General features: G+C 49.3%; 1 protein-coding gene across 1 annotated transcript; it reads left to right on the top strand.

Annotated features, from left to right (window-relative positions):
- The first annotated feature begins 24,493 nt into the window (after positions 1–24,493).
- On the top strand, positions 24,494–55,595 carry ADGRG5 (adhesion G protein-coupled receptor G5). The gene is made up of 13 exons (XM_065566856.1): positions 24,494–24,660; positions 35,288–35,381; positions 36,245–36,383; positions 39,108–39,249; positions 43,811–43,942; positions 44,859–44,975; positions 46,369–46,411; positions 47,747–47,853; positions 49,361–49,482; positions 51,016–51,284; positions 52,074–52,173; positions 53,421–53,704; positions 54,109–55,595. Exons 2-13 carry the CDS (start codon positions 35,291–35,293, stop codon positions 54,192–54,194), a joined length of 1,632 nt encoding a protein of 543 aa, XP_065422928.1. The 5' UTR covers positions 24,494–24,660; positions 35,288–35,290; the 3' UTR covers positions 54,195–55,595.
- Positions 55,596–71,536: the final 15,941 nt, after the last annotated feature.

Genomic DNA, 71,536 nt, shown 5'->3' with positions numbered 1-71,536 from the left:
CAAGCTCTTGGATTCCATTCGGATTACGTCACAGCTATGGACCCTGCAGCTGGAGCAGTGCTGAATGCCAGGCCCTGGGCATGTTAAGCAGAGCACCTACTGGGAGCAAACCAGCAGTGGGCAGGGATTTCCTTTGCCACTAGGAATGCAGGGCTCTCTCCTCCACTCGCACACGCACTCATCCCTACAGAACACCTGCTCAGCCAAGCATAGCCCTGACAGCTCTGTGTCAATAGCACAGCGCTTGGAGAGGCAAGACACCAGCACCTCTAGCCAGGAGCACCCTCTCATCCTTCTCAGCAAGGCAGTGGGCTTCTCGGAGGGCAAGGGGTTGGAATGGACTTGCGGGAGAGATCTCTCCCTGATCTCTCCCTCCCAAAAACACTCCCACACTAATTCCCACAGCTGATCCCAAGGGGTTTCATGGCACTTTGACTGGGGAAAGTGCTCTTTACAACACTTGTCCCAGGGATGGCCGAGTGTCAGGTGCCCAACAGCAATAGGGTGTTGAAATGGGAGTTATGCAGAGACAGGGGGGGCTCCCCTGCTATTGCAGATCTGTACAGCAGAGGGTGCTGGAGTATTCTACAGATTTGGCCGCAGAGTTAATATTTAGCAATGCAACGGTAGGATGGGTACGGGCAGTCTTGTAAATGGTCATCTGCTCAAGCACACAAATTGAATCACTTTCCTTTTCCTTTGCTGACGACAAAGAAAAAACAGATGTGATTTTACTTACCCACCAGGAAAAGCTGCTGCGAATGGGAATTTTGCAGAGCCAAGCTGAAGAGTAATGAAGGAATAAAGAAGACCCCGTCTGACCGTTCATGGATGCTGTCTCCCTTTGGAGTGATTCAGAAGCTCAGGTTGACCCTTGCAATGGCCCTAAAGAGAAAATGGCATATTGTGGGCACTGCAGGATTAGAATCACAGCCTCATAGATTCTAGGACTGGAAGGGACCTCGAGAGGTCATCGAGTCCAGTCCCCTGCCCTCATGGCAGGACTCCTAGAAACGTAGTAATCGAAGGGACTTCAAGAGGTCACCTAGAGTCCATCCTGCCCCCTCCCTACCATGCTGAGGCAGAATTAAGTAAACCTACATCTTCCCCGATGGAAGTTTGTCTAATCTGTTCTTACAAACAAACCTCCAATGACGGGGATTCCATGATATCCATATATAACCTCTCCCAGTGCCGAACTATATGTAGAGTGAGAAAGATTTTCCTGTTAACTTTAAAATCATTAGCTGCAAATAGTTTGCCTGGCTCTAAACTTGCCTGTGAACTAACACTGACAAAAATACTCCATTCAGAAATCTGAAGAGGATGGTTTCCCCCTAGTCCCTGATGATCTCAACAAGGGGCAACCACACATTGGTCGAGGACTGGGTTCCAATCCTGACCCTCTGGCTATACGTGAAAATGATTTTTGGGGTCTCCTCGCCTGCACATTCCCACCTGCCCAAACAGTCAGCCTCTGCTGTTCCTCGTGGCAAATGCTAGCCTGTTTGTCAGAGTAGATACATTCAGATCCTGAGCATTGAGGGAGACTTAGGCCATGTCTACACTAGCGAGCTTACCACTGTACCGATGCCGACAGCTTTTCAGCCTGATTTACACCCCATTGTGAGATCAGAATCAGCCCCTAAATCTCTCTGCATTACATTTGAGCAATAAGAGCTCATCCGACCAGAATTCCCATTGCTCTCCTTCAAGAATACAATTTGTTTTCAAGTTTATTTAGTTAATATTGCAAGTTTCCAAGTGCTTTGGAGCCACTATAGAGCTGGTCATAACTAGGGCTGTCAAGCGATTCAAAAAAGTTATCGTGATTATCGCACTGTTAAACAATAATAGAATACCATTCATTTAACTATTTTTGGATGTTTTCTACATTTTCAAATATATTGATTTAAATTACAACACAGAATACAAAGTGTACAGTGCTCACTTTTTATTTATTTTTGATTATAAGCATTTGCACTGTAAAAAAAAAAACCACACAAAAGAAATAGTATTTTTCAATTCCCCCATTACATATACTGTAATGCAATCTCTTTATCATGAAAGTTGAACTTACATATGTAGAATTATGTACAAATAAAACTGCATTCAAAAATAAAACAATGTAAAATTTCAGAGCCTGCAAGTCCACTCAGTCCTACTTCTTGTTCAGCAATTGCTCAGACAAACAAGTTTGTTTACATTTGCAGGAGATAATGCTGCCTGCTTCTTGTTTACAATGTCACCTGAAAGTGAGAACAGGCATTCGCATGCCACTGTTGTAGCCAGCATCGCAAGATATCTACATCCCAGATGTGCTAAAGATTCATATGCCCCTTCATGCTTCAACCACCATTCCAGAGGACATGGGTCCATGCTGATGACAGGTTCTGCTCGATAACAATGCAAAGCAGCGTGGACCAACACATGTTCATTTTCATTATAATTAATGGAGATATCCCATCTCCTAGAACTGGAAGGGACCTTGAAAGGTCATCAAGTCCAGCCCCCTGCCTTCACTAGCAGGACTAAGTACTGATTTTGCCCCAGATCCCCAAGTGGCCCCCCTCAAGGATTGAACTCATAACTGCGGGTTTAGCAGGCCAATGCTCAAACCACTGAGCTATCCATCCCCCCTGAGTCAGATGTCACCAGCAGAAGGTTGATTTTCTTTTTTGGTGGTTTGGGTTCTGTAGTTTCCACATCGAAGTATTGCTCTTTTAAGACTTCTGAAAGCATGCTCCACACCTCGTCCCTCTCAGATTTTGGAAGACACTTCGGATTCTTAAACCTTGGGTCGAGTGCTGTAGTTATTTTTAGAAATCTCACATTGGTACCTTCTTTGCGTTTTGTAAAATTGCAATAAAAATGTCCTTAAAATGAACAACATGTGCTGGGTCATCATCCGAGACTGCTGTAACATGTAAGTAGATCAGGAAAGAGTCTAGGATGACACAATTAGGTTTATCTTATTTATTTCTTTATGGCTTGTGGACTCCTCTGTGCTAACCCCAGGTGCTTTTGTTTTGCTTGTAAACTTTAAGCTGGACCTCAAGAAGCTATCTTGATGCTTAATCCTTGTCATTGTTTTTTTTTTTTTTTTAACCTAGCAAAAAGCCTAAGTTCTGGATGTATTTTCTTTCTTTTTTTTAGTTTTTAATAAAATTTGCCTTTAAGAAAGGATTGGGTTTTTTGTGTCCTAAGAGGTTGTTTAATTAGCTGGTGGCAACAGCTGATTTCCTTTGTTTTCTTTCTCAGCTCTTCCCTGGAGGGGGCGTGAAAGGGCTTGAGGGTACGCCACAGGAAGGAACTCCCAAGTGCGCCTTCCTGAGTTCTTGAAGGTGTTTTTGCACTTGGGTGGTGGCAGCATCTACCCATCCAAGGTCAGAGAAAAGCTGTAACCTTGGGAGTTTAATACTGGCCACTCCAGGCTTGTATTACTTTTAGAAGCCTTGCGGGCCCCACCTTCTGCACTGCCAGAGTGGGGAATAAGCCTTGACAGCACTAATTTTTTAACAAGCATCATCAGCATGGAAGCACGTCCTCTGGAATAGTGGCCGGAGCATGTAGGGGCATACAAATGTTTAGCATATCTGGTACATAAATACCTTGCAATGCCAGTTACAAAAATGGCACCCAAATGCCTGTTCTCACTTTCTGATAACATTGTAAATAAGAAGAGGGCAGCATAATCTCCCGTAAATGTAAACAAACTTGTTTGTCTTAGTGATTGGTTGAAAAGAAGTAGGACTGAGTGGACTTGTAGGCTCTGAAGTTGTACATTGTTTTGTTTTTGAGTGCAATTATGTCACCAAAAAAAAAAAATCGACATTTGTAAGTTGCACTTTCACAACAAAGGTTGCACTACAGTACTCGTATGTGGAGAATTGAAAAATACTATTTCTTTTGTTTATCATTTTTACAGTGCAAATATTTGTAATAAAAAATTTCCACTTTGATTTCAGTTACAACACAGAATACAATATATACGAAAATGTAGAAAAAATCCAAAATATTTAATAAATTTCAATTGGTATTCGATTGTCTAACAGTGCGATTAAACCTGCGATGAATTGTGATTAATTTTTTGGAGTTTATCGCGTGAGTTAACGGCGATGAATCGCCAGCCCTAGTAAGAACATTCCCATCGACACTGCTTCTTCAATCATGACAAAAAATTTCCAGTGGCATTTTTTCCCCTTGGTTTGAAATTTCTTAACACAAAAATTGGAAAAGCAAAATTTCCATTTTTTAAACATTTTTGGTTTGGTTTGATTGGGGACAAATCACTTTCTCTTTGCTTTTAATATTCCCTTTCTCCCCACTTCTTCCACTGGAAAAAAAAAAAAAAAAGTGAGAAAAAGCCCATTTTCTCTCATTTGTTCCCCAGTGGAAAAAAAGTGGCTTTTCCCTTCAGGCCAATGAATTGTTCTTCAGAATTTTTCATTGAAAAAACACAAAAAAACTTTTCCAACAAAACAAAAACCTTTACATTTCTTTTGACTTTTACTCCTGAAAAATTTGACAAGTTCTAATTACAGACAATGGCCTGATCCCGAAATCGGTTCTTCAGGGAGAGCTTTGCAAGAGCTGAGTAAAAGCTGGGTAAGGCCATCGGTATCTGGCTGTGTGTACACAGACAGATCATTTACCCACGGCCAGCATAGGACATGGCAACTACATAACGGTGCTATATTCAGAAAAAACTGGTTGGGTCTTTAGTCTACAAATATAAAGGGCCAAATGCCCAGCAGATATAAATGTGTCCAGCTCCACTGAAACCAACAAATGAGTCACAGCCATTTACACTGGCTAGGGACCAGACCCGACTTTCAGTAGGACTCAGGCTCTGACCCATTCCCCAGCAGGGTCCTAAGGACCAGGTCCTGAGTGCTTGCTGACCTGAGTCAGACTGATTTGCGTGTAGACAGAATGGGGGCTTGGGCTCAAACCTGAGTCAGATTCTGGGCTTATTGTGCAGTTTAGACATACCCACAGTCTCTTGCTTGAGACCCAAAATAAAAAAATCTCTGGCCTTTTGTCTCTCCCGTCAGGTTCAGGGGCTACCCAGCCCTCCTCCTTAGGGTCCGTGTTTCTGGGCTCTCAGCAGCTCTCCTAGCCGATTCCTTCAGGAACCCTTGCAGCACCTCTCTCTGTCATTCTTTCCCTTACCTCTCTGGGCTGAGGGAGGTCACAAGTAGCCCTCCTTCCCCTGCTGCTGGCTCCCGTTATCAGGCCCAAGTGCCTTCTGTGATGGGTTCAGTCACAGAGACCCCCTGTCTGACTGTCACCTGATGTGCTGAAATTATCTCTGAGCCCGTTTTACCTGCCCGCTTGGGACTCCAGAACCCTGCCTTGTTGAGCCAGCCACGCCAGCCACCTGCAAACACAGCCCCAGAGTCTGAAACACGCCCCCAAAGCTGCAGACTAAACTGAAAACCACTCAGCAAGTTACCTGTCCCCAGCACCCAGTTCCCAATGGAATCCAAACCCCAAATAAATCCATTTTACTCTGTCTAAAGCTTATACAGGGTAAACTCAGAAATTGTCCACCCGCTATAACACTGATAGAGAGATATGCACAGCTGTTTGCCCCCCCAGGTATTAATTACTTACTCTGGGTTAATTAATAAACAAAAGTGATTTTATGAAGTATAAAAAGTAGGATTTAAGTGATTCCAAGTAATAACAGACAGAACAAAGTAAGTCACCAAGCAAAATAAAGCAAAACATGCAAGTCTAAGCCTAATACATTAAGAAACTGATTACAGGTAATATCACCCTCAGAGATAGTCCAATAAGCTTCTTTTACAGACTAGACTCCTTCCTAGTATGGGCCCAATCCTTTCCCCTGGTACAGTTCTTGTTAGTTCCACCTGACATCTTAGGTGGTAACTAGGGGTTCTCATGACTGGCAGCCCCCTTTGTTCTGTTCCATCCCCTTTTATAGCTTTGTCTCTCTGGGTCCCCACCCCTCCTTCTAAATGGAAAAATACCAGATTTAAGATGGATTCCAGTATCATGAGACATGGTCACATATCCTGTGAGACCTCATTCTTCATTACCCACGGACTGGCCCACACATACAAAGGAGGGCTTGCAGGTAAATAAACCCATTCACAACCAATTTTCCTAGTCAATGAAGCCATCAAGATTTGAAGCCACCATTAATGGCTCACACTTTGCATAGTTACAATAGGACCTCAGAGTTATACTTTATATTTATAGCTTCAGTTACAAGGATGACACATGCATACAAATAGGATGACCACACTCAGTAGATTATAAGCATTGTAATGATACAAGAGAACTTTTGCATAAAGTGTATTCCAGTTACATTATATTCACATTCATAAGCATATTTTCATAAAGCACATGGAGTGCAATGTCACACCTTCCCTTAAGCCCAACTGGGCCAGGTAATCAGTCACAGGTGCACTGGATCCGACTCCCTCGCAAAGGGGCCAGGCACCCTGTGACAGGCAGTCAATGACCGTGAGCATTTAGAGCAGGGGTGGAAACTTTTTGGCCCGAGGGCCACATCTGGGTATGGAAATTGTACGGGGGGCCATGAATGCGCACAAAATTGGCGTTGGGGTGCAGGAGGGGGTAAGGGCTCTGGCTGGGGGTGCAGGCTCTGGAGAAATGAGGAGTTCAGGGTGTGGGAAGGGGCTCTGGGCTGGGGCAGGGGTGCTGGGGGGGTGAGGTCTCTGGCTGCGGGGTGGGCTCTGGGGTGGGGCTGGGGATGAGGGGTCTGGCGTGCAGGAGGGTGCTCCAGGCTGGGACCAAGGGATTTGGAGGGTGGGAGGGGGATCAGGGCTGGGGAAGGGGGTTGGGGTATCAGAGGGGGTCAGGGGTGCAGGCTCTGGGCGGTGCTTACCTCAAGCAGCTCCCAGAAGCAGCGGCATGTCCCCCTCCTGCTCCTATGTGGAGGCGTGGCCAGGCTGCTCCTACGTGGGAGGCCTGTGCGCTGACCATCGGCAGGCATCGCCCCTGCAGCTCCTACTGGCCGCAGTTCCCGGATGCCCCTACACATAGGAGCTGGAGGGGGGACATGCCACTGCTTCTGGGAGCCGTGCAGAGCCACGGCATGCGCAGAGTGGGGCAAGCTCCAGACCCCGCTCCCCAGCAGGAGCTCAAGGGCCAGATTAAAACACCTGATGGGCCAGATGCAGCCTGCAGGCTGTAGTTTTCCCACCCCTGATTTGGAGCCTTGCAGATAAGGAACCGGGCTAGGATCTTCAAAGGTCCCTAAAGGAGTTAGGTACCCAACACCTATTGAAATTAAAAGGGATGTAGGTGCCTAATTCCCTTGGTATCCCTTGAAGCCCCCAGCCCCAGATTTTAAACTCAGCGTGATGTTCTGTGAAGAGCCAGTGGAACGAGTGAGGCACAGTTGTGACATGCTCTCAATAGCCCATCTCCCTGAGGAGAAGAACTGCTGTGTTCTACACCTGGTGTAGCTTTCTCAGGGCAGATGCTTTCAAGTGTAAGAAAAGTGCATCACCAAGGAGATGAAGGCAGGTACATTGAGGCTAGGTCAGCAGTGATAGGATGCTCTCTCTCCAAGCAGGTTGGAGATTCATTGTCACATCTCTAAGGGCTTGTCTAGACATGGAGTTATTCCAGAAGTGGATTAAGCTAAACCAGAAAAAGACCATTCTTATTCTGTAATAAGAGTGTCCATGCATGGAGTTAGTCCAGAGTAGCCATTCAACTTTAAATTCACACCCTATCTTATTCCGGAATCACAGTCATGTCTAGGCAAGTCCCACCATTCGTTGTCTTCCCTTAAACTACACCTATATAACAGACGAGCCTTCCAGTGGGTGTGTGATGCATTACTGCACACTCTGTTGGATTACTGATAGGGCCCTACCAAATTCACGGTCCATTTTGTCATTTCATGGTCATAGGATTTTAAAAATGGTAAATGTCATGATTTCAGCTATTTAAATCTGAAATGTCAGTGTTGTAATTCTAGGGGTCCTGACCCAAAAAGGAATGGCAGGGGGACTGCAAGGTTATTGTAGGAGGTTGTACTGTAGTGGTTGTGCTACTGCTACCCTTACTTCTGCGCTGCTGCTGGAGGCGGTGCTGCCTTCCGAGCTGGGCAGCGGCAGCTGCTGGCTGGGAGCCCAGTTCTGAAGGCAGAGCCACCGCCAGCAGCAGCGCAGAGGTAACGGTGGCATGGGACGGTCTTGCCACCCTTAATTCTGCACTGTTGCTGGTGGGACGCTGCCTTCAGAGCGGTGTGCCAAGCCAACAGCCACTGCTCTCCGGCTGCTGAGCTCTGAAGGCAGCGCAGAAGTAAGGGTGGCAAAACCATGACCCTCCCTAAAATAACATTGTGGCCCACCCTGCAACTCCCTTTTTGGCAGGACCCCCAATTTGAGAAACACCGGCCTCCCCCGTGAAATCTGTATTGTACAGGATAACAGCACACCAAAGACCAGATTTCACGGTCCATGCCGCGTTTTTCATGGCCGTGAATTTGGTAGGGCCCTAATTATTGATCTCAACACCATTATTACAGCATAGGTGTCCGTGGAGCTACCCTTGATTTACTTTAGTGCTGGGGAGACAGGAAGTGGGACTGCTTGTCTCAGGGTGCATACACGCCAGCAGAAATTAGTATGATTTTTAAAGAACGCAAGTCATCTCTGACCTATCTTGCAATTGCAAAGCAATGATAAAAGGCAGAACAGCTGTCAGCGGGGACTGGGTGAGACAGTTAGCTACTGGGCTGTTCATATGATAATTCTTGGTCTTGTGATAGACTAGTGTGTCCCGTAACTGCTGAAGGGGAATGGTGGTTTTTTGACCTTCTTATAAATCTATTAACCCAAACGCCAAAATCTGTCCTAGATTTCCCAGTGAAATGTACGGAGCCATTTCCTAGCTCCATATGAGCCGGCCTACATTTTGGTATTTCAGCCCATTTTGCTCCTGGCTACAGGAGAATAGCTGAGTTTCATCATCAGCAAATCTATAACCAAGACCAGGATCTTTTGAAAACTACATAGGCCAGTTCCTCAGCTGGAGTAAATCAGGAAGTCAATATAGCTATAGATGAGTTGCACCCACGGAGGGTCTGGTCCATTACAGTAAGGAACTAGCTAAGTTGTTCTCACAGATGAAGCATTCGTAAAACTACAATACCCACCTGGGGAAGTGAGGAAACAGATTGACAGAGCAAGACGGGTACCCAGAAATCACCTACTACACGACAGGCCCAACAAGGACAATAACAGAACACCACTGGCCATCACATACAGCCCCCAGCTAAAACCTCTCCAGCGCATTATCCACGATCTACAACCTATCCTGGAAAATGATCCCTCACTCTCACAGACCTTGGGAGGCAGGCCAGTCCTCACTTACAGACAGCCCCCCAACCTGAAGCAAATACTCACCAGCAACTACACACCACACCACAGAAACACCAACCCAGGAACCTATCCCTGTAGCAAACCTCGTTGCCTACTCTGTCCCCATATCTACTCTGGCAACAGCATCAGAGGACCCAACCACATCAGCCACACCATCAAGGGCTCATTCACCTGCACATCCACTAATGTTATATATGCCATCATGTGCCAGCAATGCCCCTCTGCCATGTACATTGGCCAAACTGGACAGTTCCTCCGCAAGAGAATAAATGGACACAAATCGGACATCAGGAATGGTAACATACATAAGCCAGTAAGTGAACACTTCAATCTCCCTGGTCATTCTATTACAGATTTAAAAGTCACTATCATTGAACAAAAAAACTTCAGAAACAGACTTCAAAGAGAAACAGCAGAACTAAAATTCATTTGCAAATTCAACACCATTAATCTGGGCTTGACTAGGGACTGGGAGTGGCTGGCTCATTACAGAAGCAGCTTTTCCTCTCCTGGAATTGATACCTCCTCATCTATTATTGGGAGTGGACTACATCCACCCTGATTGAATTGGCCCCGTCAACACTGGTTCTCCACTTGCGAAGTAACTCCCTGCTCTCCATGTGTCAGTATATAATGCCTGCATCTGTAACTTTCACTCTATGCATCCGAAGAAGTGAGGTTTTTATTCATGAAAGCTTATGCCCAAATAAATCTGTTAGTCTTTAAGGTGCCACCAGACTCCTTGTTGTTTTTACGGATGAAGCAGTGAGCTCCAATGTGCCTGGGTGGCAGGGTGACATCTGGGTGGCTTGTTCCCGGTGTGACAAAGCTCCGACCTTGTCTCAGTGGGTCCCACGCTTTTTGGCAGATTATACTAGCCTCAGAGGCTCACTGTGACCTTCCACGTAGCCCTTCTCTCTCTAGAGGGTCACAGCCTACTGAGCCATTTTCATCATAAGCCAGTAACGGAGGTGGGAAGAAGCAACCCTCTCTCACACAGTCCCTGTTGGCTCTGTGATTAATCCGGGAGAGTGGAGGAGGGAGCCCAGGGCTGCCCTCTACTCCGAGCTCCAGCCCAGGGACCCTAATAGTAGAAGCTATTGGTAGCAGACTTTTTAAAACAGGACAAGTACAATTCCCTGGGCCACTTCCCCATAGCAGCACCCCACTTCCTCAACATCTACTTCACCCTTACCTCAGGGCCTCCTTCCTTGTGCCTGATAGGGTTTGTACTACCCCATTTCTCCAGCAGTGCTGCTTCCTCCAACAGCTCCTGACACACCCCTAACTGACTAACTGGGAGAATTTTAACTAGTTTCAGCCAGCCTTGATTGGCTTCAGGTGTCCCCATCAACCTAGCTGTCTCCACTGCTTTCTAGAAGGATCTTAATTGGCCCCAGGTGTCTTAATTGACCTCGAGCAACTGCCATTTGGTTATCATGGTAACAGGGATTTGTTTAGCCTGGGGCTAATATACCTGTTTCTCACCACTTTCCTATAGCCATCTGGCCTTGCCCCATCACATCGTCCAGAGTTCAGCTCTGGGATGCACAGGCAAACCACAGTGTTTGCAAAGAGCTGGGCAGCAAATGCAGTCTCTTTCTCCTTATGTCAGAGCTGTTACAAAAACAGCTGTTGGAGGATGTGATGAGGAAGCAAAGAGCACTATCTGGAGTAAAGTAAAATGCAGCAGTGTTGTGGCCCTTTTTTAACCTACACCAAGGAAGATAACGCACAAGGAAACTCCCCTGTGCAAATAACACAGGTGGCCCCAGGAGCCAATCGACTGGCCACTCTGGGTCTTACACTTTGAAGGGGACCCTAAATTTTGCAAATTCACCTTCAATAAGCAGAGTTGGTGTCCATGTTTCTGAATAATCATAGAAATGTACTGTAGGGCTGGATGCGACCTCAAGAAGTCATCAAGTCCAGCACCCTACACTGAGTCTGGACCAAGTAAATCTAGATCATCCCTGACAGGTGTTTGTCCAACCTGTTCTTAAACACCTCCAACGATGGAGATTCCACAGCCTCCCTTGGAAGCCTGTTCCAGAGCTTCACCACCCTGAGAGTTAGAGAGGGTTTCCTAATATCTAGCCTAAATCTCCCTTGCTGCACAGTAAGCCCATTATTTCTTGTCCGACCTTCAGAGAACATGGAGAACGTTGATCACCATTGATTTTATACCAACCCTTAACATATTGGAAGGATGTTATCAAGTTCCCCCCTCAGCCTTCTTTTCTCAAGACTAAACATGGCCAGATGTTTTTCACTGTTCCTCATAGGTCAGTGTAACGGGGTTGGGACTCACCACCTGGCGCCTCCTACTGGTTGCCTCCGGGAATTAGCTCAGTCCAGTGGAGCGCCCTCTTCTGGTGGTGTCCTGCCCATTGTCTCGCCTTTGGTTGGCGTGTCTGGACCTGCGTTGCTCCCAAACTTGCGGCGTCCTCTTCGAGCCACTGCCCTCCGGCAGTGCCCCTCAGTCCATCCATACCCCCTTCCAGGGCGGAGGGTGGTTGATCAGCAGTCTCTATGCTCCAGCCACCGTGGTGAACCACACACCCCAAATTCTAATCCCTTCTGTCAGGGATCTGGCGTGATATATAATGGGCGCTCCCTACGGCCAATGGCTGGGTGTACTGCAAGGGGGAAAGGGGGGACCCAGGCCCGCCCACTACTCTGGGTCCCAACCCAGGGACCCTCTAGTGGCAGCCATCCTGCCCTCCTTCTCTCCCTCCGTCTGTCTGTCCACGTCCCTGGGCCGTTTCCCCTTCGGCCCCTCGCACCGGCTAGGCCCTTCCCCTCAGGGCCTGCAGCCTGGCAGACACCGGGCTGGAGTTCCTTTCCGCACCCCAGGCTTGCCCAGCACTGTGCTGTGCCAGGTGCTAGTCTCCCACTTGGAGACAGACCTTCCCCTATCAAAGGCCTGGGACAGACTGACTGCTCCCTTCCTGGGCAGCCTTCTTATAGGACTGAGCCGGGCCCTGATTGGCTGCCTCCAATCTGGGCCCTGATTGGCTCCCAATAAGCCCTTCTCTCTTATTGGCTGCCGGGCTGCACAGGCGCACTGGCCTGCTGCAGTCCCCTCTAGCATGGGGATGGGGCAGACATCCCACCACAGTCAGGTTTTCTAAACCTTTTATCATTTTTGTCGCTCTTCTCTGGACTCTCTCCAGTCTGTCCACATCCTTCCCAAAGTGTGTTCCCCAGGACTGGACATAGTACTCCAGCTGGGGCCTAACCAATGCCGAGTAGAACGGGGACAATTACCTCCTGTGTCTTACATGTGAAGCTCCTGTTAGTACACCCCAGAAGATTAGCCTTTTTCGTGTCACATTGTTGACTCATTCGATTTGTGATCTGCTATAACCCCCAGATCTTTGTTAGCAGAATGACCATCTAGCCAGTGACTCCGCATTGTGTAGTTGTACACTTGATTTTTCCTGCCTATGTGAAGTACTTTGCATTTGTCTTTACTGAATTTCATCTTGTTGATTTCAGACTATTTCTCCAATTTATCCAGGTCATTTTGAATTCTAATCCTGTCCTCCAAAGGGCTTGGACCTCTCCCAGCTTGGTGTCATCTGCAAATTTTATAAGCACAATGTCCACTCCATTATCCAAGTCATTAATGAAAATATTGACTAGTACCACACCCAGGACTGATCCCTGCAGGACCCCACTAGATACACCCTCCCAGTTTGACAGCAGCCCATTGATCACTACTCTTTGGGTACGGTCTTTCAACCAGTTGTGCACTCACCTTATAGTAATTTCAACTAGGCCACATTTCCCTAGTTTGTTTATGAGAACATCATATGGGATTGTGCCAGAAGCCTTACTAAAATCAAGATATATCACATCATCTGCTTTCCCCCCATCCGCTAGGCCAGTGACCCTGTCAAAGAAGGAAATTAGGTTGGTTTGGCATGATTTGTTCTTGACAAATCCATGCTGCCTATTCCTTATAACCCTATTGTCCTTCAGGTGCTTACAATTTGATTGTTTAATGATTTGTTCCAGTATCTTTCCAGATATTGACGTTAGACCAGTCAGCCTATAATTCCCTAGGTCCTCTTTGTTCCCCTATGTTTGCCCTTCTCCAGTCTTTTGGGACCTCACCCATCCTTCAAGATTTCTCAAAGATAATTGCTAACTGTTCTGAGATTGCTTCACCTAGTTCCTTAAGTACCCTAGGAGGAATTTCATCAGGCCAACTTGAATACATCTAACTTATTTAATTATTCTTTAACCCACCCCTCCATCCAGGTCTCAATTTGCCAGGACTTGCTGTGAAAAGTGATATTTAAAAAGATACAAATATCACTTTCCAGAGCACAGTTAGCACCCCAATGCCATCTGCCTTCAGAGCTGGGTGCCCGCCAGCAGCCACCTAGCTTGAGCCCTGACACCTCTTTCATTATAAATTCAGCACTGCCTCCATCACCCCTACTTCCTGCTGCCTCCCGGGCTCCCACCCACCACTCCATCAGCCAGGGCCCTGCTGCCTCCCCTACATTGTCCCAAGCTCCCTTCCGCAGCCTCGCACCCCAGGCCTGCCCCACTCCTTGCCTCTAGTCCCTGGTGCTCCCCACACCACAGCACCATGGGCGGCTGTCCACATCACCCACCCATAAGGCCCTGTTCAGTCCTGGTTAAATCCACACCGCCCTGCTCCCCCAAATATAGAAGTCAAAACACTCCCATGTACCAGACCAGAGCACCCCAACAATCGCGGAGATGTAAAGTTTTAAAGTTGCCTTGTAAACACCATAAATTATAATGCAGACTCATTCCCTTCTAAATATTACTACAGTGCAGGCAGAGCTGTATTGCATAGATGTGGTTTCCTTTCAAACACATATTCACACATGTTCACAACACATATTCACACTCTCTTTTTACATCTCCCACTACTGTAGCTCCGTAAGCAACTATTGGTCAACCTCCTCATCGACAAGATCACTGTGTGGTGTTTGAGTAAGCTGAGATTGTTTGTGGCAGAAGGAAAAGAGGTAAAGACACAAATGGATATCAGAAAGTATTTCAAACAATCAGTGCCAGATAGTGTTTCAGAGGCGCAAGCTGTTACACGATGCAAAAACCGAGTTTGAAAGACAACAGCAGCAGCGCAAAGATTTTTTGAATAAAGCGGATCAGATTCGAGTGGCTACTTTTAAAGTTGCACTACTTTGGGGCCAAGCAAGGAAACCATTGTGACATTCTGTACCTCGAGGGAACACCCTGGACCCCCATGTTCATCCTATAATATGATTGTGTGGTATCCAATGCAAAGTTTGTCATGTCGGGGTCTTCAGAAGGCTCATGATGCACTGAGCATTGTTGTTATAGTGATGTTATAGTAATGTTATAGGTTGTAATTTCATGTATATAGTTGTGAGGCTGAAAATGTGTCTTCATGGCTTAAAACAAGTCCAGGCAAAACTCTCCAAGAGCAGACGGGCAGTTCACACCTCATCAGGGCATGTATGGGACAAGCCCATCTCAGCCTCACAGCAACAAAGGACACTGGACTAGGCAGCAACAAAGGATCTGTTTGACTCTCGAGTGAGTCACCCCCTTCCTTTGGTCAGTTTGGGACTGCGATGAGGTAATGCTCACCTGACCCTGAAGGGGTGGGGGGCAAAGCCAAGAGGAAAGAAAGAACATGATAAAAGGAAGAGACGTTTGCCATGCTCTTTCTCTCTTCCACCTCCAGCTATAGACATCACACCAAGCGACTGAAGCGCTGATCAAAGGGGAGAGCCTGGCTGAAGAGCAGCCAGCCTGTGGTGAGAAACATCTAGGTTTGTGAGGGCACTGAAAGTGCTAAGATCAGCTTAGAATGTGTTTTGCTTTTATTTCATTTGACCAAATCTGACTTGTTGTGCTTTGACTTATAATTACTTAAAATCTATCTTTGTAGTTAATAAATTTGTTTGTTTATTCTACCTGAAGCAGTGCATTTGGTTTGAAGCGTGTCAGAGACTCCCCTTGGGATAACAAGCCTGGTACAGATCAATTTTTTTGTTAAACTGACAAACTCCTAAGGGCTTGCAGCGTTCAGCGGGCATAACTCGACACTGCAAGACAGAGGTTCCTAGGGTTGCGTCTGGGACTGTAGATATCGGCTAGTGTCATTCGGTTGCACAATCCAAGGAGCAGCGTACATGCTAGAGACTGTGTGTGAACCGCCCGGGAGTGGGGGTTCTCACAGCAGAGTAGGGTAAGGCTGGCTCCCAGTGTCGAGGATTGGGGTGACCTAGCAGATCACTGGTCCGGATAACACCAGGGAAACGTCACAATCATTCAGCGATGGAGAACTCCTGAAAAAATTGTTCTGGCTGTAGAACCAGAAAGTAAGCTTTTCAGAGAGATACCACTGAGCAATGACACATTACGGAGGAGCACAAGAGATCTGGCAAATTTTCTACAAAATGAAATAGCTGGAAAAGTCGCAGCAAGCCCTTTCTACAGTCTGTGCTCAGATGAGAGCCTTGATGTCACAAAGAATCCCAAGGTAATCGTATGTGTTCGCTTTTTGGACCGAGATCGCCATCGTTTTTCAGCAGGTGTTTTATGTCAGGTGAGCTCAGAGACAGGTCAACTGGCAAACACATTTTTGAATGTGTTCAGGCGAGAATGCAGGAGTTCCACATTAGCTTTGACAATCTCTGAGGTTTGACAGCAGATGGGGCAGCAGCTATGCAAAATGCACGAGTAGGGGTGCTGAACGGCTTCTGAGAAAGGGGCCCTCAGAAACATTTTTTGGTTCACTGTTTTGCCCACCAAAAAGTACTTGCTAGCAAAGCTTCAATGAAAAGTATAGATGAGGTTGAAAAAAAAATGCATCAGTGCTGTCAACACCAGCAGTGTCAATCAGGGGCAGCTCCAAGCACCAGCGCAGCAAGCGCATGCTTGGGGCAGCAAGCCGCAGGGGGCGGCCACCGTGAGGACAGCAGTCAGGCTGCCTTCGGCGGCATGCCGGTCTTCGGCGGCAATTTGGCAGCGGGTACGCTGTAGGCACGGGACTGGCGGACCTCCCACAGGCATGCCGCCGAATCCGCGTTACCAGCAGACCTCCTGCAGGCGCGCCGCTGAAGGCTGCCTCCCTGCCGTGCCTGGGGTGTCAAAATACATAGAGCTGCCCTTGGTGTCAATAAAGGGAGATTCACAACTCCATGTGAAATGGGCTGTGAGACACACAAGGTCCTGCTGAATTACAACCCAGTCCGCTGGTTTAGTTTTAATGACAGTGTTTGAGCTCTGGGAAGAGCTTGTTGAGGTTCTGAATAAAGTTTCACCGGAACGGTCCCAAAAACTACAAGATCCAGAAGTACCTGGCTGCCTGCTCAGAGAATTTGAAGGGTTAACATCAGTGGGTCTGATACATATAGTTCTGTGAAAGCTCTAGTTGTAACTCTTTATAAAGTCAGTTAACAAGTCGATGGAGGGAAAGGTGTTATGGGCTGTAAAATATTTCCACATTCTAGTTTTTAAAGTTCTGTTAAATCGCTCCCCAACCCCTGCTTGGACTTTGTAATAAGTAACAAAACGGTGAACGCCATTAACGCCGCTTTAACAATCTGCTTAAAGGCTTGTTTAAATTGTTTTTCCCCCCGATTGGTTTGTAATTTTTGAGGCATGCGATCTTCACTGAAAATAGCTTTAAAGGCCTTGGATACCTCACCACCCGTGTCAAGGCTGATTCCCCACTGTGGCACTTCGAGTGCAAAAGGTGGGGCCCGCAAGGATTCTAAAAATTAATACTGGCCACTCCAGGCTGGTATTAAACTCCCACGGTTACAGCTTCTCTCTGACCTTGGATTGGTAGATGCTGCCACCACCCAAGTGCAGAACCCCTTTGAGAGCCCAGGAAGGCTCACTTGGGATACCCTCAAGCCCTTTCACACCCCCTCTGGGGAAGAGCTGAGAAAAGAAAAAACGAGAAATCAGCTGTTGCCACCAGCTAATTACACAACATGTGCACAAACCTCTTAAGATTCAGGAATTCAATCCTGTTCTTAAAAAGGGTAAATTTTATTAATAAAAAAAAAGAAAGAAAATACATCTGGGAACTCAGGCTATTGCTGGATTTTAAAAGAGCAACTACAAGGATTAAGCACAAGAATAGCTTTCTTGAGGTCCATCTTAAAGGTTACAAGCAAAACAAACAAAACAAAAGCACCGGTGTTAGCACAGATGACTCCACAAGCCATAACAAAATAAAAGGGATAAACCTAATTGCGTCTTCCTAGACATTTCCTGATCTACTTACATAACTGGGGTTTTAAATGAGTAGTTTCTAGGTATGATACTGATAATTTTCATACCTGGCCCAAGCTTCTTACAGCATGCTGTTGCCCTGTCCGCCTCTCCCCGGGAGAACAACAGACAGACAGACAAAGGGGAGTCTTTTTTCAATTTTAAAAAGTTCTAGCCTTCTCATTGGCTCTTTTGGCCAGGTGCCCACTCCCTTCCTTTTACCTATGGATTGCCGTGAGACTTTTTAACCCTTTACAGATAGAGCAAGTAGAGAACAGCTACTAAGAGGGATTTTATAGCTACTGGCTGGCTGGGTGTCCAGAAAAGGAAGCTACCCTCCCCCCCTTCATTTATCACAACCCGTCTTGTCTTTTAGGCCTAAGGCCCAGGCATATTTGGATAGAATGTCTATCACTGTTAAGATGTACTTAAAACCGCTGTTGTGTTTGGAGAACCAGTGCCTATCCACCAAGTCTGCCTGCCACTGCGCATCCACATCTGAAACTATGGTCTTGTTTCTTTTAAAACACATTGGAGCCGGTTTGTGTAAAGAGTAAGCGTCCGGGTCTGAAAGCCAAGCTGTTACCTGTCTTCTAGTCAAAGTTTTACTACGCTTTTTGGCCGCTTGAAAAAGAGGGTTCACCCCACCGAAGCTCCCAACTTCCCCAGGGGTGTAATATATTTTTTTTAACAGAGCTGGCTGCGCAGACATGACTGTTACTTGTATCGTCTTTTACTAACACCAGTATGGAGGGGACACATTCATATTGACAAATGCAGGTCATGACCCCTACCATTAGGGAGTCTGAGCTGGTCCATTCTTCCATTTTGTCCTTTTCTGGATTTTCCTCTTGAGATCTGTGTCTCAGACATGAGCAGAACCAGCTGATGCAGGATAGATTTACTCCTACAGGGCTACTGAGGTGCAAGTTCTGAAAGGCCTCTAGAAAGGCTTCATTGAGCTGTCAAGAGATTTTCAGAAAAGAAACCATGTAGGCCCCTTATACTACTGACAGTCCCAGCCCTGCAGAGCTACAACCTGAATTACCCGTTTGACAGACAGAAGCAGAACTGCACAGAGGTTATGTGGCATGCCTGTTGTCACTCAGGTAGTCCGCAGCTGAGATGGGAACTGAATCTAGTGTCTGAGCACTACCCTTGCATTTTAAACACAAGCCTGTTTGAAATGGGACTTAAATGCACCTTGGGCAAACCCTCCCCGCCCCCAAGTGAGCCCGGAGAGCCTCGCAGCTCCCTCAAGTGCCAATGACAGCCCCAGTGGGCCAAATGCAGCTCTCACCCCTGTAAGGCCGAGCAGTGCGGCTGAGTTCAGTGCAGTCACACTGAATTGGAGGGCTGCAGAGCCACTCGCAGGAAGAGCTAGCATGACTGTGGCTAGAGCCCTCTAGACAGCAAGGGAGGAAATCCATTGGTCTTTCACTGACGGCACATGTGGCCTGTTATACCAATAAAAACTAGCAGGATCTTACTAAAGGGGACAAGATAAAGATGCCACATTTATTATTATAACAATTTGATTTATGACCAATAACTAATATCTTAATCCTTATACACACACACACATTATACCTAATACCTATACACACACACACACACACACACACACACACACACACACACATCCATCAGATGTTCTGCAGCTGCTGCATAGTTACCAGTCCTGCTTGAGTCTGTGGCTTGAGTTTGCAGCTTGGGTTCGTAGCTTGTGGCGGCTAACTGGCCAGGAAAGCCGGGCACAAGGATGAGCTGGGTCTCTGTTGGGCATGCACCGATGCCCTTCCATGTTGGCAGCAGAATGTTACCCTCCTCCAAAGTTTTCCATCTGTGTGATTTAAGCAGGAATTGGATTGATAGTGAAACTTACAAAGGCAGCTGACTGAACAGCTATGGCTCTTAACAAGCATCTTAATTGTTAATTAGCCAGTTATTGGGGTAACCGGTTTTATGAATGAATATTGTTTCATTCATAAAACTTTACTTATGAAGTTACATTAATAAAGTGAACAATTTCATTTATCAGTTCTACAGGCCCCCACTGCTAGTGTAATAAACTCCGTTTCCCACACCCCGTTTCTAATGCTGGACGTGACTTTAGTCATAATGGAAGGTGACAGTGTTCGAAACAAACTCTCTGTGTTCACCGCAGCATGGGTACAGCACAGGCAGCTTCTCCCCCTTTCCCGCACCCCCAGCTCTAGGGGCCAGAGTGAATGGTCATTTACTCCTGAGATGGCTAACGTGGGTATCAGTTAACATCCATTGGTGCTGGTTTTGCAAGGTGGGCACACCAAGCTAAATTCAGCCCCGGTGAGCAAGTGCAATCCAGTGAAGTTACCAGGGGCGTGGATTTATGCCAGGGCTGCATTTGACCTGTCTTCATTAGGAAGACCCCCCCACCTCATTCCACAGAGCCATCAGACAGCAGTGATTTTCACTGCCTACCAGCCAGTGACCTCGTGATGAAATGCTCCATTTTCCACTGCCAGTCCCCTGAGCAATTCTGTTCCTCTGTAAATATGACATAACTGGAATATGCTTTGTGCTAGATATGCCATGTAACATGTCTTTGCAAAGATTATGATCTAGTGAATATATTCATCCTAGTTGTCGGCAAGTATCATTTTTATATCTGAAGTTATGAGTGTTGGCTCTATGCTTGTATTTGAAGTGTTGCTGTAGGGACACATAAGGGAGGTTTGGCCAATATATTGTGAGGGGACTATTCAAGCAATGGGGAGTACTTACCTAACAATGGACTTTGGGAGACACCAATCCACATCTGAGCTTTCCTGAGAACGTTCAAACTAACATGTAAACAATGGCGTCGGCCTGCAAAAAGCTGAATCATTCATGGACATGTGACTTGCCCAGGTGGCTACAAACTCCATCTTGTTGCTGTGGTTTTGCAGAAAAGAACAAAGGGTTTCCGCCCACAAGAGTGAGAATATAAAAGGCCCTGGAAGCCTCTCCATTTGGTCTTCAGCTGGCTCAAGAGATGGCCTCTCCACCCCGAAGAGATGCCTGAAAGAAAATGGAACAAAGGACTGTAACTTCGGGGCTGTGAGTGATTGCTGGACCCAGGCCATAAACTACAACATTGGTCTGAAAAGGATTGTACCTGAGATAACATCTAGGAGGCGAAGTTAGTATTTGTAACTAGATCCTTAGTGTATTAAGTTAGCCTTGTATGTTTTGTTTTATTTTGCTTGGTAACTTACTTTGTTCTGCCTGTTATTACTTGAAACCCCTTAATAAAATCACTTTGTTTATTAATTAACCCAGAGTAAGTGATTAATACTTGGGGGAGCAAACAGCTGTGGATATCTCTCTCTCAGTGTTATAGAGGGTGGACAATTTATGAGTTTACCCTGTATAAGCTTTATACAGAGTAAAACAGATGTACTCGGGGTTTAGGCTCCCAGAAAGACTGAATACCGGGTGCTGGGAAAGTCCCTGGGCTAAGTGAATCTTAGTTTCTGTGAACTGCAGGGGGGCGTGGCCCAACCTCTTGGTCTGTGCTGGAGCCGACTGGTGTGTCTAACTCAGCAAGATGGGAGTGGAGAGAAGTCTTTTCTGGCAGGGGGTTTCTTCTCAGTGGTATCCCAGCACATCTAGTGACTGTCTTGAGGGAGTTTCTGTGACCCAACCGGTCACACTCTGACAAACCTGAATGCAAAACAATTCCTGCCAATGCAAATTAGCCAACAGTACTAAAGTCATTTGTATCCAAAACAAGCCAAAGTTGATCCTTTGACACAGCTGTAAATGATGAATATGTAAAAACAGGACAGGAGCCACCTTTTTATTACATAAACACATGTGCTTTAAAGCTTATTCAGAGCATTAACAATAGCTGCCTCGCCTCCCTACAGAAACTCGTGCCCTGAAAATGTGGCAAAAGAAATGGGAAAGGGAACATATTGTAATTGGTTCACTAGGGCCCATGATCTGAATTGGACGGGCGCTCTCCCAGAATCAAGGACTGATGGCTGCTAGCAGACCACTTACTCAAGACTTGTAGGAATAATAGCTAGGCAGTTTAGACTTGTACTCTTATTCTGCTGCTGCTTTTGGGCTCAGCAACGTGTAGCCCTAACCCAAAACTCATGACTGTAGGCCTGTTGTACAAATTGGTCTCTCTAAGACTTGCTGATATCCACTCCATGTAGCAAGTCTTTGGTCTTCCCCTTGGTCATCTTCCAACCACAATCATGGTCAAGGCCATCCTACCACTATAACTCTTTGGTGTCTCTCCGCTGAACGTGTCCCTACCAACGTAGCCTAGCCTCCCTCAACTTGTCTTCAATTGGAGCAACCCGCTCTAGGCCCCAGCTTAGACTTATACACTGGATCCTATTATATCTGGAGATTTCATTCCACGGTCTAGATAGGTAGTTTTGCTGAATCCAGAACACCTGCTACTTCTATAGCAGTTGATAGTATTTATTATTTGTATTATTATAGTGTCTAGGAGCTCCAGTCATGGACCACAACTCCATGGTTGCTAGGCGCTGTACAATCACAGTGCAAAAAGACAGTTCCTGAAGAGTCGCAGGAGACAAGGGAGGACTAGATTTCAAGAAGAGCACGGTCAACGAGTCAAAGGCGGCTGACAGGTCAAGGAGAATGAGGCTAGAGTACTGGCTCTGAGCTTTGGGTCGGAAGAGTTATCAGAGACTTTGGTGAGAGTGATTTCAGGACTGCAAGGAGTGGACTGAGGCGGGTTTAAGATGGAATTGGAGTCAAGGCACTCCAGACAGCGATTGTACATTCGGTGAGCCCAGAGATGAAAGGAAACGGGGCAGCAGTTGGAGAGGCAAGCTGTTGATATTCAACAACCATGTCTGAGTCTGGCCACACACACAGAGGCACCCCCAAATCAATGCATCCACCCACCCTGGTGCACTCATCATAAGAGCCAAGAACCTGATTCATGGTCACTTGTGAAGGTTTGGCCAAAACAGTTTCCCTGGCAGCAAGATGGCTTTCTCCACCAAGAGACCCTAAAATACCCAGTATTAGGAACTGTAAACTCACATTACGATTTATTCCTGGCAAGGGCTGTTGCTTACCACCCCAATTTGCACAGTGAGCGTGCTGAGCATAGTTTTTTTAATAACACATCAGTATTTAAACCAGACTTTGAACACCACACTGCATGTCAGGGGCGTCATTCACACTCCTGCTGCTGCTGGGGAAGTGAGAGCTTTCTGCAAGAGTGGGTTTGGCAGGGCAGCGGATGCAGTGGGCAGGCTCCTGGCCTACTGTGAATGAGCTCAACTGGAAGCTCTTTAGGGCCAGGAGTATTTCTTTACTATGTGTTTGTACAATGTCAGACTGAAGGAGGCCCTGAGCCCTGAATAGAGCCTCTAGGCTTTTCTGTGTGATGATAATAGTAATCTATAAGCATTATTCCTTGTACAATGCATCTGTGCTCTGAAAAGTGACCCTAACAATGGCCTCCTGGAACTCTGTCAATTACCTTTCAGTGATCGCAGGACACATTTGCTCAGTATACAAGTAAAACTATGTGGGTTTTCCCATATTCGCCATCCCCATGCACTCTTGATTCAAACAGGGCTCACAACTTCTTTGGATCATCACCTGTAAGGGTCTGCAGAGCAAAATAGCCCCTGCCTGACGTGTGTGCAGTTCCCCTGGTCTTCAGTGGAGGCTGCCTGGGTGTAATATAAAGAGCCTGGAATTTAGTAGGCATTTCTAATCCGCCTCCAGGTCATTCTCCCCGCAGTGTTGGCTTCTGCTGGGCTAACAGGGGTAAAAAGCAGCAACAACTGGGTTTTGTCAGTCCAGCCAGCAGACGTAAGTGCATGCAGGAAGCAGCAAAAGTGAGGGGGAAAGTGCACTAGTTCCTCTTCAGAGCAGAGCTGCACTTGAAAGTCGTGTTTCTGAGAATGCTGAAGGAACCAAAACCAAAAAACGTATAATCGCAGGAGCCAGGGTTTTATAGAGCCCACCAATTTCCACTGAGTTTAGTAACAGCATTGGCAGCTCCGCAAATGTGTTTCAAGCCTGACCTGCTCACCCAGTCCTAGTCTCTGCACAGCTCTGCTGACTCATCTCAGTCTTGCCTTGCAGCACTACCCTGCTCTTCCTGTCCTGGGTCCCTCAGCTGATCAGAGATTCCCAACTGTGCCATCCTATATGCAGGGTTTGTGATGTGGGAACTACACTCCAGGAGCCATAACGTTCCACGCGCCCCACACGAAGCGAGGGAGGTACAGGCCGGGGAATTCAGTGCCAGGCCGGGGAATTTACCCTGCAGGGTAGATGGCATGTTCAGCCTGTAGGAAGCAAACTCATTGCCAGCTGCAATCTGAGCCGAGAAGCTGATGCCTTAACCTGGCCGCTTCTCTACCAACTGAGAAAACCTGGAGAGGAGAGGGTTAGGAGAACATTGCAGAAGAGGTGTGAGCTCAGCTCCTTCACCTCTTCAATGGCTCTCTGCCTCTGCTCTAGGGTGCCGCACTGAAAACTACACCTGGAGTTACACCGTGCGGAAAGGGGAAGAGATTCCTTTGGTCTGACTTGTTCTCAGCCCACGGCTGTGAGAAGTGGGTGATGTCCCTTACTAGGTAGGCCCCCACGACGAGCTCCTCCACCATAAAACTTCCTCCCCTAGGGCCAGCTCCTCCACTGCCATACAGCAGCCCAGCTCCATTAACTTCAATGGAGTCACTGCCCCTTGTGCACCAGCTGCACCCAACCTCTAGCATTTCCTTTTTTAAAACCCTCTGTTGGTTTAATCTCTACATCTGCATGAGGTGGAGCTGCATGAGAGCACTTCCTTCTCTGCTGCACAACCCTGTCTGTGCAGCTCCGGGACTTTACGCTGCTCTCAGACATGCATGCCTTGTGCAGCGATCTAGGCACAGAGCGGGGGACGGGAGACCATATGCACTAAGGGCAAAGGGAGAAACGAACCTGCTTGAGGAAGTCACCATCCTGCAGGAAGCTGCAAGTAAGTCCTTTGGTTTGAACTGTGTTGGCCCAGTTCTGATCTTGCATGCAGCAGAGTAAATCAGGAGTGGCTCCAGTGCAGTTACATCGTGTAAAAGTGGTGTGAGAGGCGATCAGGCCCACTTATATTGTGCTTGGTGGTCCCCTCAAAGGCTCTCCTGGAGCCAGAGGAGGCAAATGGGGTTGTCAGCCTCTTGGATGCAGCCTGTGAAATGCCCAGTGTATTAAAGGAAACAGAAAAAAGTGTCAGACCCTAGAACTGATCTGAGTTGGGGTGTGCGGTGGGTAACGCAGGAGTGAGCACTACAGAGAGATGATTGGACTTTCACATTAACTGTCTGTCTTAGGGATTCCAGTGGCACCTATTGCTTGGGTATCTAAGGGTATGTCTAGGTAGCTGGTCCATGCCAGCTAACAGCCTCACAGGGCTTGGGCTAAGGGACTATTTAACTGGGGTGTAGACGTTTGGGCTCCGGCTGCACCCCGAGCTCTGGGACCGTCCCACCTTGCAGGGTCCTAGAGCCTGGGCCCCAGCCTGAGCCCGAATGTCTACACCACAATGAAACAGCCCATTGGTCTGAGTCCTGCGAGCCTGAGTCAGCTGGCAGGGGCCAGCCGCGGGTTGTAATTGCAGCGTAGACAGACCCTAAGTGCTCAACGGGTTATTTCTAACTGCAAAGGGCTGCCCATAGTGCATCCAGTTGTTTGCCTCTCCCAGGGCAGCTTCCAGTTCTTTCTTCTTATTGTCCCGCCCCATGTCTGCTGGGGTGCAAAGGGGTTTTCTTCACCCTTTTCCAGTTTTTCCCTCCCTTTAAGCTGTTTCATTGGGGGAAGAAGGAAGGTGCAGCATACGAACCCCAGCGGGAGGAGGGTCACAAACATGCTTCAGGGGGCTCCAACCACCTTCCCTTTCTTTCTGGCTATAGGGCAGTGGATGCTGGAACAGTGTTCTGCTGTAACCCGTAGTTCTAGGAGGAGAAGAAGGTGCGAAGCACCAGGGCCGCCCAGAGTGGGGGGCAAGTGGGGCAAGGGGCCCCCACGAGAATATAGCATTCTATAGTATTGCAACTTTTTTTTATGGAAGGGGCCCCCGAAATTGCTTTGCCCCAGGCCCTCTGAATCCTCTGGGTGGCCCTGCGAAGCACTGATCTGTTTCTTTCTTTAGCACGCTGCATCTTTCTCTCCTTGCTGAAGTGAAAAGAAGAGGGTGGGTGGGTGGGTAGGTATGGCTACCCTGGAGTTGGAGAAGTAATTTCCAGCGCAGTGAGACGTTCCCCCACTAGCTCTAATGGCACTAGCACACTAGCATAGTATACACTACGACAGCAGTGTGGCAGCCACGGCGCACAGGCTGTCTGTCTCAGCACAATCCCACCCAAGCCCCTGGGTGTGTATTCAGGGGACTAGCCACCTATGTAGCAGCAACTACACTCCTATTTCTAGCACAGGAGCTAGGAAGCGTACATCTACCCGAGTCAGAAGTTACACTCCCAGCTGCAGCCTAGATGCCCCCTGTGTGTCTGTCTGTAGGAGAGGCAGAGTTCACGCTTTGCTGGGAAAGCCTCAGCCCCGGTTCCCTGGGAGCACTGGCCAGCTCGTGGGGCAAGCTCTGTGCTGGAGAGCATGCTAGGCCACAGAGCCTTGGCTCTTGAGTTCAAGCTGTAAGAGCTCTTGCTTTGAGCTTTGGAGGTCTCTGGTTCCATCCCCGGTGTGTCAGCCAAGATAGCAACTGTCACGAGAGCACTCTCGGAGCAGCGCTCCATGCCCCCGCTTGTGCTGACACTCAGCTGTAGGCCAGACTGCCACGCCAAGGAGCATCTGCCCCATGCAAAACCCAGCCTCCGCTCCATCGATGGAAAGATCTTTTCCATTGGTTCATGCGCGTACAGTGAAAATGACATTTACCAATAAAAATCTAATCCTTCCAAGCCTACTTGTGAGGTTGGGTAGCTTTAATCTCTGCTTGTGGAATCAGCACATCTCCCTTTCCGGTCCGTGCCAGGTTGTTCCAGGGCCCCAGAATGGAAATGGGATTGACACCAACTTGTGCCATTGCATTCACGCCCTTGGTGCACTTTCTGCTGTTGTACCCAATGGGCCCAATTCTCCTCTCACTCGGATCGATGTAACTCCACCAGCTTCAGTGGGGCTACTTCTGATTTCCTCCAGTGACAGAGTTAGAATCTGAAACTTACTATGAAAATGAAAAACTGTAAGTAGACTCTTACTATTATTGACCAGAATAAAACAACTCCACCGATTTTAAATCCAAAACCACTGCAGTGAAGCTCAAAACTAGCTGACGTCATTTTATCACCTAGAAATAGCGCTCAGACTAGCGTAGCAAAGTAACACTTTTCTCTATTTGATTCTTACCTATTTTCAGACGTGCTTACTAGCCAGTTGTGTTTCTAAATATTGCTGCATACCAATATGCGGCTGTCTATTCCCTTTCCATGGCCTAATAAGGTAAAGGCAAAAGTTAATTAAAGTGCTTGGATCAAAGTTGTGCTCTCCTGCCAAAAGAGGTTATAAGTGGGTGTTTGTGTCCACTTTTCTGTTACATTGGAATCACTATTTATTGCATTACATGTACGTATTGCTGTTTCGTATTGGTTTAATATTTTTGACAGTGCTTTTGGGACTGGGCTACCAGTGCCCTGAAGATGCCACTCTGAGTGGCAAAAATTAATTTATTTCCCCCTTAGATTGTACATTAAAGTAACACAGATGAGCTGTCCAATGACAAATGGATTTGGGGACTGGCTGGGTCAGAGGAAAGGCACGGGGATAATGGAGCCTTTCACCCCTAGGTTGCCCATTCTAATCTGCTCCAGGCTGCAAACTACTATCAGCTGGTGCCTCTGGGAAATGAACCTGTTCTTAGTGGACACATGTCCACATCATTACAGCCGTCCTCCTAATTGCTAGGCCTCCTTCGTGGGACTCTCACTAGTGAAGACTAAAAGGCCGTGGTGAGTGAACTATTATCTCTGGGCTGTCGCGAGAGGATCCCGGCAGCTTTGAGCTGCAGTGGCAGGGCAGTGGGGGGCAAGTGGGGGGACTTGCACTGCTGCAAACACTGATAATAATCCTCAGCCCTTTATGTAGGCGCTTTTCATCTGTGGATGACAAAGTATTTCTCAAAAGGAGGCCAAAGTCCTTATCTGTGGTTTATGGACAGGGAAACTAAGGCCTAGAGACTTGTCAGAGAGAATCAGTAGCAGAGTTAGGAGTAAACACAGGTCTCCTAATTTGCAGGCCAATGCCCTACTCACAAGAGCACATCACCTCTCTAGGCAGCCAACAGCTTCCGACTCCGAGACCATCAATTCAGCCCCTTGCAGCAGAATTGAGATATTGGTTAAAATGCATCAATACTACATTGAAAATTCATACTGAAAAATATATCATTGAATACAGTGAGCATATACGCAAAGCTTAGGGAAGGAAGGGTCCCTGGATGAGGTCGCTACCCTAAAAAAATACCTCCCCTTCTATTTTTGTATATTCACCGTGTTTATTGGTAACAAAGAGCAGGGCAGGAAGGGGAAATTTTTACCATGCTACAACTAATTTCATTCTCATACCATATCTTCCACCCTTATTACAAGTGTACTTCCTCTTCTAGATTTAAGCAGCAACAGAGGGTCCTGTGGCACCTTTGAGACTAACAGAAGTACTGGGAGCATAAGCTTTCGTGGGTAAGAACCTCACTTCTTCAGATGCAAGTAATGGAAATCTCCAGAGGCAGGTATATATCAGTGTGGAGTGTATTTAACCTCGTTAACTCCACACTGATATATACCTGCCTCTGGAGATTTCCATTACTTGCATCTGAAGAAGTGAGGTTCTTACCCACGAAAGCTTATGCTCCCAGTACTTCTGTTAGTCTCAAAGGTGCCACAGGACCCTCTGTTGCTTTTTACAGATTCAGACTAACACGGCTACCCCTCTGATACTAGATTTAAGCAGTAAATCCAGGCTGCAAAGCACTATCAGCTGGCAACCCAAGGAGTTGTGCTGGGCCAGCATCGGCCCTCCTTGGGTTGCCAATTCCAAGATCACACGAGCTACCTTTAAACTTTCAAATCATCTGCCAACAGTTGACACCATGTTAACGGCTGTCTGTGAGACATTTGTCCTTGTGGACTTGTGGCACCTTAGAGACTAACAAATTTATTAGAGCATAAGCTTTCGTGGACTACAGCCCACTTCTTCGGATGCATATAGAATTCTATATGCATCCGAAGAAGTGGGCTGTAGTCCACGAAAGCTTATGCTCTAATAAATTTGTTAGTCTCTAAGGTGCCACAAGTCCTCCTGTTCTTCTTTTTGCGGATACAGACTAACACGGCTGCTACTCTGAAACCTTTAATTTGTCCTTGTGTGTAGTTAGAGTAAGAGTGAAGCTGAGGAATTGGAGAGACACTTCACGGCCCTCTAAGAAATTCCTTCTTTTGGGGCACACAAGTCGCTCAGTTCCCAGCCTGGGAGCAGGATGGATTTATTATTCGTACTACAGCCGAATCGACTGCCCAACTCAGACGGAGCTGCTATTGTGCTAGGCGTTGGCACATACATAGGAAGGGACAGGCTCTGCCCCCAAAAGTGTATAATCTAGCAAGATAAGAGAGACAAAGGAAGCCGCATTTAAGGAGGGCAGAGAGATTAAGTGTCTTGCCCAAAGTCACAGAAGACATCAGTGACAGAGCAGGGAATTGAACCCAGCCCACTGCCTGAAACACAAAACCACCAGCTGCAAGTCAAATAGATGATTTCTAGTCCCATCAGTGGCACTCACATTGCTAAATTCTCCCACCCACTGGTTCCAGCTGTTAGAGCGTTTTCCCTTCACCATCTCCCCTGGTTCTTGTCACGCAGACAGAAAGCAGAAGACCAGAAGCCCGAAGGGCAGACAATGCAATGTTTATTGGGGTTAGTTTTCAAGCAAGCATGTTCCGAAGCCCTCACACCAGTCGGGCTTATCTCTATAAGTCAATAGAGTCTGTTCCCCAGTGTTCCTTTCCCAGCTCCGATGCCGCAGAGCATTTACCCTGCGTCCCCCTTCCCAGCAGAGCCTTGCCTGTGTCCCTGTTCCCTATTCCCTGTTCTCGTCCCGCCCCTTAGCAAACATGATTCCAATTTCCCTTCCCCCCCACTTGCTGTTTGACCCCAGTTTATATAGTAATATTCTCAGCTATATCTTAACCCATCATTTTATTGAAATTTAACTAACCAATCCTAACATATTGTAACAATTCTCTAACCAATTCTATCCCACTACCCTAATTAACTTACACCTAGCAAAATTAACAGAAGCAATTAGAGAACCAGACAGATTAACAATAGAAAAGTGCGAGCCATAAAGACAAAACAATACAGAAATGAGGGTTTCACAACCATTGATAAGTGATTTCTTGCCAGACAGGATGCTATCAAACTAAGTTTTCTTTAACCATCTTAAGATCTGTTTCTTTCTCTGGTGGTGATGGGCACTATCAGGACAGAATTGTCTTCCTAGCAGCCCAATAGCACCTTATTTCAGTGTGACTGGTTTGGGATGTGAGGACGTGATCGCTACCCTTGCTGCTTAGCCAGGCCTTAGCCTAAGAACAAGGCCTCAGACTATCCTAGGGAGAGAAGGCCCATACACAGGCAGACAGTGATTTTGATTCTTTGTTTTTATACCTCTATAACTAGCTAAGTGATAAAAATACAGCTACGCTCTTAAAGTAGAGGCCTTTACAGGCAGGCCTGAAAATCTATATTCTAACACCAGCACTGACATGTTATTAGCATTTTGGGTGCAAGATCCTTCCCTCTCATCAGTAATGATGCATTACATTAGCTAAGAATTCCATCCATCTACGCTCAGAGAATATTGCTAAGTCACCACCGCAATGTCACCTGAAATGACTGCGCACAAGAGCACCAAACTGACGGGGCTCTTGGCTACCCTCCCTGTCAGTCCCAGACACTGGATATTATTGCAATCTATTATAAAACAAGGAGAATTTCAGCAACTGATAGTGCAGGAAAAAAAATCATATGTTCTCCTCACTGCAAACACTACTGGTGAGTCCAATGTTACCCTTACCCAATCAAGACCGTGGAGGTGCCTGGATCTAGCGAGGGGCAGAATTTGGTCCTGTATGTCCAGTCCTGACTCCTTTTCCCCACAGGCCACTCCCTCCAACAGTTATTTGTTTTAGCCATGCCCACTGGCAGTTATTTTATTCCCCACCCCCAAGGTGGGATCCCTGGAAAATGCCCAGGAAGCAGAGGTACCATCTAACCCTTAAAAGCAACAGAGGGTCCTGTGGCACCTTTGAGACTAACAGAAGTACTGGGAGCATAAGCTTTCGTGGGTAAGAACCTCACTTCTTCAGATGCAAGTAATGGAAATCTCCAGAGGCAGGTATATATCAGTGTGGAGATAACGAGGTTAGTTCAATCAGGGAGGGTGAGGTGCTCTGCTAGCAGTTGAGGTGTGAACACCAAGGGAGGAGAAACTGTTTCTGTAGTTGGATAGCCATTCACAGTCTTTGTTTATTCCTGATCTGATGGTGTCAAATTTGCAAATGAACTGGAGCTCAGCAGTTTCTCTTTGGAGTCTGGTCCTGAAGTTTTTTTGCTGTAAGATGGCTACCTTTACATCTGCTATTGTGTGGCCAGGGAGGTTGAAGTGTTCTCCTACAGGTTTTTGTATATTGCCATTCCTGATATCTGACTTGTATCCATTTATCCTCTTGCGTAGTGACTGTCCAGTTTGGCCAATGTACATAGCAGAGGGGCATTGCTGGCATATGATGGCATATATAACACTGGTGGACGTGCAGGTGAATGAGCCGGTGATGTTGTAGCTGATCTGGTTAGGTCCAGTGATGGTGTTGCATCTAACCCTTGCAAGGCAAGAAAAACTGTGACGTTGTCTAATTAAAATGTAACCATGCAAACCCTTGCTGCTACCAAGCTATATAATTGCAGCAAATCTTATACAAAATATAACTCATGTCCAGAAAGGGTTAAACAGCCTGCAGGCTGAATGACCCAAAGCCCACTTTTAAAGTAATGTTTTAGAAAGGTATGTGAATGGTAATGAGGGCCATTCATGCTCAGTAGGCTAGAACTTTGAAATGCAAACTGTATTGTTGGAAGTTAGATGTAATACTAATGATGTGTATCTGAAATGCTACCCGTGTAAACAGACAGTTCCTGTCTGTCACTACAGCTACTAAGTCAGAGATCAAAAGGGAATATTAACATTTAGATGAGTCTTGGGTAAAATAATGTCATTGTCTAAATGTTTCTTTTAAGTTTGTAATAGACTGACTACGGGATAAATTGCCCTATATTAATTTGTGTAACTAATTACTGGTGGTGTTTAGAAAGCAGAAGGTTACATCAAAAGCCTATTGTTTAACCAGGACTGCGTGGCCAAGTGGATGCTAGAACACTGTATAAAAAGACCCGTGGGGCCTGATCCTGTATCTCAGATCTGTGAAGGCTTCTTCAGGGGAAGTTTGAGTCGCAAGACCAAGGTCCCAGTTATGCTGGTATGCCCTGAATATGAGATTTGGACATTGGACTATAACCTATGAACTATTTCTAAAATAACTCTTTTCAACTACAAAGCTCACATCTCTGCTATGAATCTGCACCTAAGTGAACTGAACTCATATCTGAATGTTAGAGCTGTCAAGCGATTAAAAAAATTAATCGCGATTAATCGCACTGTTAAACATTAATAGAATACCATTTATTTAAATATTTGTGGATGTTTTCTACATTTTCAAATATATTGATTTCAATTACAACACAGAATACAAAGTGCACAGTGCTCACTTTATATTTTTTTGATTACAAGTATTTGCACTGTAAAAAAAACAAAATAGTATTTTTCAATTCACCTAATACAAATACTGTAATGCAATCTCTTTATCATGAAAGTTGAACTTACAAATGTAGAATTATGTACAAAAAAACCTGAATCCAAAAATAAAACAATGTAAAAATTTTAGAGCCTGCAAGTCCACTCAGTCCTACTTCTTGTTCAGCCAATCACTCAGACAAACAAGTTTGTTTACATTTGCAGGAGATAATGCTGCCCGCCTCTTGTTTATAGTGTTACCTGAAAGTGAGAACAGGTGTTCTGATGGCACTGTTGTAGCTGGTGTCGCAAGATATTTATGTGCCAGATGTGCTAAAGATTCATATGCCCTTCATGCTTCAACCACCATTCCAGTGAACATGCGTCCATGCTGATAATAGGTTCTGCTCGATAACCATCCAAAGCAGTGCGGATCGACACATGCTCATTTTCATTATCTGAGGCTAGGTCTATACTACCCGCCTGAATCGGCGGGTAGAAATCGACCTCTCGGGGATCGATTTATCGCGTCCCGTCGGGACGCAACAATCGATCCCCGAATCGGCGCTCTTACTCCACCAGCGGAGGTGGTAGTAAGAGCCGCTGACGGGAAGCCGCAGAAGTCGATTTTGCCGCCGTCCTCACAACGGGGTAAGTCGGCTGCGATACGCCGAATTCAGCTACGCTATTCACGTAGCTGAATTTGCGTATCTTAAATCGACTCCCCCCTGTAGTGTAGATGTACCCTGAGTCAGCTGCCACAAGCAGAAGGTTGATTTTCTTTTTTGGTGGTTCGGGTTCTGTAGTTTCCACATCAGAGTGTTGCTCTTTTAAGACTTCTGAAAGCATGCGCCACACCTCGTCCCTCTCAGATTTTGGAAGGCACTTCAGATACTTAAACCGATGGTTGAGTGCTGTAGCTTTAGAAATCTCACATTGGTACCTTCTTTGTGTTTTGTGAAATCTGCAGTGGAAATGTCCTTAAAATGAACAACATGTGCGGGGTCATCATCTGAGACTGCTATAACATGAAATATATGGCGGAATGTGGGTAAAACAGAGCAGGGGACATATAATTCTCTCCCAAGGAGTTCAGTCATAAATTTATTTAAACATTATTTTTTTAACAAGTGTCATCAGCATGGAAGCATGTCCTCTGGAATGGTGGCTGAGGCAGGAAGGGGTATACAAATGTTTAGCAGATCTGGGACGTAAATGCATTGCAATGCCGGCTACAAAAGTGCCATGCAAATGCCTGTTCTCACTTTCAGGTGACATTGTAAATAAGAAGTGGGCAGCATTATCTCCTGTAAATGTAAACAAACTTGTTTTGTCTTAGCAATTGGCTGAACAAGGAATAGGACTGAGTGGACTTGTAGGCTCTGAAGTTTTGCATTGTTTTGTTTTTGAGAGCAGTTATGTAACAAAAAAAGTCTACATCACTAAATTGCACTTTCACAACATAGAGATTGCACTACAGTACTTGTATGAAGTGAATTGAAAAATACTATTTCTTTGTTCATCATTTTTACAGTGCGAATATTTGTATTAAAAATAATATACAATTTGATTTCAATTACAACACAGAATACAATATATGTGAGAATCTAGAAAAACATCCAAAATATTTAATAAATGTCAGCTGGTATTCTACTGTTTAACAGTATAGTAAAAACTGCAATTAATCACAATTACTTTTTTAAATATTGATTAATTTTTGTGAGTTAATTGCGTGAGTTAACTGCAATTAATTGACAGCCCTACTGTATGTATGTTGATCTTTTAACCAGACTCTCTCTCTTTTGTTTTTTGAATAAATTTTAGTTTAGTTAATAAGAATTGGCTGTAGCATGTATTTGGGTAAGATCTGACACATTCATTAACCTGGGAGGTAATGTGTCCGATCCTTTGGGATCGGTAGAACCTTTTCTTTTATATGATGAAATAAGATTTACAAAAATTTTCATTATATTTGACGTGGGTACCTGGATGGAGGCCTGAGGCTGGATCACTTTAAGGGAACTGTGTTGTTTGGACTTCTGAGTAACCAGTAAGGTAATAAAGAAGCTTTTTGTGCTGGCTTGGTAAATCTAAGTATTGGAATATCCACCAGCTTTTTGGGGATTGTCTGTCCCATATTTTGCAGTTCACCCTAATTGAGTGACCACAGCTGGCTCCCCACTGGGACCCCGGTCACAAAAACATTAACTCTGGGCTTCTTGCGGCTACAGCTTATTGAATCTGCTCTTGTCTTGGTGTATATCAGGAATAACACTAATGCACACTGGAGTGCACTCAAAATAAAGGGCCCTGGCTGTTGTCAGAAACATTCCCTCTTTCCCCTAGTCTAATCCTAAATGGAGCAGCTCCCTGTTATGGAAGGAGATCCAATCCTTGAGTTGTCTTTGGAACTAAGCAGCAAGGGTTAGGAAGAGACAGGGTGTGACAGACACACAGTTCAGGGCTTCCTGAATGTGGTTACCACCACTAAGGTTATCATCAGAATCCAAATCCTCTGTTTACGGTCATCTGATAAACCACCACGCTGGTTACAGTGAGGACGATATCAGAGAGTTTAAAAATGCCCTGCGATAGGCCCCACCTTGGGTTTTGGATCATTTATTTAAATTGTAAAATGCACAGAGCAGAGATTACATCTCCTACTGGCTTGTACAGCACTGTCTGTGCACGTTATCAGCACTTTAACAACAGTGGTAATTGAATCCAGAAAGCAGAGCCTGTATGTCTCTTGCAGGAGATGAGCGACATTTGGAGCACCACGCAGAGGGACTCACCCTTGCGGACCGGCCTCTTCTTGTATCTTGCTGCTCTTCTGCTCCAACAGGCAGGTATGGATAGTTCTTTATTCGGAGCTCTGACATCTCTGCTATCATTTCGCCTAGAAGGCCACCCTGACATCTGCCGACAGTGATTACACCAACCTGGGGACAAGTCTGGCATCCCAGTCAGGGCCCCCCACATCTGCTGTCACAGGAGTCGCTGAGCGATTGCAGTCACTGACACTTTCCTGCCAAAGGTTTCGTTTCTGACAAAGTGGCCTTTTCCAGCAAAACAGCGGGTTACACACACACACACACACACACACACATACACACACACACACACACCTGCAGCAGCGGAAGGTCTCTGTGGATCCAGGGGCACATGGGGAGTTGTGGTGAGAATCAGTCTCCGTGAAAGCAGCAGCGTGCAGGGCTCCCCTCAAGCCCCCCTTTCATCTCCCCACAGGCCTTTGCAACCCTCCTCCCTACCCTGGTGGCAGGCCACCTGCTCCAAGTACAAATTCATTCACGAGGTGCAGCTGTGAGAAGATTGCAATGGCAGGACGGAGCACTCACGGCCCTAGCCCAGGAGGGGGAGGGGGCGCTGTTTATGCCGAGGAGAGGTGCGGGGAGCTCTCCCTCTGCTTTCCTCGTGCTCTCCTGCATACCTTTACTCTAACCCCGAAGATCTGTCAGGTGGTGGCATGTCATAGGATAGCACAGGGGTCAAACCTTCCTCACATGGCGCTGCTGCTCCACCAGGGCCGGCTCCAGGTTTTTTGCCGCCCCAAGCAAAAAAAAAGGCCAGAGTGCCGCCCCTTGAAAAAGTGCTGCCTCCAAAGGGCTGCCCCAAGCACATGCCTGGAACGCTGGTGCCTAGAGCTGGCCCTGCGCTCCACCCATCCCGACATGGCTTGTTTCCCTCCCAGACCCCATAGGGGCCCAGGAACACTGTCATGTACCTGCCCAAAAGGGAAAGAAGATGGAGATGAACATGGTGGCTGGCATGGACAACGACATGGAAAAAGGATGCCCTGCACTTTCTGCACAGCATGGGAAGCCGGACAGGTGAGTGGGGAACACGCACAGGGGGCTTTGCCAGACTACACTCTGGGGCCAGTTCTCCGAGTCCATTGCCTGCAGCTAGGGCTGCCGGGGAAATTTACAGCGAGGCATTTTGAAGCAGAAAACAGCGTTTTGATCAAATGGAAATTTGAGTGAAAAAAACTGTTTTTATCAAAAATTGGAGACGGAAGGGGTCGACAAACTGAAAACTTAGAGATTAAACAAATCAGTTTTCAATAAAAAGCCAAAAAAAAAAATTTTTTTTCACAGAACGTTTGCCACAAATGAACATTTTTCTCTTTTGCTGAAATCATAGAATACCAGGGTTGGAAGGGACCTCAGGAGGTCATCTAGTCCAACCCCCTGCTCAAAGCAGGACCAATCCCCAGCTAAATCATCCCAGCCAGGGCTTTGTCAAGCCTGACCTTAAAACCTCTAAGGAAGGAGATTCCACCACCTCCCTAGGGAACCCATTCCAGTCAGGGCCGACTAGGGTGACCAGACGTCCCGATTTTATCGGGACCGTCCCGATATTTCCTTGTTTGTCCCGCGTCCCGACCGACGTGCGGTCGGGACAACCGGACAAACAAGGAAATGCCCCGAGCCTCGAGCCCGGAAGTGCTCGCGCCCCCCCCCCCCTGCCCCGACTCCGCCCCCTCCTCCCCCGATTGGCTCCCTCCCCGAATCCCCGCCTCTTCCCTGGGCTCACCATTCCCCCTCCCTCCACAAGCGCTGGAGGGAGGCCCGGGAGACGCAGGGGCAGCGCGGGGCTGGGGTGAGTAACAGTCCAGTCTGGCCCAGTGCCGGCAGGACTCGGGTGGTTGGGAGAGGAGGGGGGCGACCCGCGGGGCCAGGCGACGGGGGAGGAAGCGGCCATGGCGCTCGGCGGCTCTGGCGCCCCCGAACCCCCCGAGCCGGGGCCTGCAGCAGCGCGTACGCTGGGCCCAGCCCCTGGCTAGGCACGTCTGGGCTGCCCAGCTGGTGCTATCCCGCGGCGGCCCCCCTTCTCTCTCCCCCCCCCCCCCTCCACTAGCCAGGGCACATCTGCAGCGCAGGGAGTCTCCCTGAACCCTGGCTCCGGCTGCGCTGCAGGGTTTTTTTTTTTTTTTTTTCCTCTGAAATGTTTGAAAGGGGAGAACAATTTATTTCCAGCTGGATCCACAGCCTCCCTCAATGTCTAAAGCAGGTTACAAACCTCGCTCCCTCCTCATAACGCCCCAGGGAAGCGGCTCAGTATCATCATTCCCATTTTACAGATGGGAAAACTGAGTGCGTCTACCCTGCAAAGAAAAACCCCAGGGCACCGAGTCTCGGTGCCAGGATCAATTGACTTGGGCTTGCGGGGCTCGGGCTGCAGGATTAACAATAGCAGTCTAGCTCTTCGGATTTGCACTGGGGCTCAAGCCCCTTCCCGGGTTTCTGTGCGCAGAAGGTCGCTCTAGGGCTGCTCCGAGCACTCAGAGGTTAATTGTGTCAGAGGAATGGCTAAGCTCAGAGGAGGAATTAAGCCCCCATGTAAGCAGCTTCTCCCAGAATGCTCTACAGTCCATAGGCTCAACGCAGACAGCCCAGAGTCAGCCCCCTGCCCCAGACCAGAGAGAGGGGGAGAGACCGGATTTGCTGAAGGTTTTTAGGGCTAGCACAGGGGATGGAGAGGAGGTGGAAAGGGCTGGGGTTCACTCGCCAGGGCAGCTGTGTGGCATCAGGCAGACAGCAGGCAAGCGACGCTGAGACTCCCTTGCTCTCCTTCAGGGGATCTCCACCGAAGGGGGAACTTGTGAGGGACTGATGAAGAAAAGCCAGGCCCTCTGTCATAGAATGTCAGGGTTGGAAGGGACCTCAGGAGGTCATCTAGTCCAACCCCCTGCTCAAAGCAGGACCAATCCCCAGACAGATTTTTTTCCCCAGTTCCCTAAATGGCCCCCTCAAGGATTGAACTCACAACCCTGGGTTTAGCAGGCCAATGCTCAAACCACTGAGCTATCCCTCCCCCAGGTCACCACTGCCCATATCAACTTTGCATCCAGATTTGGGAAGAAACCAAAATTTCTAACCATTGGAATTTTCTGTGGGATGGCTCGTCTGTTTTTCGACCAGAACTAGTTATTTCTAAGTATAATTCTAAAGTCAGACACCCAGTATAATACAGACTCGGATCTGCCACACCACCCCCTACAGACAGGAAGCCTCACGGACAGGCTTGGCAGAGTCTCACAAACGAGGCAAGCCCAAAGCAAACCCATTCCATAATTTGGGTGAGGAACGTTTAAAGCTGACGGGGACAGGGTTTGATGTTTGAGTCTGTCTCCAATTTTAAAAAGCAACAGAGGGTCCTGTGGCACCTTTAAGACTAACAGAAGTATTGGGAGCATAAGCTATCGTGGGTAAGACCCTCACTTCTTCACTTGCATCTGAAGAAGTGAGGTTCTTACCCACAATAGCTTATGCTCCCAATACTTCTGTTAGTCTTAAAGGTGCCACAGGACCCTCTGTTGCTTTTTACAGATGCAGACTAACATGGCTATCCCTCTGATACTCTCCAATTTTAGTGCCCCTAGTCTGAGGCAACCTCTAAGGCGTGACGATACCTTCTGGAGATGATCTCAAATACACATCTTCAGTGTCTCTGCCTCTTTCTTTCCTTCCTCCTCGTATTGTCTGCCCCAGCCCCAGCCCCTCTGGCCTTCTCCGCCCCTCTGAGCGCTGATTCTTGTTTCTCCATTCTAGGTTAAAACAGTTAGAACAGAATCTGTTGAAAGCCAGTTTCCAAGAGGACAACTTCACTGTCATATGCCCCAACATTCAGACTTTAGTTATCAAGATTAAGCCATGGTTCCTAGGGCTGAATCTCAGCAGCAAGTCAATGCCGGTCAGTATCCACCTTGCTCTAATGGCGGGCTTTGCTTTCTAATCACTGTTCCCAGCGTAGGGCCTCTCATACTGACAGCGTTCTGGCGCACAGAGCGATAGCACGAGCTTTCATTTCCATAGGAGTCTGATCTCTATTTCCATTCCCCCATTTCTCTGTCTCCCCTGCTCCATCACACCTGCCTCTTCCTCTTTTTTGGCCGAGTGCCTAAAGTAAGATCTACAAAGGAGTAATTTCCGGAAGAGACCAGATTAGTTTGGTTCCTTCTGGCTTAGTTCCCTCCTTGCTCAGCTGGCAGAGCTGCTGCCCACAAGAAACCCCATTTGCATCCTGGCTGAAGTAGTGTGAACACGTGAGGTGTGCCCAAACGCCAGGCCCAAGGACCAAATGGGGCTTCATTGACAGCTGAAGTCTGACTCCAGTACGTCTGACCCAGCAGATATAAATATAACAGGGGCAGGCTGGATGGATAGACAAGGTGAGGTGGGGTCCTGAAATCTGCCCTGCCCCACAGGGGATGGCTCAGAAGGGTCCTTAAACCTTATCATACCCTCCTTTTCTAAACCAAGGAGTCACATCCATTCCCAGCTGTGTCCAACCACATGCAGCAGTGTTGGCTTGGATGGGTTTTCTTTTCCATGTTAAGCCCCTCCCACAGGCAAGACTATGGTAATTAGGGGCAGAGTTGGGACCCTGGCCAAGACTGAGCATTTACATTTAGGGAGCCCAACCTAAGTCTCCTTGAAGGGTCCCAAATTTCAGAAGGTGCTGAGCCTCTCCCCTCTGGAAACCAGGCTGCTTGGACACATCTCAAGAATCACAAGCCACTTGTGAAAAACTCTGGGCCTCTCAGCACACTCTGGTCAGGGGCATCATGTCAGAAAAATTCTGGTGGGGAGGACAAAGCTGTGTCAGTATATAGACTGGTCTTTGTGGTCATATTATCTCCTTCAACGTCTGCAGGTGGGCGGAAGCAGAGCACAGAAACCTATGAAAAGTTGGACGGGGGGGGGGGGGGGAAGAAACCAATGTTGGGGGAGCAACTGCCCCTCTTGCCGTGTTTTTGCCCGGTACATGTCAGCCCTTGGCCCTGGGCTTTTTCCTCAGGCAGCCTGGAGGTGTCTCCCCCAGCCAGCCAGCCGAGCCAGTTGGAGATGAGAGCCATACACTCTCCCTTCCCACAACCCAAAGCTCCAGGCACCTGCCTTCCCAGCCCTGTCCGCTCTGGCGGGTCATTAGAACAGTCTCCAGTGGCCAGCCGGCGTCTCAGTCTCCATGTCCACCCAGAGTGCTTTGTGCCTTGCTACGTATGCCGGGAATGCGACGTGCTGACGCTTCCATCCAGGGAAGAACTTTTGCCAGAGGGCAGCGGGGACAAGGGAGAGATGTCAGCTTTATCTTCTTTGACTGAAAGCCATGCAATAGTGCAGCAGCGGGAACAGAAAATCATCCACATGGCCTCTAAAGCATCTGGGGGACTTCCTCAGTGTTAGTCCCGGAACAGATCAGACCGCGGGTTTCCTGCATCTCTGCTCTAATAATATTTTGGGTTGAATTTCCTTCTCTTTTTAAAGTAACCTTTCTGCAGTGAAAGTGGGCGCTTACATTATCATCACGAGAAAGCGTGAAAGGGGATTGAACTGGGGACCTCCAGAGCTAAAAGCATGAGCTGCACTCCCAAGGGGGCTGTAACAGACTCAGAGTCATTGCGGATTGCACCCGGAGTGGGAACAAACACTCACAATTCCAGAATTTTCACAAACACACATGGCCACACCTCCGCCAATCTGCAATCCTGACTGCCCCTAGAACCCACTGTGTCCGCACGTGTATTGCATGTTCAAAGCCCACATGCAAATGTGCCATTCACTACACAAAGCAAAAGACGGATTTTCAGTCTAAAAGGATTTGTCTCACGTTAACTAAGGGAAAACAAGACCAACGCCTCCAGGGCCCAGCTTCATCAAGGTATGAGTGCACCTGTAGAGGAGCGGACTCACCCCTGCAGCGCCTCCTGCTGGTTACTTCTGGGAATTAGCTCTTCCAGCATCTGGATCACCCCCTGCAGGCTGGTGATCCGCCTGTCCTCTGGCCCCGATCCCTCCCAGGACCCCAGTGCCCTTTTACCTGGGGTGCTGCCCCCTGGCAGTAACCCCTCAGTCTTAGGGTCTCCCCTCCTCAGGGAACCCCCACCCACTAGTCTCATCTCACCTCAGTATAAGGCTACTGCCAGTCATCATCTAGCCCCACGCCCTGGGGCAGACTGCAGTATCAGCCACTCATCACTGGCAAGGCTGGGTTTGGACCTGCTGCCTTGGCCTACTCCTGGGCTGCCCTCTGCAACCCCCAGTACCCCTTGGCCTTCTGCTAGGCCGCAGCCTGGGGCTTTCCAGGCTGGAGCTCCCCAGCTCCTCTGCCTTTCTCCAGCCCTGCGCCACTCAGGTACCCTGTCTCTAGCTCCCTGCAGCCAGGCCCTTCTCTCTGGGCCTCTGGCTCACAGCCTTTTTATACAGGCCAGCGGGGGCCTGATTGGGGCGTGGCCCAGCTGCAGCCACTTCCCCAATCAGCCCAGCTTTTAGAGCTGCCGCCCTCTGCAGGGCTGCTTTTAACCCCTGCAGCCCTCTTTCAGGGCTGGTTTCAAGCCCTTCAGGGCAGGAGCGGGTGTCCACCCCACTACAGCGCCTATTGAAATCCAGGGACGTTAGAAGCCTAAATACCTTTGTGGAGCTGGGCCCAAGATTTTAGAGAAGGATGCTCCAATGGTTAGGGCACTGATTTAGGCTTCCTGGGTTCAAGACTCACTGTGCCACCTTGGGCAAGTCACAGTCTGTCGGTACCTCAGCTCCCCATCTGTGAACTGGGGATAAGAGCACTTCCCTACCACCCAGGCGTTGTGTGCGATGCTCAGATGCCAAAGGAATGGAGGCCGTATAAGTGATAGGGGATAGACAGGAGAGAGCTCAAAGCGTGTATCTCTGCTGCAGCGGTTTTTGGGAGCAAACTGGCTGCTGAACTCTGCACCCAGGGAGTGTTGTCAGAGATTTAAAAGTGCATGTGAGCGTGGCTTTGAAATGCTGGATCTATCGGGTTACAGACAAGGGTGGGAGAGGTAATACCTCAGGGCGTTTAGGGGTAGGAGTGTGCATCCCACAGGGATCAAAATCCAGCATCAGGAAAGCATCATGCAAAGGTGCAAAAGGAATCAATTTTACCACCGTTCTACTATTAACAAAGGGTGATTTGGGGCACTTCAATGGCAGGGGCACAGCTTGAGACACCTTAGAAGGGTTTGATTTCCAGAGAGAGGAGCTCCAAAAGTTCTGAAATCCAGGTCCCTTTAAGGTCTCCAGCTGGGCCCCTAAAGATTGACGCATTCAGAATCACTAGTCACTTTTGACGACCTTGGTACAGCCTAATTTAGGAACTGGCCTGACCCAAACCCTTTGATCCAACAGCACCCCTGCAAGGCGTGGCTCCACACTTAGCAAACTGGGCCTGACCTCTAAAGCAAATGGTAAGTCACGGGCCCAAGAGAACCATTCAAATGTTTCTGTAAACGAAGGTCTGAATGAGGGAGCCTATGGCTTCCGTCTGCCCTGTCACTTTCTGCCATAAAGCGACCTAGAAAGTGGTGAACCTCACTCACAATCCCAGTCACAATATTTGTTGCCACCATACAAAGTCCTAAACTTATTATTGAGCAATAGGACATCCAGGGCTTCCAAATCCTCTTGCTCCAGCTTCTCAACCTTTCCTCTTTTTGACCCAGGTGGCAAGACAGAGATTCCCAGACACTATTTCACCCAAAGCTCTGAGAAAAAGCTTCTACTAGTCATTTAAACCACACCCGTCACCATGGTATTCTCATATCTGTCTTGCTGGAGCCCTGCCTCACAGACCTTACCTCTCTTCATTTCCCACTCTTCTGCTCATCTGATACTGGTCTCCTCGCTATACCTCCATGCAACCTCACCACCTTCTCCTCCGCACCTTCTGCTGTGATTGTCAATCATCTATATTACCGTAGCAGCCAAAAGCACCAGTTAGGATCAGGCCCCCATTGTGCTGGGCAGCATACAGACATAGATGAGGAGACATCGTGGAGAATGGGGATATTTGTCACCCTTCTAGTAGCTGGTCCATAAAAAAGGTTTAGGAATCAGCTACAGGGCTTCACGTAGTTCTTTACCTCAAGGGGTGGCAAGTCATGCTTTTAGTGCACAAAGTCCTGGGTTCAAACCACACTGGTGGCCCAGATGGGTTCAGGTACATGAATAAATCTCTCTCCCTCCAGCTACAAGCACATCTGACCCAAGCACTGTTCTTTTCATCCTTGCCTCATTTCACTTCTCCTTCCCTCCCTCTCCTTTATCTCACGCTGACACTGTGCTTCGCTCTTTCCAGCATGCTGGCACGCAGGGTGTTTGAACGATGCTACAATTATTATTGAGTTGCATTGCAGCCCCCTGCGATCGCTCTTTCAGCACTTGCTTCTTCTCTTTAAATCATAACCTGACATTTGTCAGTTTGTGCCAGGAATGTTTCTGTTTCAACCTCACAGTCCAAGCCCAGAAAGAATAAACGAACCCACCACTCCATGAGTTTCCCACCTGCACTGGTGCCGAAATGGCGGCGTTCAGCGGCAGAAATGAAACTCGTCTGCATTTATCTCAACACGCCTTGCCTGTTCCAGGTTAGACACTCTGACGTTTTACCAGCGCGGGTGGGTTGGGGAAGCAGAGAAAAGACATTCGTTTGCATGTACGCAGCCCCTTTCTTTCGAAGAGCTGTTAGACTAATGCATCAGACCATACGCATGGGGCCCTTCCCCAACACCGAGATGCAGATGAAGCAGGGCAGCTGCTTAACAGCATGCGGTACCCCATCTCATTTATGCCGTATCCAGTTGGAAGTGCAGGGGAATTCAGAGAGGGCAAGGGCCCCAGGTATATTGGAATTGTCCCAGGGGAACCCCAGGGGAACACCTCTCTTCTGGTAATTAAAGCCCCGGGAAGCTGTAAAGATGTGGTCAGCCCATGGTCAAGCAACAGCAAGACTTGTCTGGCCTTGCTCACCAATTGGCTGCTGCAGCCCCCTATGACCAATGCTAAGAAAATAGCTTCCACCGGCGTTTCAATGAGATGAGCAGGACGGTGTCTCTAGCCCATCCGTCTATCTAGCCGGATCCTTTCATTAACAACATATTACATGCAGGTGCCCACAACACCCACACATGCAGCGTAGAGGACTCTTACGTATACCATGGGAAGCAGCAATGCAAACTTCTCTGTGCGACCTCAGTAAGATGCGTCATAAAGGGACACCTCTTAGAGTGGAAGGGTAGTTTGGCCTCTCTGACCATTCCGTTCATGGCCTCCCCGATGAAGTGGTTAAGCATCATGGTGTGGGAGGTTTGCAATGTGAGCACCTGCCTGCAAGGAACTGGATTGAGACCAACAAACTCATTGCACATAGGCCATCAGATTGCCCATGGATAGAAGCAGCATTGGTCATCTGCAGATGAAAGGCTCCCGATACCAGTGACCTGCCCTCTCCTGGTAATAGTCTTTAGGGGTCTGCGCATTGTTTCTTCTGCTCTGGCTTTGCAGGACTGGAAGAATAGCTCCCTACTGAACAATGACATCTTAGGGGCCACCCTTGAAAACTACAGCGTCACCAACCTCACTGAGCCTGTGGAGATCCGGTTCTGGCATAACCAAACGCTGGTGAGCTGGTGATCATGGCCCACAAAGGCATTTAACAGCAGCTATCACTCTGGGCAAGGGAAGGCAAATAGCTCTCCAGGACACCGGAGCAGGGAGGTCAGTGTAGCTGAAGTCTCAGGAACAGCCAGGGCTCTTGAAACCCAATGGGAATTCAACCTGTTGCTTGAAGGGTGGATTTGGGCCAGTATCTCTCTGCCTCGGTGTGCAAAGAGGTGGGAGCGAGCGCATAAGGAGCTCCCCCTCCCTGAGCCCTGGCACCATTGACTGCCCGGGATCCCAAAGGGGAATGTAATTCCTGCTCCCTGCTAGCAGTGTGCTCAGATGCTAGAGGCCTGACAGGGAATGGCAGGCTAAGAGCAAGATCTCCCCTGCTCTGTACCACCCAGTAGAACTGGCCTGGCACGGAGGAGGAGTATGCCACTTTCTCGAAGGGGATGCAGCGGGCATGCGCATGTGTGCTCCCTGGGAGGAGTTCTACTGAGGCAGAAGCTGTAGCAGAAAACAGAGTAGCTGCTGCAGGGATGGAGTGGGGCTTTTGAAATGCTTCTCTTCTCCTCTGACCTCCCCTGGAGCTACGGGAGAGAGGGGGGAGGTCCTGGCTCATTGCAACCAATAAGGCGTGTGGTGGTTGGTTGGTTTTTAACCACAAAGCCAGTGCAGTCCCACTGACTCCTGCCAACTCTTCTCTGTGAAGTACTGCAGAGACTCTGAGGGTCAGCCCGCGTGCAAGTTGTCTTTGTCCAGACTGGGGAGCAGGTGGGAATCTTTCGGTGGGAGAGACGTGCTCGCCAAGTGGGCACCACGCAATGTAACCCAACTGTGCAGACGTAGGAGGAAGCCATTGGCCCTTTGTGCTCTCGGGTATATTGGAGGCACGTCAGAGAGCAGCAATGAACTGATTACGGGGATTTAGAGGAAAAGATTGCGAAGCAGAATGGCCAAATGACGAAGGAGCTCTAAGTCAACTGCTTGAGAAGTATGTAGGGCCAGATCCTCACCTGGTGTAAATTTTCCTGCTGAAAATCTAGGTGTAAGCAGGGGGAAAGAAAGAAAAGAGCGTAGGGTACTCCAAAGGGGTATTATTACTCCAAGGGGGTATTATTACTAACTCAGAGTAATGGGATAAAACTGATTAACTATCAAATATTTCCTCACTACACTGCGGAATAGTCTCCCAAGTGATGCAGTGGATTCCTGTGATGGGGCTTCATGTTAATAGTGGGCAGGAAAAAGTGCTGGGAAATATGCGGTAGGGAACAACACTGCATAGGCAGGAGGGACCAGTCACAAGACTTTTCCCTAACGAGCCCAGGTTACGTACGTTGCTTGGAACTAAGGGAGCACAGACACCTCACCATGTGCCTCATGTTTTCTCCCCCCGCCCCCCAACCAGGATAACTCAAGTGCGATCTGCGTCTTTTGGGAGGAAGGACCAGGTAATTATGACACTCACAGCATCACGCGGTACCCGGGCATGCATGCAAGGAACGAGGAAGAGGCAAAACAGAGATGGTGGGAGTCATTCAATGGAGAGCGCATTGCCTTAGACACCAGGGGGACCTAAGGACCAAACATGCAGCTGCAATTTACCAGACAGACTCTGAGGTTTCATGCTATGACCGTCCCTATCTGCTGCCAGACTATACTCACCCCAGCCACCTTGCCAGGAGAACTTGGGAACCCTGACCTCCCTTGGCTCCCAGCGACAAGTATCCTCCCAGAGCTGCTTACGGAGCGCCCCCCTCTGTGCACAGAGCCTTGCCGAGCGTAGGGCTATATAGAGTCCCACACTGGCACCTACTGGAGGACTAAACCCCACACCCCTCAGGGGTTTCCTGAGTGAGTGCCATTGTCGCGCACAAAGCGGGTGGAGAGCGGGCCCAGGTCAGCCAGAGCCACCTGCAAACAGCCACGCAGAGCACAGGCACTTCCCACAGGCTTGTAAAAGCAACTCCCATTTTTATGCCCTTCTTCCAAGGAAGGAGTCATATAGAGACCCAGGGCCATAGAATTTAAGGCCAGAAGGGACCCCCAGATCCTCTAGGCTGGCCTCATGGATCATCGGCCACTAAAAACACAACCAAGCACCAAACCACCACCCGTAGAGCGGAACGTTACAGCCCTCAGAGACTGAACAACTGTGTGCCACAGGCAGAGAACAGGGACTCAGGTTCCCCCGGTGCCCAGGGGTGAGATGCACCCAGATAAACCTGGCAAGTGACCTGCCCCCCACGCTGCAGAAAGCAGCAAAAACACTGCTCCAAGGTCCTTGCCCCTGAGAACTGGAGGGTCCCTGCTCTTAGAGAGCCTGTAGGTGCCCAGGGCTGGATCTTAGGGGTTGCAGAGGAGGGTGAAGGGAGGGGGACATTTTGTCCTGCTAGCTTTATTCCTTCCCTCCACTATATGCCTGAGAACAGCTCTCCAGGGTTCGGCACCAACCCACATGAGCCCTAGTGCTGTGTAGCCTTGAACCACAGGTAGCCCAAACCCAACTCCGATCCCAATGCTGGCCCAGGTCTAGCGTCAACACCCCCATGTCGCAGTAGCACTCCCTGAGATCACCCCTTGCCCCACACTCTTGATTGTTTTTGCGGTTGGAGACAGGGGGTAACATTTTCAAAAGTACCGAAGCCCCACTGAAAATCAATGGGCCTTGGGCTCCTAAGTGAGTTGGTGCTTTGGAAAATGTTGCCTATGGGTTTTCTGAGGCTCGGCCTCACTGCTCTGTGGCCGTCGGCTGTTTTCCTTAAGGCCGTTTCTCCCTCTTGCAGAAAACGGCAGCCTGGGGAACTGGAACAGCGCTGGCTGTGACACCCACCACCAAAATGGCGTAGTGCTGTGCCAGTGTAACCACCTCACCTACTTTGCCGTGCTGCTGGTAGGAAGGCTGTTTCTCCCCCACTGTTCTTGCTCTGTTTGGGGGTGTATGAGGCTCCCCCCCCCCACAGCCATCAGACACAGTCTTTGCTCCCTCTCAATCCCTGTCTCTCAGGTGCTCTAGATCAGTGGTTTTCAAACTTTTTTTCTGGCAACCCAGTTGAAGAAAACTGTTGATGCCCGCGACCCAACAGAGCTGGGGATGAGGGGTTTGAGGTGTGGGAGGGGCTCAGGGCTGGGGCAGAGGGTTGGGGTGCGGGGCTGAGGGCTGCGGGGTGGGGCTGGGAATGAGGGGTTCAAGATGTGGGAGAAGCTCTGGGCTGGAGCAGGAGGTTGGGTTGTTCGAGGGGGTCAGGGCTCTGGGCTGGGGGTGCAGGCTCTGGGCTAGGGCTGGGGATGAAAGGTTTGGGGTGCAGGAAGGGGCTGTGGGTTGGGGGGGCTCGGGGCTGGGGCAGGGGATTGGGGCGCGGAGGTGGGGCTTATCTCAGGCAGCTCCCAGTCAGCGGTGCAGTGGGGGTGCTAAGGCAGGCTTCCTGCCTGTCCTGGCAGTGTGGACTATGCTGTGCCCCGGAAGCGGCCAGCAGCAGGTTCGGCTCCTAGGCGGAGGCACACAAACGGCTCTGCACAGCTCTTGCCTGCAGGCACCTCCTCCCAGCTTGGGTCCCGGCCAATGAGATTGCGAGGCCGGTGCGCGGAGTGGGGGCAGCGTGCGGTGCCCCGGAGCTTCCCCGCCTAGGAGCCGAACCTGCTGCTGGCTGCTTCTGGGGTGCAGCGCGGTGTCAGAACAGGTAGGGACTAGCCACCGCCGATGGGACTTCTAACAGTCCAACTGGCAGTGCTGACCAGAGCCACCGCGACCCAGTGCCTTCCATTGGGTCGCGACCCACGGTTTGAAACCCACTGCTCTAAAGCACTCATCCCTCTCCCAGGGCTGTTTCCTGTTTGCCTTCTCCCTGACTCATTCCCCGCCAGCCGCTCTCAGTGCTCTGAGCGGCTCATTTCCCCGCAGCTGGGCTCCACCACGAGGCCCTGCTTCCATTTCCCTTTCCTCTTTCACACCCGCCCTGCAGGGGCTGAGAGACGTGCAGCACCATCCTCTGGGGCCGCCTCGCCCCAGCACCTGTTATACAGCGGGGGATGGATGCACATGCGTGCACCCCCACAAGGGTTACATTAGGACACACTCTGCGCCGCCCCCGCTCTGGAGGGAACCTCTTGGACCCGCTGACCAACCCGTCTCACGGGGTCAGGATAGGGGGTCGAGCTTTGAGGCGGTTCCCTCGTCCCCCTCGGAGCTCTGGAAGGCGGTAGGAGATAGGACAGAGGCCAGTGACATCCAGCAGCCTCAGGGACGGGTGCCAAGCTGGGGGGGTGGAACAGGCTCCAGGCCTGAAGAAGCTGGAGGGGGTTGAGGGGAGAATGAAAGGCCAGGGCGGCCGTGAAGGCTGAGTACCAGTGCCAAAGGGCTGCATTCATTCCTCACCACTTCCCCTCCTCATCCCATGCAGAAAATCTCCTCAGCGCCCATAGACAAGGCCATCCTGGCTCCTCTCACCTACATCTCCATGGTGGGCTGCAGTGTCTCAGCCGCTGCCTCGCTCCTCACCATCCTCCACTACCTCGCCTCCAGGTAACCCCATTGCTGTGCTGAGCGGTTCCCGCCCAGGGTGCCTGGCCGAGCTGAGTCAACAGGGGCTCCCTCAAGAGAGATGCTAAACCAAATTCATCCCAATGGGGACTCCCTACTGAGGCCCCTGGGGTTACACCCGGGGTTAGTTTGGCCCTTTTTGGAGAGTTACACTTGCCATTCCCACCCCCAAGACGTCACGTTCCTACTTGAATTTCTGCACCGTTCTCCCATCTGCTCCTGGAGGGATCCAGTTATCCCTGGCCACATCCCTTGCCGCAGAGACGAGACAGGGGCCAGAGCAGCAGCAGGTGTCAGGCAGCCGAGTTCCATTGTAATCTTTGGAACATGCCAGCCCACAGCAGCGGAGGATCTGACCCAGAGCTTGGCTGTCATGAATTCTTCACCGAGGCTGCTGGACACAGACAGATCTTGTGGTTTTCTGGCTTTTTAGCTCCCAGCCTCACTCAGGCCTTGTCTACACTAGAAAGGGGTTGCTGGTATGCCAGCCAACCTTCCTAGGGCAGGCTCGGCCAGGGCCGGCTTAACTCTCCTGTGGGCCTGGGGCTATTAGATTTTGTGGGGCCCCTGTATACAAGTCTTTTTCCTGGGAGGGAGTTTGGTGCAGGAGGGGGCTGGGGCAGGGGGTTGGGGTGCAGGAGGGGGATTCTGACCTGGGGCAGGGGATTGGAGTGGAGGAGGGGATGCGGGGTCTGGGAGAGAGTTTGGTGCAGGAGGGGGCTCCGGGCTGGGGCAGGTGTTGGGGTGCAGAAGGGGGTGCGAGGTGTAGGCTCTGGCTGGGAGGCGCTTACCACAGGTGGCTCCCAGCCGGGAGTGCAGCAGGGCTCAGGCAGGCTGCCTGCCCGGTTCCCGGCCAATGGGAACTGCGGGGACGGTGCTGGGGGCAGGAGCAGCGCGCGGAGCTGCCTCCTGCCCCTCCAGGGGCCGCAGAGACGTGCCAGCAGCCAGCCGCTTCTGGGAGCGACATGGGGCCAGGGCAGGCCACCTGAGCGCCCCAGAGATCGCTGCCTGTGATTTATTTTTCTGGGAGCCCCCTTGAGCCAGGGCCCCGGGCTGCAGCCCCTAAAGCCCCTGCCTTAATCTAGTCACGGGTTTGGCTATACTGCAACTGGTATCGCTTATCCCTGCTGCCCGACGCACTTTGAACGTTATCTACACTAGGGGTTTGGCCTGTAAAGAAACAGAATAAAAGTCACACCCCTAACAGACATTGCTAGAGTCACCAGTGGTTCTAACACAGTGTGCACTGCCTGTGTATCGCCACGTGGTCTTATGGACTCAGCCCCCAAGGAAGGGACAGGATATTTCCACACCCACCCCAACGTGGGCCCTATCGAGAGATGAGACAGCTCTGGCGTTCTCCTGCAGCACACGCTGACTGGAGGGGATGTCCCAGGTGGAGGGGCTGGGGTGGGGGGCAGGAGTGGATTGCGTTGCCTGCTTTGCACCCCCTCCCGTTCCCCATTTCGAGGGCAGTCAGAAGGAACTGAGTTCTATTTGCGGTGTTCATTTTAGGAAAAAGAGCAGAGATTATACAGCCAAAATCCACATGAACCTGCTGGGTGCCCTCTTCTTGCTGAATGTCTTCTTCCTGCTCAGTGGGCCCCTGGCATCGGTTCAATCCACGTGGCTCTGCAGAGGCACTGCCGCCTTCCTCCAATACTCCCTGCTCTGCTGCTTGACCTGGATGGCCATCGAGGGCTTCCACCTCTACCTGCTCTTGATCAAAGTCTACAACGTGTACATCAGGAGATATGTCCTCAAACTGTGCGCCGTTGGCTGGGGTAAGTGCAGGTTCTCTACCCAGACAGATGCCTCCCTCACAACCCACGAGGAGCTCCGTCCCTCCTGCCAAAACCACAGCCCTTCCGCTGCACTCTCTGCAGTGTCACCAGATTCCAGTGAGAGATGTCGCCACATTTCAATCACTCAAGATCTGGGGGGGCGGTCAGAGCCAGGCATTGGCCTGTGGGAGGGAGGCTGTCCACTGCTGATCAAAGTGCTCCTTTAGATGTATTCTGAGAGCCAGAGGACCTCGGCTCTAGAATTAGATAGTAATTGTCTGTTTGCAATGCATTAGCTTGTTGCATAGTAAAGAAGTAGGGGCTGGTTGCAGAGTTTATATCCAGATTTGGTTTCCAATCCTTCCCCAAATGCTCAGGGGTTTTGATGGGGCCCACCTCTCATGTGTATATTTCCTATGCGTGATAGGGGTGTGGGGGAGGGAATCTACAGTGCCCTACCAACATCTAATATAAGCCAGCCTGGTTTACCTGGAGTGTGCTGGGACAGCAGAAACTTTTTTGAGGGACATAACTGCATCTTGCTCACACAGCCATGACCTGCCTTTGTGTTTCTGCTCTCTAAAATGGCCCCATATTCCATCACCACTTGTCCCATCTGCCTTACTGGATTTTTCCTTCCTCCAATATACTTCTCTTCCTACCTATGTCCAAGGACCAACTCCTTTGAATGCTACCCAGTTTCCTACCCTCCAATTACTTAGGTCCTTCTTATGTATTCCCATCATGTTCAATCATAGCTTAGTTGGTGTGTATCTCCCGCCCCCACAGGACTGCCAGCCTTAGCTGTGGTTAGCATTCTCATCTTCAAGGAAGAGACATACGGGCTGCACATAATTGAGACTGACACGGGCTACGACAATGCAACTATGTAAGTGTTAGACATGGGTGGGATGGTCCACACACAATCACGTTCTGCCATAATGGGGACCAGCAGGGGTTGAGGCTGGGTTCCCAGTGGTACAGTAGGTCTCCTAATCATTAAAAGCTTCTGTGCTCCCCAGTCCCTCCTGGTTCTTTTCCACATGGTCCTATCTTCTGCAGAATGCAGGATAAAAAAATGTGGTTCTATTCTCCTAAGCCTTGTATCCTACCTCCAAGCAATGTGCCATCCATGGAGTGCTCTAATCAGATCCATGGGCAATGAAGATTAAGGCTCTGGCTAGGCCACAGAGCTTACGGAGGTGCAGAAGTTCTCCTGCCAACATAGCACTGTCCACACCCGTATTTAGGTCATTATAAGTTACATCACTCAGGGACGGCTTAGTCACACCCCTCAGTAACATAACTTATACCGACGTACGCTGTCGCGTGTACATAGCCTAAGTCCAACTCTCCAAAACACGGCGACTTTCCCGGGTGCATGATGCTGGTTTAGAACAATTGCGCCATTTACCCAGCATTGTCCTCTTTCGGCCTGTCCTAGGATTGTGGGATGGTTTGAAAACTACAGTGCCATTCACACATCACTAGACCATTTCTGGTGGATGGTGCTGTCCTCTACTCGGAGTATGGTGCTGTCCTCTGCCCAAGACATGCTCCGACTCCCCAGAGGCAGTGCAATTTTGCAAGTATGTTGCCCTTCCCAAAGAACAGGGCAGGTCTCCAAAGCCTGGTTCCAGCCCAGAACCACGGTGCCATTTCCCCACAGATGGTGCTGCTCCCTTTGCATTGGCGCTGAAATCCCATCTCAGCTATGGCGCGATAGGCTTCCCCCAACACAACACCCTTCCCATGCACTGCTGTGGTCCCCCCTTTCCAAGGCTTGCAGGCATTTACTAAGGCAAATTAGAGCCTGAACTCACCAGCAACACTAAGCAGCCCAAAGAGCCTTTCCACCCCGTCCGAGACAGATGTCCCTTCTGTCCTCCTCATCGGGAATCCCGTTTGCTGGCACACAAAGTAGCTGGCTCCCCAGCAGCCTGGCACGGATGTCTGCTACCCTATCTGGGCTCTGACCACAAGGCCTGGATCCCCGGGGCCCTGCTGGAATGGTGTAATTCTCATGGCATGGTGCCATTCCCAAAGTAAGACATCCCTCCCCAGCCACAGGGCCAATCCCCACAGTGTGGCATCATCGTCATTAGCATACGAGAGTCTCCTCCTCTTCTCCCATAGGTGTTGGATCACAGACAAGGCCCAGGATGTTCATTACATCCTCAACGTGGGCTACGCTGGTATCACCATACTCTTCAACATGGTCATCTTAGTCACCGTCATGAGGATGCTGAGGAAACTGAGATCCAACATGAACAGTCAGAAAGAACGAGTGAAGAAGGATCTGGTGACAGTGCTGGGACTGACGTGCCTGCTAGGAACGACCTGGGCACTGGCCTTCCTCGGTTTCGGTGTCTTCTTGATTCCTCAGCTCATCCTCTTCACTATCATCAACTCCCTCCTGGGTCAGTGAGGCTGCAGGGCCCAGTGCTCAGGCAGTGGGATGAATGGGATGGAGCCCTGAAGCAAAGCCCCGTCAAGGGGGATTTTGCAGAAGGAGGCGCAGGGCTGGATTAGCCCCAGGGTTCTATTACCACTGATTTAGGAGCAGCAGAGTCCCCTCGAGGTTTCTGCTAGCTCCTGGTCATTGCTGTTATAAGTAGCACGGTTCTCAGCCACCACCTGGTCAATGCACTTCTGCTGCTGCTGCCCCTGCCTCTGAAGCCAGGAGTGGGGAGGGGAAAGGACATGGAGGTTTCTGTGAGGTCAGAAGTCAGAGGGCCCTGCTGCTATGTTACTCACTTATTGACATGGGCACCATGGAGCAACCCTAGTGACCGAAGGCTTACAATGTGCTTTCCACCTGCAGGGTTCTTCATCTGCCTCTGGTACTGCACCATCCGCCGCGAGCCGGATCCCAGCTCCTCCACCGGGAGTTCTCAGATGACAAAATAACCAGGCCAGGCAGCTGGACTGTGCTCCCAAAGGGGCACAGCTCACCCCCCAGGAGCAGATTCACTTGCTGGAACTGGCCTGCCCCAGTTACCCCAGGCAGGTCTGCGCTTCTGATGGGGGATTTAGCAAGGGAAGAGACACACTCCTCAGTGCCTTCACACACGCGGCCGCAAACAGCGCGACAATGAGCCTTCCAAGCAGCTTATGCAGAGTTTGTCGAGTAGGCGAACAGGACCTGGGCAAGACTGAGGGGTAACAGAACAGCCCCTCTCACAGCACAGGGAATTGCTGTTCCCTAGGAGGCTAGAGGCAGACAATGCTTGGGGCGTTGATTCCCCCTCCATTGCACCTTGTGTCTTTATTTACACCTGCGCACAGTGAGTGCAGAGAAGGTGCACATCGCTACCAAACCAGACCTCCCCACCCACTCACACCAGGGGTAATGTCGTGCACACACACTGAGGGGGGAAAACAAGGAGAATCAGAGCATATGTGTCTGTCCCCCTCCTCCCCCCCAGGAAGCTATAAACACCCCGGTTTGTTACATTTCCTTTTGAACTCATGCGATGATTCTCCCGTCCCGGTCACTTCACCATGGAGAGAGATTCTATACTCAGCTAACTGCCCTGGCACAGGCCCCTACCATTCAAGCTAAATGAGAGGATTTGTTAGCAGTACGGGGCTAATGACGTACATCGGAGCAGTTTTGATTCCATTCAGTAGAGGGCAGTGGTGTAGGCAGGCTCGTGCACACACCGACCAGCTCACCCCAACACCAACCCATTACGAACCAATCAGATGTACCCAAACACCCTGACTTTTGAGGAGGTTGAAACCCAAATCCTAACCCTGCTGCTCAAGCCCATCTCTGATTTAAAGAGGACAGGCGAACAACAGGGGAAGGAGATGGAAGGAAACTGCAGAAAGAAAAGAACTAGAAATTGGAGAGGAGGAATTACAGAGCAGGGCAGTAAAGAAACAGACATGGTGAAACAGGGAGTGTAGGGAAAGGAAGTAATAGCAAAGGGGCTGTGAATTCCTGGATGCTGGAGACTGTATTGCGGGACATCAGCCGCCACTAACTGGTCAGTGAAGAGATCTTGCCACAAAGGTAGACGCTGCAGCTGAGTTCATTCTCTCTCTCACACACAGACAAGTCCACAACCTGGATGGACTAAACCTGGAACCAATGTGCTTTTGCTTTTTTAATGACCGTGTGGGGAGTTTATTGCTCCTTTGTACCCAACCAGAGATTTCCATTAAACTGCTTTACAATGGGGCATCCACCCCACCCCCACCACTGCCTGCTCTGGCCAAAGCCCATTGCCGGTGTTGGACTTTGTTGCATGCAAGTGACTGTAGCCCGCCTGCTGGAGTAATAAAAACAAGCAATGACCCTAGTGGCTGCTCTTGAAGCCTGCCAGTCTGTTGTGCATTGGAAGCTGGGTCTGGGTCGAAATTTCCTTGCTGAAGGGTCCACCACAGAATGAGTCTGCTTAACCGTGGCCCTGCTACTCATGCCCCTTGGAAGCCTCCACAGACACATCACAGCTGGGATAGTATTTGCAGTGGGGTGGTCCTGTGATCATAGGAGTCCTTGTGGCACCTTAGAGACTAACACATTTATTTGGGCATAAGCTTTTGTGGGCGAGAACCCACTTCATCAGATGCGTGAGGTGGAAAATACAGGAGCAGGTATAAATACATGAAAAGGTGGGAGTTGCCTTACCAAGTGTGAGGTCAGTCTAACGAGACAACTCAATTAACAATAGGATACCAAGAGAGGAAAAATAACTGTTCTTGAAGTTTTTGAAGTTTTTTTGTTGAAGAATTGCCACTTTTAGGTTTGTTATTGAGTGACCAGGGAGATTGAAGTGTTCTCCTACACTTGAATCTCCCTGGTCACTCAATAACAGACCTAAAAGTGGCAATTCTTCAACAAAAAAACTTCACAAACAGACTCCAACGTGAAACTGCAGAACTGGAATTAATTTGCAAACTGGACACCATCAAATTAGGCCTGAATAAAGACTGGGAGTGGTTGGGTCATTACAAAACCAAAACCTAATTTCCCCCATACTAATTTCCCTCTCTCATTACCACTACAAAAGTGATTTTTCCTCCCTTGGTATCCTGTTAAGTGAATTGTCTCGTTAGACTGACCTCACACAACTCCCATCCTTTCATGTATTTATACCTGCTCCTGTATTTTCCACTCCATGCATCTGATGAAGTGGGGTTTAGCCACGAAAGCTTATGCCCAAATAAATTTGTTAGTCTCTACGGTGCCACAAGAACTCCTCATTGTTTTTGCTGATACAGACTAACACGGCTACCACTCTTGCTTGTAGGGATTCCTTTGCCTCCCTGCCCCTTACCCCCTATCTGACAGCCCTTCATACAAGTGATGGGAGCCTAGAACACCTGCATGGTGCCACGGGCAGAGGGGTTTTACATCCATCCCTCTGGGCTCATCGGTAACAGTGTTACTGTAACAAGTACAGAGCAACTGTACTGGTTGGAAAAAAAAATATTCTTGCAGAAACTGGATGAAAATGGAAGAAATAATCATTTTCTTATAAATTTAAGTCTCCAATGACTGACTTGTATGTGGAGCACGTGAGAACAGCCCCAGTAGTTTGGGACACCGACTTGCTGGGGACAGGTGGGTCATGGGTCTCACTAGGTTTAATAGGCAAAGCCATTGAAAATTTTTTTTTTTTTGGCAAAAATTCAAAAAATGGAATACTTTGGTCAACCCCCCAAAATTTCCATTTGGATATGTTGCCAAAATGCCGTCTGGGAATCCTGGTGTGTCATGTACTCATTCCCATGACGGACTAGGGTTCCCCCTGAGGAGAGATAGGGGTGCATCCCGGGAGATGGAGTCCAGCTTGGGAGCCTGGTCCATAGAAGAGAAGGGGGGACATGAGGCAATTGAACTACAACTCCCATAAGGCACTATGGCAGCAAATCCAAACAGAAACATTTTGGTTTTCAGTTGAAATATTTCAGTTTTCGGGTGCTCAGTTTTTGACAGAAAATTGAAGTTTTCTATGAAAAGCAAACACTCTTTGTGAAAAACTTCTGTCAAAAACAAGTTCTGATGGGAAATTTTCAGCCAGCCCTAGCAGGGATGCAGTCCGTATTGACCAGGGACTGCTCCAATATTTATAGCTATTTTAACACAACATCCACCATTTTCTGACTCTGTCTCTGCGGCATGCTCCTCTAGGTACAACTTCACTTGGGATTTTTATCCCTAAATGTCCTTGGCACCAACCTTGCCCAAGGCAGTATGCTGGAAAGGGGAATCCCGTTAAGGCCTTCCCAGCCAGAAGGATGCTAATGAAGTCTTCCAGTCTCTGTCAGGGACCTGGAGTAGAAGATGAAGACAAGCTGGAGAGAGAACTTCCCAGGTTTTATAGGCTCATAATTCACCTACTAGATGTCACTCGCAGTTCAAATGAAAGAAGTCTCCAATAATAAACTTGTATATCTGCGGCAAGAGACAGCAACCCCGGGGGGCTGGGACAACTGCTTGCTGGGGGGCGGATGGGTTGCACGAGGGCTTGCTGGGTTAACAAACGCCAGCTGCCTCAGGGGAGTTCAGAGAGACCAGGGCAGAAAGTGAAGACCGCAAAGGGAAGTGAGAGCCACGACTGGGCTAGGGGCCTACTTCTCAGGTGGCACAAAGCAGCTGGCAACCCTGAGCTCAGACCCTCTCAGGATTCCCCCTGGGCAAGGGAGAGCTCCAGGGAGCTAACCCGTCCCTTTCCCAGCCCCCAGCAGAGCGGGCACTTCTGGGGAGAAGGCATGGCCGGAGCAGCCTTACTCTCGGCTGTCAGAACAGCCCCTTGGGTCTGGGGGCTGCTCTACCTTGTGCCAGAGGGCTAGAGCCAAACTGCAAAATCACCTGGATCGCCCTTCCCAGATCCGTGCGGAGTCCCAGAGAGTCTGGGACCAAGCGCAGGAAGAGAGATTCTTCTCCCCAGGAAACACTGAGGACCTGCCATGCCAAGAGACGGGGAGACAGAAGCAGCCACACGAGGCCAGCGCTCAGGACAGAGAAGCTCCACCCTAGACAGCTATAATATCGCCAACCCTCTGCATTCAGGTCATGAGTCAGCCCCCTCTTCACCACCACCCCAATCATGGGCTTGGGCTTAAAAATCATGAGATTAGAAAAGCCACAATAGTGTGGGTTTACTTATTTATTTATTTGCCCTCCAGTTTCTGAGCCCATAGGTTACACTCAGACCATGTCTTCAAGATTTCTTCCTCTGCAACCACAGGGTTGAGAAACTTTTAAAAAAAAAAACAAAAGCCGAGATCCTCAGAAAACACATGACTCCAGGAGCTGAGGCTTTAAGCAAGATACCAAATACAACGGCACAGTCACTAGAATTGCGAGAGCAACTCTAGATTTACGGCAAGCTGGGGACGGCTGTGTCTGGCCTTATTTCACACACGTCAGGGACGCTGCTGGGCTAGAACAGAAAGTCAGTGGGACTTGCGCTCTGGAGTCACATCGGGATTTGAGAGTCCCATTCTGATTGCTTACTGACTGAGGATTCCTGCTTGTAGCGGGGTGGTCACCCTGCTCCTGCCCGGAGGGGTTAAAACCAGCCCTGGAGAGGACTGTGGCTGGGGAAGCAGGCACAACTATGGCCACGCACGGAACAGACCTCAGCTAGCCCTTATAAAAGGGCTGTGAGTCAGAGGCTAGACGAGAGAGTCTCACTGCCTGTAGAGAGGGAAGGGCCTGGCTGCTTAGGAGCTCACACGGTACCTGGAGTGGAGCAGGTTGGGGAAGGCCAGAGGAGCTGGGGAGCTCCGGCCTGGAAACTCCCCCAGGCTGCAGGCCTTGTTAAAGGCCCAGAAGGGTACTGGGGTTGCAGAGGGCAGCCCAGAGGTAGGCCAAGGCAGCAGGTCCAAACCCCCCTTGCCAACGATGAGTGGCTTTTACACTGCAGACCACCCCAGTGAGCGGGAGCTAGATGGTGACTGGCAGTAGCCGAAGACTGAGGCGAGGTGGGGATAGGGGATTGGGGGTTCCCCGGGGAGGGGAGACCCAGTGAGACTATGGGGTACTGCAGGGGGCACCCCAGCCTGAAAGGGGCACTGGGGTCCAGGAGGGACTCGGGATTCAGCGGGAAGCGGGACACTGGCCTGCAGAGGGCGCTCCGGAGCTGGAAAAAGAGCTAATTCCCCTGACACCAGCAGAAGGCGCCGCAGGGGTGAGTCCCGCCACGCAACACTGCTCTAATCAGGAACGCCGCCAGCTTTTCTGCCGCCCTAGGCGGCGGAAGGTCCCACCCTGAAATGCCCCCCCCCCAGAGGCGGTGGAAGGTCCGGCTGCGGAAATACCACCACAGTCACCACCCCCCAAATCACAGCGCCCTAGGAGACCGCCTAGGTCGCCTAATGGGTTGCGCCGGCCCTGGCTCTAATACCACCTCCTTTTCATGTGGGCCCCTTAGCCCATAACCCTCCCAGGAGGCAGTCAGCCAGTTTCACCTGTATTCTCTCCTGGGGCCTGAGAACATTTCCCTCTGGTCTTGGCAGGGAGAGGGGGGAGCCCATCTGATTAGAGCAGAGGCCACAGCTGAAGAAGCAGTGTAGGAAAGTCCATGATTAAATATGAGAAGAGGGCGACTTCCCTTCTTGTACCAGAGGAACATGGGCCTCGCAGTGTGACACTAGTGCCCTCTAGTGTAGCAATGTGGGGAAAGCCAGGGCTGAATGTGGGAAATTCCTTTTGCCCCAGGGGACAGTGAGCGATGAAGGGCTCTCGCCAGGGCACAGCAGGGCACAGCGGGGCACGGCCAGGTCTGTGCAGCTGCTGCGGCCCTTGGCTGTAAGCAGGAGTTTGTTACAGTTCCACCCGTATATTTTAGCTGCACAAATATCCCCCACCCACCCAACACATGGCCTGAGCAGAGGTAAAACTGGCCCTGGGACACTCAGCTCACATCACTGATACAGCTAGCCCAGGGGTCGGCAACCTTTCAGAAGTGGTGTGCCGAGTCTTCATTTAGTCACTCTCATTTAAGGTTTCATGTGCCAGTCATACATTTTAACGGTTCTAGAAGGTCTCTTTCTATAAGACTATAATATATAACTAAACTATTGTTGTATGGAAAGTAAATAAGGTTTCAAAATGTTTAAGAAGCTTCATTTAAAATTAAATTAAAATGCAGAGGCCCCCAGACTGGTGGCCAGGACCCGGGCAGTGTCAGTGCCACTGAAAATCAGCTCGCGTGCCGCCTTCGGCACCTGTGCCATAGGTTGCCTACCCCTGAGCTAGACACTCAACAGATGGGAGACGCTTGGTGAGCGCAGTGCATCCCCATCTAGTATAAATACTGGATTATGTAGGGATTGTCAACATATCTATGGATGACTTAAAGAACATTAATGTTGAAATCCAAATTATGCCATGCCATCTGCCACTGGGAATTCTCCCTAGGTTTGCAGTAAGGCCTCTGATACAAATGATGCATGCAGATAAATGATTGGGTGCATTGTAAATATCTAGGTAGATGCAATCAGCCAGGTAGCCTGGTGCAGTACTAGTACTATGCACTCCACCTTCCATCTGCGGATCGCAGAGCACAGCATAGAGAGCAATGCAGTTAGACAAAGGGCTGGTCTACACTGGGGGGGGGATCGATCCAAGATACGCAACTTCAGCTACGCAAATAGCGTAGCTGAAGTCGAATTACCTGGGGTCCACACGGCGCGGGATCGACGGCCGTGGCTCCCCCGTCGACTGCGCTACCGCCGCTTCCTCTGGTGGAGTTCCGGAGTCGACGGTGAGCGCGTTCGGGGATCGATATATCGCGACTTAACGAGACACGATATATCGATCCCAGATAAATCGATTGCTACCCACCGATACGGCGGGTAGTGAAGACGTACCCAAATATTCAGAGTTCCATTTCACAGACAGGGAAGTGGAGGCACAGAGTGGTTCTATGCGTTGCCCGAGGTCACACAGTGAGTCAACAGCAGAACTGGGACTAGAACCCAGCAGTGCTGACTCCCATCTGGTGCTTTAGCCATAAGACCCTCCTTCCTCTGATGGGGAATTTGTTTTGTACAATCCCTAAACGTTTGTTAGGTTAAAAGAATAAAGTGAATGACTGAGGCTCCTCCGATTCTAAACTGGGTTTATTCCAACTGAGTGTGGTTCCTCCCCGCACCAGGGAGCTCCACTAAGGTACACACACCTATATAGCATTATACATACTCAGCTGCAAATGAACTCTCTACTTGGAAGGTGCAGGAGGGAGGCCAGCAAAGAGCTTCAGGGAGAAAATTGCTCCAAGGTTCCAAGCGACGTTCAAGGCTTCAGTCCTGATCTTCATAGTACCGCTTGGAAGAGGCTAAAGCTACCCAAGGGGCTTCCTCACACTCTGATCCCGACTGCCCTTTGCAACAATGGACCCATCACGTAAAAGGGAAATGCCAAGTGCCGGGGACACGGCTCTCTCAGAACAACTATGCAACTCAGTCCCAGTGGAGATAAACATCCACAGGTCTGGCTGCTGGAAGAACGTAACATGCTTCCTGCCCCCCTCCGCCCCCAACAGCAGCATACACAAGACTCTCCACACACAGACCAACTGACCGTGGGCATTTATTTTAGAATCCAGCAGGCATTTAGAAGGTGCAGTGGAAAGCAGCCATCCACCTACCATAAGTACTTATATAGCACCCATCACCTTCCAGTCTGCCGCCTCTATCCTCAACACCCCGGAGAGACCGAGCAGGGCAGTTAGGCCCCCTGTCCGGGGGGGGGGGGGGTAGAACCGGGGCATCCGAGAAGCTAAGTGACTTGCCTAAGGGAATCTGTGGCAAAGCAGGGAATTGAGGCCAGGTCTCCCAAGTCCTAACCTAGTGCCTTAACCTCTGAGCATCCCTCATCTCTGCCTCTGAGCCCCAGCCCTGCTGTACATTATTCCTGCATGTATCTCGGTTTTTCCTACGGAGTATTACTCACTTTGTTCCCTTTCAGTGATAGCTGGTGAACAAGCCCAGGGGTTAAGTAATGTTTTAACCCCTCTAGGCACCAGCTCTGTTTGAGAAGCTTCTCCTAGAGGGCATGTCCAAAGAGCCAGCTAGCTTTAGCCAACAGAGGGCATCTCACTTCACGTGCAGGAGCTCCATCACAGCCTAGTGTCTGAGCAAAAGGCAAAGGGGTGGAAAGCCCAGGGTGGAGACCTCACAAGCAGGCAGCAGCTCATGGCCCAGCACAGAGACAAGGCTGGACTTCGGGAGCCCAGCGTTGGAAAAAAAAATTAGGGGTGTTAAGGCTACTCCAATGACAGCTGCACAAACATTTTGCCAGTGCTACATGGTGACGCATTCACTTGTGCAGCACATGGAGGGTCTGCTGGCTGCTGGGGGCAGGGCTCTCTGGCATCGGGGTGGGGTTCTATCACCTTGTCACAGACATTAAATTGTAACCAGGCCGGCTTCATTCTCAGTGCAAGCGGTGGGTGTTAATAACTGGTATGTTACAGAGACACTGAAATGCAGTTGGGTTCAGGACTACTATTGACAGTAACACTCGTTTGTTTTCTGCTTTAGATTCAGAGCAGGGGAAACTAGGAGTTCACCTGCTACAGACACCAGTAACATTCACTCAGTTCCCCATGGCAAGTCCCAAAAGGATGTGACCCCCTTGCCTATCGAGAGCCAGCCAGGATCGATCGCTGGCTATGTCCTTAAGGTGGTCTGGCTGGATAATCAGTCCATCTTATCACACCAGGGCTTTCGGCACCCATCCGATCACTGCCGTGTAGTGGATTCTTTGGTAGTGTCGCAATTCACTGGTCTCCATTCTAACAATACATCCATACCAAGAAAGCCGCCAAAACCGAACTAGTGCTGATGGAGGTGGCTGCTGCGTTCAGCTTTGGATATCCTCATTTCTGATCTTGTCCTGCCCATGATGAAGATGAGAATCACGTTGCATCATAGCGATTCCATTAACTTCTCTGCATCTCTGAAAATGGCCGAGAGACTGGGTCTGTCTAAAGCCAGTCCCTGGCCAAGTAGGGGTCACATGACAATCCTTCTCTGTAGTATGTTCGGTGGGGAGTTAGTCATCGTTTCATTAGAAGGTGGCTTCTTGTTAATAAATATGAAAACTAACTTTCAGATTCCTTGTTTCCCAAAGATCCCTGGTTAGAATGTGCCATTGCCCCAGAAGTAAAAACGGGAACCATAATGGGTGGTAGGAACATAGGAACAGCCGTTCTGGAGAGGACCACCTAGGCCTGTATCCTCTCTCCACCAGTAGCCAGTGCTAGTTGCTTGAGATCCAGGTGTAAGAAACCCAGAAGTGAGCAATTATAGAATAACCCAATAAGAGGAGGAAGTTTCTTTCCAACCCCTTCAGTCAGAGGTTGGTTTATGTTCTGAAGCAGGGGGGTTTATATCGCTTGCTTTTGAACCTTACCCTTGTAAGTCTGGATGTCCTCATTACCCATAAATGCCAGTCTTTAAACCCTGCTCTGCTCTTGGCCTCGATGATACCCTGTGGCAGTGAGTTCCAGGGGCCAATCATGCAGTCTGAGACAGCCATTTTTGGTAGTACCGAATTGGAGCATTAGTTTGAAGTGTGCTGCCTTTCATTTTCATCGATTGTCTTCATGTTCTTGTGCTATGAGAATGGGCGCTTCTACGCCCCTTACCTACCTTCTCGATGCAACTCACCTGTCCTTTTCTATCCCAGTCATCATCTTATAAAGCTTTATTTGAGCTGATTAAAAAAATTGGGCAATTTTGAAATTCCAATGAGATGTTGACCTTTGAAATTTCAAAATTAAAATGAAAAATTCAATTTTTTCCTGAAAAAAAATTCTAGAGTCAGATAAATGTCAAACATCACAATATAAAGGAAACATTTTCGTGACTTTTTTCTCCCCCTCTTCTTCCCTCCCCCTCCCCCCCAAACTGCTATCATGGCACCTCTCGTGCTTATAGCAACAGAGAGTCCTGTGGCACCTTTAAAACTAACAGATGTACTGGAGCATAAGCGTTCGTGGGTGAATGCCACTTTGTCAGACGCAATGCCCACTTCGTCAGACGTAATGCCCACTTTGTCAGACGCGGTGGGTATTCACCCACGAAAGCTTATGCTCCAATACATCTGTTAGTCTTAAAGGTACCACAGGACTCTCTGTTACTTTTTACAGCTCCAGACTAACACGGCTACCCCTCTGATACTCTCATGTTTATGTAACAGTGACAGTTGGCAGCAACAAGGGCCGGGTTCACTATCTAGGGGTCCCATTTCAATAACACAATGCAAAACCGACTCGAGCCCCCACCCAGTGACCTGGGACAATTACATACCACCCCTCTGGTCACCTCTAAGAGGCACTACTTCCCCTCTCACAAGCACAGAGTCTGAGTGTAGCAAAAGCCTTTTAATAAAGGAGGGAAACAATGTGGCATTATATGGGGAAACGCCACGGACAGGATTCATAACACAAACCATGAGCAAAAGACCCACCCCCCAGTAAGTTTGGCAGTATCCTTTTCTCCTCAGGCTCTTAAGTCCAGCAACCCAACAGTCACCCCACCCCACTTGGTCAGTGCAGCCCCCAGAGTTCAGAAGTTCATCTGCAGAGTTTACCTCCCAGCCTGGGTGGAAGGGGGGATGTATGGGGGGGGCCTTACATGCTCCGCTGCTTGGGTCGACAGCCGATTGCCACGCCTCTCCATGGCGTTCTGCTGCAGTCTTTACTGCCAGCCGCGCCTCTCCAGCAGACGCCCAGCTGGCCGCTCCTCTCCGCTAGCCCTCCTGCTGGCCACTCCTCTCCACTAGCCGTTCTACTAGCCGCTCACCAATATGTCTTCAGCCCACCCACTCCCCACTTAACACGGCGCTCAGTGATTTCAGCTCTTAGTAACTTGAGCTCTCAGTGATTTTGCTGTTAGTAGGGGAGCCTCCGTGCTGGTGCACTCAGAGCCACTAGCCCAGTAGTTCTCAAACTTTTGTACTGGTGACCCCTTTCACATAGCAAGCCTCTGAGTGTGACCCCTCTTATAAATTAAAAATGCTTTTTTATATATTTAACATCATTATAAATGCTGGAGGCAAAGCTGGGTTTAGGGTGGAGGCTGACAGCTCACAACCCCCTGTGGGGTCCCAACCTCCAGTTTCAAAACCCCTGCACTAGCCCAAAGTAGATCTAATGCTTCAACCTAGGTATCAGTGATTTCAGCTCTGCGGCATGTAATAAGACTCCTATTAGAGTCAAAATTAGCTCTGTTATTACACTGTAGAGAAATCAAAGCAGAGCCATCACAAGGCGCTCATACTGCCAAGTACACATTCATGTCCCCAGATTCCCTCTCAATTCACTGGGCTTTGGAACCTATGTCCCTTGCCTAGCGAGTGCTACTTAGGTGAAGGCGAGTCCCTCCGTCATAAAATGCCAAGTACAGTTCTACTGTCCTTGATTCACATAACCAGGATAACAACCCTTTATTACTCCTGCCCCGATAACAAAGAGATGGGGGTCCCACAGCAGCCAAAGTGACCATTTGGGCAAGCAGTCCATCATGCTAGGCAGGGTGGGTGAGCCTACGCAAACGAGATCAGTCCCTGAAGTCCTTTTCCACAGCTCACCACCAGATGTCAGGGTAGAGCTCATTCTGACTCTGCTTACTCGTACAAGTACACACCGGCAGGAAGAAAGGAGATGCAGCAGCCAGATGCAAAATGATCACTTTAGAGCTCTAGCGACTTTGTGCTGACAAATATAAAGGGTCAGCCCCAGACAGGATGCCGGAAAAAGCTCCCTATACAACAGCAGTCCTTTCCTGGGGAGGGAAAGCAGGGACTGGGTGGTTGTGAAGGAAGGTGCAGGTAGAAGAGGCTGTCTCTGAGTGTTGTATATCACCACTACATCACACTCCTCCTCTTAGGGTGAAGCTCTGACCTCATCCTCCTCTTGGAGCATGTGAGTGTGCTGCTCATTCAGATGTCAGCGGTTCTCAAGCTGTGGGTCGGAACCCCAAAGTGAGTTGCAACCCTGTTTTAATGTGGTCGTCAGGGCTGGCTTAGGCTTGCTGCCGAGGGCGGCTTTATGTGTTTTGCCGCCCCAAGCACGGCAGTCAGGCGGCTTTTGGAGGCGCGCCTGCGGGCGGTCCGCTGGTCACACCGATTCGGCGGCATGCCTGAGGGAGGTCCACGTGTGCCGCGCCTTCGCCACCGCCGCCGAATTGCTGCTGACTCCGCGGGACCAGCGGACCTCCTGCAGGCATGCCGCCGAAGGCAGCCTGACTGCTGGCCTCACAGGGACTGGCAGGCCGCCACCTGCAGCTTGCCGCCCCAGGTACGTGCTTGCTGCACTGGTGCCTGGAGCCACCCGTGCTTGCTGTGGCCTGGGGCTGAAGCCAAAGCTTCTGCCTCACCTTCTGGGGTCAAAGCTGAAGCCTGAGGCCTCTGCTCTGGGCAGCGGGGCTCAGGTTACCGCTCCCCTGCCTGGGGCTGACGCCCTTGGACTTCCGCTTTGGGGCAGTGGGGTTTGGGCTTTGGCCCTCCTAACCCACGGCAGCGGGGCTCGGACAGGCTCTGGCTTTGGTCCCCCAATCTGGGATCGTGGAGTAATTTTTGTTGCCACAAGGTGGTCACGGTGCAATGAACTTTGAGAACCCCTCAACAAGTTAAACATTCCAGACGGGAGGGCAGATTAGTCAAAAGGTTCCTATGGGACAGAGATCCCTTTGGGAGCTGGGTTACCCTGTCACTCCAATCCCCACCAGTATACACCACTTCCGACCTGATTGAAAGTCAGGTAGGTGGCAGAGGGCGCCAATTAACTCAGTAGTGATACAGCAGAGGTGCTAATTGGGTGGAAGTAACTCCAGCAGGCACAGCTGGGATTACATAAACAGACAGGAAGTGCTAGAGAGGAGAGGAGTGAACCTGAGGCAGGAGTAGCAGGACTGGTGACTGCTAATTCTGTCCCCTTCCTGAAAAACAAGTGGGGACATCTCTTGATTGACACTCCAGGCTGTGGCTTGCTGAAGGGATGTCAGAAAGCACAGAGGTGTAAAACACTTGGGTTGTGGTGGTCAGTTACTGAGACTGGAAAAGACTTTCAGGGGACCATCCTGTGACAAGCTGTACAAGAGATTTCCCAGGATGGAGGGGAGAAGAGAGGGAGCAGATATGGCAAAAATAAATACAGTGGAAAGTGCGAAATTCACTCCTGTGCCGAGGGGCCCCTCTGAAGTCCCACTGAATCCCCCAGAATGGGGCCAGAAGAGCGTGTGGGCCGTGGGGCAGCCCACTGCACAGGGTCACTCTGATCTCCTGGATACTGTGCTCGTGAAGAGCAAGAAGAGCTGGTACATGGTGAGCTGCACCAATTCCCCCCCACCACCACCAGTTAGTCATGACAGCTGCCTTTGCAAGCTAAGCTTGGGAGAGGGCTGAACAGAGGGGATATTGAAATGGGTCCACACTAGAGCTGGGTGCAACTTTTCAACCAAAATCCCCCCCTCCCCGAGAAAAAGGCAGATTCGGGGACATCTAAACATTTCATGAACTTGCATCAATTTCACCAGCCTGCACATTTTGATTTTTTAGGATACTTTTTTCAAAGTCAGTAAGTTTGAAACAATGCTATTCTAAACACATTTCCCTTCCCGGTTATTTATGAAAAAAATGAGCAGCATTAAAATGCTCAAGATCACAATGAATATTTTGTTCGACCCACAATGATTTCTCACCCCAATTTCTCAGAATTTCCTGGGAACAAAACAAAAACAAAACAAAAAAGAAAAACAAGAAAAAAATACAACCTTTATTTGCTTACCTCAGGTAATCACTAGATGGCAGCCACACACCAGGGAGCTGCTGCGGAGAACTCGCCCGTCTGTCTGTGTGGTTGATTAAATTGAGATCATCAGCGGTTAATGACTTTGGTTCTGCACGGTGCTTCTGGTTTCCTCTGGGACAGCACGAAGTTCAGCGCTGACTGGTCTCGCGATTGTTCCTTTGACACACACATTAACTAGATAGTCCCTGCAACTGTTCTGGGAGGCAGGCAACTGTACTCATCCCATTTTCACAGATTTGGGAAGTTGACTCAGAGATGGAGGCATTTCCTCAAGTCGGCAGGGTGAGTCAGAGCAGAGCTCATCTCAATGGCTCCTGGCTCAGGCCACTCCCAATGACTCTGCCTCTCACAGGAAGGTGACAGAAGGAAGACTAAGGAAAGATATGAAAAAAAACACAACAAAAATATCAAGGCAAATGTTATTCATGAAGTACAATCACATCAGCAGTATAATCCCTGAAGGAAATCCCTTATGGAAAATTCTTACAGAATTTAATAAAGAGGGAGACTATTTCTATGGAATTTTGGGACCATGCTAAATACATGAACAGATTTCTATCCCTGCTATAGAATTCCATAGGATTATTCAGAAAACCTAGAGAAAGAACTGAAGGGAGCAGGGGTACGGGAACAATTTTTATAGTGGGGGCGCTGAGAGCCATTGAACCAAACTGTAAACTCTGTATATAATGGAATCCACTTCCAGCCATTTCCACACACACACCGCCCCAGTTCCAGCATCTATGGAAGGGAGAGCGAGAACCTATAGGTTTTTAATTGTCCTATAGGAGTGACTATTGAAGTTCTATAGAACGTCATCACTATTCAGTCTGATGGGGCTCTTCAGTTATGAGAATGAGTGGGGTCAGGGTACCTAGCACCAAAGAGGCCAGGGAGAGCTCAGAGTAGCAAAACGATGTCTGGCCACTTGCAGTTGCGGCCAGAGATGAGGAAGTGAAGTGCTGGAGAGGTGATTAAAAACAGACGTGATAAGAAAAAAACTTATGAAATTTAGATTGAGTAAATGTGCAGTGTGACAGACCCAGACCAGTGGGGTACAGGAGTCTGGTAGAGGGCAAATATACTGATCACTGGATGAGTAGCTTTCTGTTCCCTGAGTGACCAGAGCAGGGGCTGCACTAGAGTAATCAGGAACCTGCTAGAACCAGTTAAGGCAGGCAGGCTAATTAGGACACTTTAGACAATTAAGAAGAAGCTGCTAGAATCAATTAAGGCAGGCTAATCAGGGCACCTGGGTTTTAAAAGGAGCTCACTTCAGTTTGTGGTGTGAGTGTGAGGAGCTGGGAGGCCCGGCAGGCTCTGCTTTTGAAAAAAATGCTGGGCTGCCTGGGCCGAGGGAACCAGGGAGCTGCCGGGGAGAGGGGATCTGCCAGCCAGCTACTGCCCACCCCACTGCTCCGCTCCCCCCAGCCCCTGGGAAAAGCGAGCAGCGCCCACCCACCACCCCTGCCCCCGCACCTGGCCCGCCCCCCACTGAGCCCCTCTGAGCGGGGGCAGAGGAGCCAAGGGGGGGGGGCGCGGAGCGGCCGGAGGAGGAGCCAAGGGGGGCGTGGCCAGAGGAGGAGCCAAGGGGGGGACGCCTTTTTTATGTTTGCTCCCCCTGCACTGAGAAGCTGGCTACGCCACTGATTGGGCCCAGACTAGGAAGGAGTCTAGTCAGTGAAAGAAGCTTCTTGGAACATCTCTGAGGGTGAGATTTACCTGTATTCAGTTTCTTAATATATTAGGCTTAGACTTGCGTGTTTTGTTTTGGTTTGGTTTTTTTGCTTGGTAACTTTGTTCTGTCTGTTATTACTTGGAACCACTTAAATCCTACTTTTTATACTTAATAAAATCACTTTGGTTTATCAATCAACCCAGAGTAAGTGATTAATACCTGGGAGAGCAAACAGCTCTCTATCAGTGTTATAGAGGTAGGACAATTTATGAGTTTACACTGTATAAGCTTTATACAGAGTAAAACGGATTTATTTGGGGTTTGGATCCCATTGGGAACTGGATGTCTGGGTCCTGGAGATAGGTGACCAGATGAGCAGTTTTTGGTTAAAGTCTGCAGCTTTGGGAGCGTGGACCAGACCTGGGTCTGTGTTGCAGCAGGCTAGCGTGTCTGGCTCAACCAAGCAGGGTTCTGGAGTCCCAAGCTGGCAAGGAAAATGGGCTCAGAGGCAAATTCAGCCCATCAAGTGACAGTCCCAAGGGGGTCTCTGTGACCGAACCTGTCACAAGCTGCCTCTGTGGTATTTTATCATCCTATCGTCAGTCTGAACCCACCATTGCATCTGCTTGACACAAACCAAAGGCCCCATCCAATTAAAGAAACTGCATCATCTCTAGAATCCTCAGAGTCAGGACAGCAGGAGCACATGCGCTGTGAGGTGCTTTAAAGCCCTTTGCTGGTACAGGCAACAGGTTGGACAAACAGCTGCAGGGATGGTCTAGGTTTACTGGCCCTGCCTCAATGCCGGGGCTGGACTTGATGATCGCTCATCATGGTCCCTTCCAGCCCAACTGTGACACCGCACCCCATATTCTTCACAGTGATATTATTAGGACACGATTATGACATAGATATGATGTATTCTATGCAAGATAAGTCATGTGAGATGTCACTGGAAGGGTTAGGATTTTCTGAATATAATTATCCTATTTGTATGCATGTATCATTTTTGTATTTCATGTTATGAATATTGACTATATATCTATTTCACACATAGTTACACCTGGGTAACGCCCACTAGACAAAATGTTTTCATTCTAGACAGTGAGTGGGGAATGGGCCATAAGGAACACAATAGGCCTTTGGAAAAGCTTATCTCCCACCTGGGGAATCTTCCTGAGAATGCTACAGACAGCCTCTGAATATGGCTGTTATGACTCTACAAGGACATGTGATATGATCACATGTCTTTAGACTCCATCTTGGAATGTCCGTGTTTTTCCCCAGACCACTCTGGGAACCAAGCTTTGGAACAAAGGGTTCCTGCCATATGAAAAAGCTATAGAAGGCGGAGAGAGAGACTGGGGTTCTTTGCGCCCCACACAAGAAGACCCCTGAAAACACCTGAGGAACAAAGACTGACCTGGGGGAAGTGCTGGACCCAGGCTAAAGGGATTTTTAGCCTGCGAATGGAACACGTGGGGATTTCAAGCTGTAAGCAAGTGCAGCTTGCCCCTTCAGAAGCTGCAGCCTGCTTGTACCATCACTTGGGATGAAAATCTGCTATTCATATCCCATCTATTTAGTATATTAAACGTAGTTCGTGTTTTCTGCTTATTTACTAGGTAATCTGCTTTGTTCTTGTGTAGTTAATACATTTGTTTTTGCTTTATCTAAACCAGTCTGTGGGAATCCTAACTCGGGGGCAGAAAGCTGTTGCATATTCCTCTCCACATTGAGGGAGGGGGCGAATATCGTGAGCTCCCGCTGTACAGTTCCCTGTGCAGTGC

Source organism: Chrysemys picta, chromosome 14 (genome assembly GCF_011386835.1).
Source record: "Chrysemys picta bellii isolate R12L10 chromosome 14, ASM1138683v2, whole genome shotgun sequence".
Taxonomy (NCBI): domain Eukaryota; kingdom Metazoa; phylum Chordata; order Testudines; family Emydidae; genus Chrysemys; species Chrysemys picta.
Note: the sequence above shows the minus strand (reverse complement) of the source record. Positions and strands in the feature narration are given on the sequence as shown.

Excerpts from the sequence above, each read along its gene's own strand:
- ADGRG5 (XM_065566856.1), top strand. The coding sequence starts at position 35,291 with ATGAGCGACATTTGGAGCACCACGCAGAGGGACTCACCCTTGCGGACC. Across the intron at positions 49,483-51,015 it reads CTCCACTACCTCGCCTCCAG|GAAAAAGAGCAGAGATTATA; the intron begins GTAACCCCATTG and ends TGTTCATTTTAG. Across the intron at positions 51,285-52,073 it reads ACTGTGCGCCGTTGGCTGGG|GACTGCCAGCCTTAGCTGTG; the intron begins GTAAGTGCAGGT and ends CCGCCCCCACAG.